At 36.6% G+C, this 68378-nt stretch overlaps 5 protein-coding genes across 7 annotated transcripts in view; all 5 read right to left on the bottom strand.

Annotated features, from left to right (window-relative positions):
- Window positions 1–9122: 9122 nt before the first annotated feature.
- Window positions 9123–15423, bottom strand: LOC122537379. Its single transcript, XM_043670491.1, has 4 exons — window positions 15107–15423; window positions 14046–14218; window positions 12451–12567; window positions 9123–9906 (listed from the first exon to the last, which is right to left on the bottom strand). Exons 1-4 carry the CDS (start codon window positions 15278–15280, stop codon window positions 9777–9779), a joined length of 594 nt encoding a protein of 197 aa, XP_043526426.1. The 5' UTR covers window positions 15281–15423; the 3' UTR covers window positions 9123–9776.
- A 3964-nt stretch (window positions 15424–19387) lies between these two features.
- On the bottom strand, window positions 19388–28368 carry LOC122537388. The gene is made up of 4 exons (XM_043670504.1): window positions 28037–28368; window positions 20959–21119; window positions 19732–19839; window positions 19388–19674 (listed from the first exon to the last, which is right to left on the bottom strand). The coding sequence occupies exons 1-4, from the start codon at window positions 28145–28147 to the stop codon at window positions 19569–19571; spliced, it is 486 nt and encodes a 161-aa protein (XP_043526439.1). The 5' UTR covers window positions 28148–28368; the 3' UTR covers window positions 19388–19568.
- A 2156-nt stretch (window positions 28369–30524) lies between these two features.
- LOC122537464 lies at window positions 30525–38853 on the bottom strand. Its single transcript, XM_043670649.1, has 5 exons — window positions 38439–38853; window positions 37616–37800; window positions 32691–32887; window positions 31414–31521; window positions 30525–30825 (listed from the first exon to the last, which is right to left on the bottom strand). Exons 2-5 carry the CDS (start codon window positions 37757–37759, stop codon window positions 30681–30683), a joined length of 594 nt encoding a protein of 197 aa, XP_043526584.1. The 5' UTR covers window positions 37760–37800; window positions 38439–38853; the 3' UTR covers window positions 30525–30680.
- A 3328-nt stretch (window positions 38854–42181) lies between these two features.
- LOC122537474 lies at window positions 42182–51199 on the bottom strand. Its single transcript, XM_043670655.1, has 4 exons — window positions 51134–51199; window positions 48341–48531; window positions 43944–44060; window positions 42182–42464 (listed from the first exon to the last, which is right to left on the bottom strand). The coding sequence occupies exons 2-4, from the start codon at window positions 48499–48501 to the stop codon at window positions 42299–42301; spliced, it is 444 nt and encodes a 147-aa protein (XP_043526590.1). The 5' UTR covers window positions 48502–48531; window positions 51134–51199; the 3' UTR covers window positions 42182–42298.
- A 9935-nt stretch (window positions 51200–61134) lies between these two features.
- LOC122537452 overlaps window positions 61135–68378 on the bottom strand; it is a 12136-nt gene continuing 4892 nt past the window's right edge. The window contains exons 2-3 of one of the 3 annotated variants that reach the window (XM_043670636.1): window positions 65642–65937; window positions 61135–61786 (exon numbers count right to left, since the gene is read on the bottom strand). In XM_043670636.1, the coding sequence (XP_043526571.1) occupies window positions 61729–61786; window positions 65642–65937 (354 nt within the window). In that variant the 3' untranslated portion in view covers window positions 61135–61728. Of the gene's footprint in view, window positions 61787–61907; window positions 63676–65641; window positions 65938–68378 lie in introns of those variants that run through there. The other 2 variants (XM_043670625.1, XM_043670616.1) reach the window with 2 other exon arrangements.

Raw genomic sequence — 68378 nt, 5'->3', positions numbered from 1 at the left:
TTTATGATTGTATGTGATGGATGTAACGTTTGATTGTATGCAATGTATGTAACGTATGATCGTATGTAATGTGTGTAATGTACGATTGTATGTAATGTATGTAATGTATGATTGTATGTATTGTATGATTGTTAACGCGATCGTTGTTCGGGAGACAGAGTTCCATAGTTCAATTTCATACATGCGCTTTAGAGTTAAGATTTAGGCTTAAGCTTGAGACTGAACTATGGAACGTTTGTCTCCTTTGTTCGTAACCCCGGGCCAAGTAGAATAAAATCTCTGTATTCCTTAAGAATGCAGAGTTATTTGTATGTTTGTTAATGGAGGGTGGATGGGATTAGGGCCCGGGCGGGTCTCGTGCGTAGTCACCTCCTCGTGGTGAGACCTGGTAATTGATATTGTTTTACAAACATTATAGTTTGTAAAACGTTATCAAACTAAATTGTAAAACGATAAACTTTAATGTTTGTGAAATGATATCAAGCTAAGAACTACGCAACCTTCAGTTTAGATTGTGAAAATTTCTGTTTATTCTCTATTTCACGATCTAAACTGAACTGTAGGTACAATTAATTGATAAGTAAACTATTTTACCTCCCAGCGGAGCAGTGTGGGATGCGTGCGTCTTAGCTTTAAGTTGCGTACGTTTAGTTTTAAATTGCGTGCGTTTAGCTTTGAGTTGCGTGCGTTTAGCTTTGAGTTGCGTGCGTTTAGTTTTAAGTTGCGTGCGTTTAATTTTAAGTTGCGTGCGTTTAGTTTTAAGTTGCGTGCGTTTAGTTTTAGTTAATTGGAAGATAGTTAGGATTTATAAGTTCACTGTGAGCGCATTCTGTATAAGTCACGTTTATTTAACTTGAAACGAAATTAGGAACATGTTCTTTACGCTTTTCTTTCATTCGTTGTTACTATTGTTACTAACATTGCACTAAAATAGATTTTCCAAATTTCGTTGTCAGTGTGTCAAGTCGGGGAACTGCAGTCTCGTCCGAAAGGACGAGGTAGGTTGTGTAGTGTAGCGTCCTTTGTAATTCGGCTGCAGTGGTTCCGAAGAACCCGTTCATTGCGAGAAATCCGATATAAAATAACTCGGGTACGAGTGAGTTTTACTACGAGCGTTTCGTAACTTCTCGCGATGAACATGCGTTCATGATAATAAAAACGTTTCATTGTTCCGAAGTGTACTTTCCATGGAAACTGGTTGTCGATGCATGAATATCGTTCTGACATCTAGGCCATCCCCTCTCGCAGTCATCCTTTCTTCCTTATTTTTCCCAACGACTGTCATTGCGACCTCGCCGATATGTTAACGTATTCATAAGTAATACGAGCATTGACTAACTAGTTCCGATATTCAATGCTTTATCGTGGCCTATACTTTGTAGATCACCTGACTAACATTTCCGTGTCACAGTCTACCATGTCGATTTAGGCAAGTTTTGCACCGCCACGTTACTAATAGTATCTAAAGTTACCAATGTTATTACATCTTCACCGAAAATTATTTATTGAGTTAAACGTGAACACTTTCTTACTTGCATAGCTATTCTTAAAAGACGACCAACTTAATTTTTGACTGTAATATAATTATTTTCTACATAAATTAGTATTATAGACTTATAAATTAGAATTTAGTACATGTCAAAAGAATTTTATGTTAAAAACTAACCGTGCAAACATGGTTTGATTTTGTGAAAAATATAGAAATTACATAGAAGTGTGCGAGAACCCGAAATATCGGGTCAATTTCTTCTAGATCGGGACGGGCGCCGGAAAATTTCGAGTTTTCCGAATTTATCGGGATTCTCAAACGAGTCGGGAATTCTCGAAAGAGCCAGGATTCTCGAAAGAATCGGAATTCCCGAAAGAGTTGGTATTCGGGAAAGGATTGGTAACAAGCTTTAATAATTCGTTAAAGCCCTTTAACTATATCGAATAGTCGCAGATCTAGAACCATCATTCAAGCAATTACTTCTGTTGTATCTTTTGGTTTAACAATCTTTCGCGTATCATTTTGTACATGCTACAAATTTTATATCGACTCAGTTTTTTTTCTAGTACTACATATACTTATGTTTGGATGCATTAAATGGCGTAATAAACCAGTAGTATTTGCATACTTCGTTTCAAATTTATGCGTGTATTCCGCCTTTTTTCTGAAAATGTTCCCAAACAGAGTGTCTCTTTACCTCCTACCTTTGCACGATATGTTCTGCACTACTTCCTGCTATCGCAACTTTACTCTCACTATCACTCGACATTTTTTTGAAAGATTTTTACTCTTTATGAAATTCACACAGATTTTGAAATATTACATCTGAACTTCCCGAATTTCTCAGCGATACTGATCAACAGCGTACATAATATCCAAGTACTAAGCACGCAGTCACACGTTTATATACATCAGGTCACACGATTCTTAGAATCCATGTTTCCAATAACTTCACTGGCAGAAGAAATTGAACAGTGTATTTACTTATTGACCATCGGGTTCCCGATATTTTCGGGTTCTCTGACACCCCTAATTAAAACACGAAAGTGTCAGAGAAATGAACCTATAAGACGACAAAATAACACGACAAAATTTACAATATACATTTATTCATATGTTTTAATCTCAAAAGTCATTCGAATGTCAAGAAACAGAAAGACGAATTTCTACGAGACAAAAAGTTCCCACAACGATTCTAATGCCAACTCACTTGAACGTTGCTTCCTTCCGGAAAGACCAGGTACCCCCCCTCGAACGCTCTTTTCGATCTTTCGACGCTCTTGTTCCCCGTTGTTTCTAACTCTTTCGTTAATCCACTCGAACTTACAACGTTCGGGCACCAAATTCCGATCCACACAATAAAAAACAAGAGACGGTTGATCATAGCGGTTGATGGTTCGCTGAACAGTGAGGAACTGCTTCGGTCAACGCAAGAAGAATCGGTGAACGTGTTTCTTGGTTCGAGGAAGACGTTAAGTGACTTGAAATGCTTGAAATGATACAGTGACGATTAGACCCGCTTAGCGGGACAGTTTAAGGTAAGATCGTTAAGTCACTTTAAATTAACCGTTAAAATGTAACAGTATGATCGTATACCTATGTTTCAATTATCCATGGATACGTTTCTTACGCGTACACGAGGTACTGTCTACGAAACAGTCCGCTGTTTGAGAAACTGCAAGCTAACAAACATTGTACAACAGTCAGGCAATTATAGAGAAGATTCTGCTTGTGAACTACGTCTCTCAGTCTCTTTGGCAGATAGATTACTTTGTTGAGGCGCGAGAGCCTCTGAGAGAGGATCCACTTAACGAGAGATTAATCTCGAAAAAGTGTCAGCTCGTTGAAAGTTTCGCGAAATCTTTGTACCCGAAACTTCACTCGGAAGATTTAGAGCGAACTCGTTTGAAGGTTCTCGACAAAGGATAGTACGTTACGAAGTATCATCAACCGCGTCGTGTAGAAAATCGAGGAGGCTATCTTCCTTCGTACAAAATTTTCCTCCGTCATGGGTCTTTAATTATTTTTAAGATCGATGAATCTCGTAGCTTCGTACACACTTGTCGAAATCACTTGTCCTGGACTTTCTACACTCTCTGCCAGGAAGAATGTGCATTGAAGAAATTCTACAATGACTATCTTTTTCTACAAATATAGTAGTGTCTCTTTTGAAGTTCACTTCTTTGATATTAAATCGTACGATTCCAAGTAAACACAAAGAAAATTATCAATTTATTTTGATATTTAAAAATGAACCTAAAATTTCAAGTAAATTTTAAACATCATGCTTGTTTTGGTTGCTGAGTGACCTAACCTTTTTAACACGAGCAATTCTATAAAAATTTTGCGCTTCAAGACCTTTTCTAAATAATTCTGAGAATGAAGGAAAATTATATTTATACGTTTGCCATTCGTAAACAAAACGTTTACATATCAAAAGATATCGAGACACTGTATGCAAAAGAAAAAAATGCACGTGAATTATTTCATTTGCACTTACGAGAAACATATAATCGTCGTTATTTTGGATACTTTCGTCTTCTTTCTACGATACATTTTTCTAACTTCAACTAAAGAAAAGTTATCAAAGTTGTTACAATTGCGCGAATCACCCTGTACACTTTTACTTTTAATCTTGCACCGTCTTTTACGTGCATAACTCCAAGACACTGTTAGACAGCCTTACCGATGAATTACCTAACAGGCTCTGAATGAAACACGCCCTTCTTATCCACGTCCTCAATCACCCCTCTCGTCTCCCTTTAATTACAACGTCACGTCGCGAAACGTCAACGCAGGCGAGAAGGATGATCATCACGCTCGAAAGACCATCGTGTTCCGTATTTTCGACATAGATATTACGCGAAGCGAAAATATTAAAAAGCGTCGCCCGTTAAAATATTAATCGAAATCGGGCGCACAATAGCAGGCCGCGTTGAATGAATAACGCAAATGGATTTTCGCCGGTGTTGGCCGCGTAAATAGCGAGGGCTCGCGTGTTCTCGGTCGGCGTCGCATCGGCAAGCCGAAATGAATTACGCGATACGATCCGCGGCCAGGAGAGATCAATAGAAATGAGGGGAAGATCGCGCTGATCATCGTTCCGCGAGCTCACCAAGTAATTAGAACGATGGAAATAGATGGCACCCTTTCCAACCTAGCGCGCTCGTAAAATTTCACAGACCCGCTGGCCAAAAAATATAATTGAAACTGACCACCTGAGTTGAAACTGTACGAAATTGCGAGATTCTCTCTTTTTTTTTTTTTTTTTTTTAACGACTGCGACATATCTTCATTCTCTTTCTCTCTCTCTCTCTCTCTTTCTTTCACTAAACTGTCGACCAGAGTATCAAGATTTACCGTAGCATAATCGTGCATTTTACTGTTACGAGCTACTGTCGAGAATTTTCGAAAGTTTGCTGTTTTGATTAGCGGTATTTTTTCATAATTGTAGTATAAATCTCCTTTCGAACCACTTGTATAACCAATTTAAACTGGGTCGCCCGGCGAACGATGAGATTTCTTTTTTCGAGTTCAGTTGAAATAATAGAAGCTGCAGGCGATGGGAATTTTGATGAAAGATGAATGGAAAGTCAAGAGAGAAAGTAGGAAACGATTGTGTTGATTTGTAAGAGTTTAAGGTGAAACTTTTAATAGACTGTCATACTTTATTAATGATATAGATGATGAATGATTCATAACGTAATTTAAAATTGCACATAGACGCTAAAAAGTGTTTTTCGATTGAATATCGATTTGAAGCTCAATTTGAATTTGAAATTCAACATAAGTGATATTTCGATAATTAATGTATTATCAAAAGACACATTATGTATCGATGAATGACTAATAGACTATTCTGTAAAGTTTCAAACTATGTATAATGAAGTAAAAGTTACTTCTAATACTAATATAGGTTTAAGCTACATTAATATAGGTAAAGCTACATTAAAAGAAGAATTAAACGATATATTCAATCTACTATTTAATCATGATCTATCGTAATAATTACAAAATTGTTTTCGAATGTATCATCATTTCAATACAAATACAAATTGTTTTAAAATATACTCGATAGAATCCATCGAATTTAGGGAATCGGAATTTTATTAATACTTTCAAGAAAGCTATAGACGTTGAAATCTATATTAAAAATTGACACTTTATCAGCAACAACTTTGTAATAATTACAAGTAGAATTTTACTACATTTTTGTGGCTTTAAATTGTTAAAAAGTATGGTAATTGTTCATAATTACTTTTAAAGTTGAGAGTCAAATTAAATTAGAATATTTTTGACAAACTGTGTCTTGTAAGGTATGTTATGTAATATTATATTTATGTTTACTGGCTGCTTTCCATTACCTTTTTCTTGGTAAAAATGTTCTTAATTTTTCATTAAGGAATTAAAAAATCTAGAGATAAAGAGCCATCAGATAACGAAATAATTCTACAAGGTTTGATCATTTTAAGCATCAATTTGATTTATCAGTAATTTTCTAATTATAATACATTCCATGAAAAATAATTCGAATGCTTGTAATTTAAAATTGAAAAATTACGTATAATGTGACCTAATAATAGCGAATCGCGAAAATTTATCCTACTGTGCGACTTTTAATTTTAAGAATAATTACAGAGAAAATTCTTTCACATCAGCGGGCTGATGAATCTCATTTTCATCCCTTTCTTAAGCACTATCGGTGTGTAACTTCCTCGCGAGTAATTCTGAATTTTTTAAAACAATTTCGGGAACAGCTTTTGAACAAAATGACCTTTTTATTCCAATTTCCTTAAGAGCTTTCTACGAAAGAATGCTAGAGGATACTCTGAGAGAAAAGAAGGGTAGAATGTGCATTACGGACTCAAACTTTATTTCAGATCGTATGACTTCAGATCGCTTTTTCCAGCGTGTTTTAAAATATTCCAATCCTCTTATATTTTCGCGTCGTTAATTTAAATATCAGTAACAAAGCGTTTTTATATTGTTGGTATACGTCTTCTATCCTTTCTATTCGTGCGAATAAAATTTTATTCGAGCTTTTATCAAATGAAAAAGAGAACGACGAAAACAAGATCCCATTCGAATTTCTATCTTGATTCTACCAATGAATGCATTTGCATGGCACCGACTCAGCTGGCCTATATCGACCCGGCGATACGAGTATCATCGCCATTTACGTGATATCACAACGTTTCAATTAATATTAAAAGAAAAAAGAAAAAGTAACGTCATCTCGTTGCGTTAACATTCGGAATCGCATAATTGGAGGGTTAATTCGTTATCAAACTGCTCTAAACGCATTTGACTGTCTATGGTCTTTTGAATTCATTACGAAGCCATTCAATAGTTTCAATGAGAAATCACGCAACGACATTGCAAATACAATTATCACTATAAACGTAAAAAAAAACAGATTAAACGGAAATTAGTATTCGTATTTTTTGATTTCTTCTTCTGGCCTACAAAAAGTTAACTCTCTGTTTCCGTCATCGTTTTTTCATCATCGTGGCATTACTCCCTTTTAATTTTGACAACAGGATCTGAATAAAAATTCTACACAAACCGGATTAAAACAATCGTTGAAAAAAAAAAACAGACTACAACAGCGAGGCTATTTTATTCAAGGAAACCGAGTGGAAATTTCGATTCTTTTTTTTTTCCCCCTACTCCCCGTTGAAACCGGTGTTCCACGCACGATGCAGCGCACGAGTTAACGAATTAATAAAACACCAGAAGTACGTTTAGCCGTGATACTTTAAATATTGGACATTTAAATAACACAGGTGACGTTTCGTCCCTTCTTTTTTCTCAATACTACTTCATTTTCCCTTAACTTCTTTCCCCTCTCCCTTATTCTTTTTGTTTCTCATCTATCATTTTGTTTCTCTTCTCTCATTTTTCCGTCTAGCTCGTTTGTAAAAGGGGGTTGAGAATGAAGGGGCGAGTTCACCGGCACTCCACTGAAATGAACTATAAATCCGCGGTCACTCGGTTGACCATTTTGTTAATGCAAAACGAATTACGTGACGCCCCGGATGGTGACATTCGCCGCGATATACCGACGCCCGATGAAATATACGACCGGCGAAAGGTCGACCGTGAAATGTTTGAAATTCAACCGCGAAATCGTTGAACGAACCGCGTAGAATACCAAGCGAAAGAAAAACGAATCGTCTCGAGCATTATCGTTTCGCTAACGTAAACGAAAGAAACGACAAATTTCTGAAGACACAGCAGTGAGTTGTCTCATCACGATACAGAATCATGGCTCTAAGTACTATTTCCGACTGATGTAATAGTTACATTAGCATACAATAGTTACATAGCTTGCAATTAGTGATATTAGAATCGCGAGTTAAAATTTCGTTTTTTAGAGCTTTAATACCCTTTCAAGTCATTCTGTATTTTATATTCGTCTTCACGTTTATTCTAAAACAATGATATTATGATATTAGATTGTATGTAATAGTTAAATATAATAGTAAAATAATTGTAAATGATATGATATAATATTGTAATATAATAATAATGTTATATTAGATTATGTAACAAGTTCATTTGTTTCTCAAATTCAGGAATATTACATGAACCCCTTAACTAATAATGAGTTTATTACAGAAACAAAAGTACTTGTTCAATTTCTATATATTTTCTTTCATTTTAAACAAAAATAACAGTCAATTTTTGCAACATAAACAAATGTCACTTGATCGTCCATTACGTTACTGTTAGTTTACCATTGAAAGAAACGTATTGTAATTTTCCTTTTATGTTGTGTTATCGTAAGTTTTCATTTCTTACAGTAAAGCTTTACTTTTTACTTAATCTGTTATAAAGTATTTCATGAAAGTCCAATTTTCACAATATTAAGGAAAGGGGCTTTAATTCACTTGTCAACTAAGGGACTCATGCAACACTCGACTCTACTTTTTGCCGATTACATTGCATAAAAGTGATATGAAAAATGTATGAGACAGTGGGGACAATTTGAATACATTAAAATAACTTTTAAAAACTTGTAATGAAGATTAATTAACCGCAACACTCCTTTTTAATGATAGAACTTCTACTGCTTTACAGATTGATGATAATTAAATACCAAATTTTTATGCATTTATGAAAAATTTCAAGGTGCAAAAATGCATACAATACACATGATGTGAAAAATACATGAAACATCTGAAGTAAAGTGTTTATTATAATATCATGGATAAAATCAATTTATTAAATCGATATAGATTCTAACAATCTAATAATAATAATTAAATACACAATTGCAGAAAGCTGCAATTTAGATTTTTTATTTTGAATAATTTTTAGTGCATGGGATGACATTATTTCTAATAAGTTTTCTGATCTAAAAGTATTTGTGTCAATTTCAGATTCAAATTAAAATAAATTAATCATAGGCAATGAATCAATCTTCATTACAAGTAAAGCTTTTAAAAGTAGATTTGGTACATACAAATTGTTTTGGCTGCCGCATTTAATTCCTACCGCACCTTTAAAAATATTTAACGCGCTTCTTCTTTCCTAAACATTTACGTTTTCAATAAATGAATATAATTGGTAAAGTATAATATTGGATACTACAATTATATTAGGTACCTAATAAAATAAGCAATATATTACTAATAATTTTTACAATTGATAAATGAAAGTAAAACACATTATCTAAACACATCAGATTGTAGGGATAAAAAATCATTACAACTCTATCTCAGATTATTATTGGAAAAACTCACATGATAATCAACAAATTTAAACAAAATTTACAAATGCAGATATTATTTCTCCCTCACGATAAAACGACAAAACGAACTCGGGGAACTTAAGAATTGCAGCCAAACGGGAGATTCTTCCGTGCATTTGTTTCTACGCAGCATAACGCATCACAGAATCTACTGTCCCACATTCGGAAATCCACTACCAATCATCCTAGAAAGCATCTCGTTTGCCCGAGAACATCGTCCTCCTGCGCGGCACAAAGCCACTAGTCAAATGGAACAAAATAAGAGGCGAGATGCGAAGATCCGCGCAAGTTGGCAAACACGATCGTGCGGACCGAGTTCCGTCATGCAACGGAAGATTATGCGCTGGGGTGGTCCAGGGGTTGAAAAATCGGCGTGGAACGGGCGAGTAGCCAGAAAGAGTAGTTCCAGGAGAAAGAGAGAGAGAGAGAGAGAGAGAGAGAGAGGAAGGAGAGACGGCAGAGTTCGCCAGTGAAACGCGGTCAACGTTTGCACACGCATACGAATGCGTCCAATTGCTGGTTGCTTCGGCCTCAGAACTCGAGCTCGTAAATGGAGTAGCGACAGGTCGGATAAAGATGGCCGCAATCCTCCCTGGTCTCGTACGCGTGCTCGTAAGCCTGGTCCTCCGATCGTTCGAAACGTCCGCCGTCCGTGGGTAACCTGCGGGAAAAGGAAAAATAGGATTTTAAGGTAGCCGACGATGGAACTGACGAGACGAGATTGCCCTGACGAGGCAATGTGAAGATCCGGCTTCAATTTCGGATGTCCCTGACGTGCCTCTTCCGGCGGAAGTTACCTGAGGCCGATTCTCTTATCTCTCGTACACGCTACTATATTTTTTGCTGACTTTGCTTGATTACAGCGACACTATATTTTTGCTATTAATTATATTCATTCGTTCGAGAAAGGACATGTATCTAGGATATCTTTGAAAATAATGTGAAAAATAATCTAGAATTTAGTACCTTAGCGATCGTTGGGTTATAAGTGACTACAACAATTTACATCATATTGTTAATTTTCGCTTTATCCGTGGAAAAGTTGAAAGACAGACGACTGACGTCGAAATTAAAATTTAATTAATCGCATTAACACTGAAGTTAACAAATTGGGTGTCTAGATTTTGCAATTAATTAAAAACACGCAGAGGTTTGGGTTAGGTTTGGGTTAGCAAAATATACGTAGAAATAATTCTATACATAGAATGTTCCAAATTTTCCTAATTAAACTTACTGGTATTTACAAATGAAAAATATATTATGTGAACATAGGGTATACGTCATTTGAAGCCTCATGGAAAAAGTTATATCAATACTAATACAAATAGATGTACAAAAAGAACAGTAATGGATTTGCAGTTACTATGCTATAAAACGAGAATGGACTCAAAATCAATATAACCGTTAACTGTTAATAATCCATTTCGAAACGTTCGCCTGTCGGCAGAAGATTGACAGCGATGAAAAATTGAATTCCCTGTCCCTCTCAATCGTCCAACTCTTCGTATCAGCTTACAACATGTATTAATATTTGTTTAATTACTTTCTCTCGCGATAACCTGCAAATAAAAATTGTAAAAATGTAAAAGCAGCGTGAAATCTTCATATTTCCTCACATTGTTACATTGCATTGTTTATATAACATTTCAAACTCGAAAGGATTTACCAAAATTTCAAAATATTTAAAGAAAAGTAAGAAACATTTTATATATATAATAAATGGAAACTACATAGATTAGTGCATTAAAAAATATAACATTTCATTTAAAGAAAGTAGAAGTGATCTTCATGTGGCTTCTACTGGAAACTAGATTCTAAATCTTTCAACAGCATTTATTTCTTATCTGAATTATTATTTTTTTTTTTTTTCATAGTAGATAGTTTACGAGTAATTTACATTTATAGATCAAACTTATAAAATATAGAAATTACAAAATACTCTGGTATATCTTCCCAATAAATATGAAAAACAGTCAATATCTTCAAATTGATTCAGCTACTCTAATTAAAAAATTAATTACGATCCGTAAAGCGTCCGGAAACCCGGAATTTTCAGTTTTGAAGTTTTCTACATATACATAAACTTTTGTGATTGATCTTATATGACACGACGTCGATGATCATACAATATAATTGCACAATAAACCATGCAAAATTATACGACTTAATGTCTCGTGAATAATTCATAGTATTCGCCGATAGTGAAACAGAAGGTAAATACTTTTACTCGATGCTGATATTTTACAAGCAGGTCAGCTGATTACAACGGTAGAAGATCTTTTGGAAATGGAACGGCGATGATGGTGATTCATTCGATGCAACTAAATCGCTTCGGCAAACGGTGGTTAACCGATTTCATGGATCTGGCATCATTCCTAACTCAATCGTTTCGCTTGATTAATCCCTTTAATTGATTATATACTGGCCAGCCAGACGTTTTAGTTTCACGGTCGTTGAATTAGTGAGATCGATCTATCGATGTTACCGAATATAGTTATTACATAGTGCCCCCCTTTTTCACGATATCCGCCGTTCCGCTTCGACATTAACGCAAATACTTCAATGAATATTAACGATGTAATTACTAGACGTTATTCGCTGCTTCGTTTCACATTCATTTCTCTTGCATTCATCATTAATGCAATTATGAGTATGAACGGCAATTTCGATGGCCATTATTCGATCTGGGATTCTTTTCTAGAGAATTCTGAAATTTCTGAATTCACGAATGTTTCGACAGAGTGATTCCTGCGTTTAATGTGCCATGAATACACTGTACATTCGAAACTGGTTCTCTCTATTAGCAATGTTTCTTTGTTTCATTTTTTTAACGATACAAATGTGTATTCTCTTCAATTTGTATCATTTCATTTATTTCAATTACATTTAAATAAATTATTTGAAAAATTTTCACTTCGTTGGTATACTTTTAATATTATTATGCTCCAACACAGGCTACTTGAATATCTAATAAAAGATAAAAATTGAACATGTGTATGTTATAATAATGATGAATACAAAGAAATAAATATACTTTTCTAAATTTTTAATATTTCATATTTAGTATTGAGAAAGTATAAATATATTTGAAATTACGACTTCATATGGTCCTTTTTCGAAAATTATATATTTAAAAAAAATATATATATATATCATTTTAAAATTCGTGATCACAAATTATCGAACTGACAGAGGTGATACTCACGTAAAAATGGCGTGCAGCAACTCTTGAATTAGACTTCCTTTCCCCAGATCTGAAGGATCCCTCTGTGCAGCCTCGCATAAAGCTCTCAATACGCAAGCCTTCCCATCCAGACCAGTGCTACAGATAAATCTTCATTTTAAAAGCTTGATATTTCGCGGGCGAGTCGAAATATCTATCAAAGCGACGTGTGTAATTCACGTTTCGTGTGTTCGCTCATCGAATAAAGATAATTGTCTAAAGATCATCTGTAATATTAGAAATGAAAGTGCAATTATTCGTAGTATTTACTAACTTACTCACTGAAAAGCTGTGAATAATTCTAGCAATTGCTGTACTCTTTCATTTAGCATTCAACTGTGTCTAATCTGTGTCGCAACGTAAATACGTAAATCACGAAAAAGGAAAAAAGGACCGAGAAGAGGAATCAAACCAGGCGTTTCTTCTGTTTCGTTATTCTCGCACGTACTGCATGATAACTCTTACGCCTTCCACGCATTTGCATGTGACCGGGGGAAAAGGGTTCCATTTGCATGTTACGTCACGCTTCGAGGACGGATGAGAAGCGAGCTCTCGTCGGATAAAAGCAAAAGGAGCAGAGAAAAGAGACGAAGAAAAAAAAAAAAGAATGAAGGAAATCCTTCGAAGTGTCACCGTCTTTCGCCGTTTGATACTCTGATTTCTTGGTTAATTTGAGAAAATTGACTAGGATATGTGTTGCATGGATCTCGTGTTTGGAACTTCCATATCCGTGTCGTTAAATTTTCGTTCGGTGCACTGTAAATTCGGGGAAGAGAGAAATAAATTTAATGTATTAATCATTCGCGACAATAGATAAGTTTTTCGCGCGCTGTAAATTTAGAAAACGGGGAAATAAATTTCAGAATAATTATTAACGTGTTAAACTTTCGCGTCGACAGATCATTTTTAGCAAATTGTAAATTTAGGAAAGAGAGAGATATAAATCGTAGAATAATTTGATGTGTTGCGTTAAGCACCGGCGTGCAACTGCAGCGTACATATACAGAGCAAGAGAGAACGTACAAATATTCTCCTGCCATTTCCCAGCGATTCATAAACGTTCATTTTACGTATCTTTTTGAATAACGCGAGAAAATTGTTGTCACACGAAATGATATAAGCGTTTACACTCACTATACAAAAGCGATACTTTTAAACACCGTCAAGATATGAAAGATTTATTAACGTGTTTACAATGTTTACAATATTGTGAAAATATATATTATTATAAATTTGGAAACACTTGTAATCAAAAGAATCAAAACAGGAGAAACGAAACGTTTCTTTCTCTTTTTCAATTGATTTTCAAAGAGGAACAGTTCACGTATTCGTAATCAGCGCACAAAACTCCACGGAAATTACCAATTGAGTATTGAAACGTAAAAAGGAAGAGTTTGTACACTGGATGCGATGAGGAGCCAAGTGTAATAAACAAGAAAATTGGTCACGTAGAACTTCAAGTATAAATTTTAAAACGAATGTGAGAACAGATCTCCCTCGAACTTCCTTCCAACGAAACAAACGTGGATGTTCCTCATACTGAAAGTTGAAGTCTCGCAGTAAATTGGCTTACTTACGATTGCAATAAAGCTTCTATTTTCGGGAACATGGCGCTTCTGCTTCTTCGATGAAGCAACTGCGAGACCTTCTTGTCGATTGTGCTCGGCAATTCCCAGGCTAGAGCTGCAGTTAATCCCATCACTACATCGTTCTCTTTCGCGTAGGTTCCCACCGTTAAACAAAACACCAACTGAAAAACAAGAGAAAGGAAATTAGACGGACATGGTCTCGTGAAGTTTAAAATTTATATAAAAGAAAAATAGTACGGCACCCATCTCGGAAATTTGTAAACAATTTCTGTCAAATTTCTTCTGCTCCTTCTTGTTGGTGGAAACTTTCAGAAAATAATTGTGAATAAAGAAGTTTTTCATAAACAGGAAAGGTGTAAGAGAGAACGTACGATAATTTTGCTCCTAGATCCAAATAATGCGTACGATAAATTTGCTCCTAGACAATAATTGTTATTATTAGACTGATGGATCTTTAGTCTCTTCTTCTATTTCTTCTTCTTCTATTTTTCTTTAACGTCGCATCGACAGCGAGGTCATTAGCGACGACGGTGCCATTAGATATGTGTGTAGTAGTTTATGTTTCTGAGATATTTTAATTCTTTTTGTATGTCATTTTGAGAAGTCAGGTTTATGTTTGCGTTGATTCCTTATTTCTGTCTTTGGGTTTCTGTGGTGTGGCATTCTTCTAAGTTTGAATTTAATAGGATTTCAGTAGAATTATATTTGTCCGTAATTACAATGGCCACTCCTTCGCTGGCGTGGATCTTCTAGTCTCGTATTCGTAAGAAATTTATAAAATATGAAAATCCGCAGAATGCAAACGGAATAAATAAAATATGTGAAGTATATCTAATAGAAAGTACTTGTTATAATGTACAGTAATAATGCAGCACTTTTAACTGCAAGTGTTGAGATGAATTTTAAAATTCCGTTCCATTAAGAAAAAAAGCAAGGTTAACCTTCATATGCTTTATTCATCAGAGAACTGTCATACAACATGTTCAAGTGATCTGTTTCCCAATAGAAGAATAAGAATATGCTAGCCTAATATAGCTATCACAGCGTACCTGCAGATTACTGCCTTCCGGAAAGATCAAGTACCTCTTGCGCCTGGACAGTGTCCTCGGGTTGTCGATCGCTTGATCGTTGCTCGTGGCACAGGCCGCGAGAACATCGAGGCACCAGAAAACGAACAAAAGACTTCGGATGCCTGGCATCCCTTCGCGACCTTCCGCTCTCATGCGTTCCTTTTTCTATTTTTTTCTCGATTCCCGTTTAGAACCACGTCGAAAGGGAAAGTGTCGAGCGATCCTCCCCTCCAAGTAATTCACTCCGTTGGATCAAATGAGAAACGCGATACGCAGAACGATTTGAACGTGGCTGGAATGCGTTTCGCACTGACCGTTCGTCCGCGCTGTTTTTCGAGCAAACGCGAAACACTTTCCAGGGTCGGCTAACGGGAATAACTTCTGTGTTTCTCCATCGGTCTAATGAACCGTGTGCGTCTGTGACGAGTCGACAATTCGTTCGGTAAACCGACGAATCACTGTGGCTCGTTATGACGATCGCGAACATGTTTCTATGGGGATTATGAAAGAGGGGTATATATCGGACGTGATGGTTTGCTGGAGGAACGAAGAATATTCTGAGCATCGATGGCCATCAATAATTTGCGCGAACAAATTTCAGCGAACGGGAACTGGTTCCTAGATTTTCTCGTATAGTGTAATGAAAAATAGTTCGGAATCAAAATGATTTAAGGAATGATTATTTATTTATCTTCAATACTGTATTTTTAGCCTATTATGGTGTTAAAATACTTTGTGCTTTGAAATACGGACAGAATAAATATCCTGCAACATTTTCTCGAATCTTTCTCATTGAATTTGATATGTACAGAAACAATTTAACAGACACGGTAGTCGATTATAATGGAATTATTTATGATAGAGTTGAAGTAACGTCACGGAAATTGTAGATTTTAAACTTTGGATGTTTTAACACAAAAGAGGAAGATTCAGAACAATTTTTTTATATTTTTGTTGGCAAATAAAATAATTATTAAACGAAATATAGGAATACCCGGATATCCGATCATCCATGGATATTAACGATGACACATTTTATTGTTGCTCTGATCTCGGTCATTACACATGCTGGAGTTATTAAAAGTAAAAAATATATCACGAAATATTAGTTTCCAAAAAAATTTCTGTTACTTGTATGAATATAATTAATTAATTAATTCACAGCGAACATATCAGTTATATTGTAAATGATAACATATCATGAGTAAATACAATATTATATAATACTAATCATGAAACAAGTAGATGAATGGATTATTGATTTTCATACATTTCAAATGTACACTACATGCTAAAAATGAACTATTCCAAGTTTATTGTAATATTTCTTATAATATTATTATAACATATCATTAATATTAATAATATAATTATTAATATTAATTTTAATATTATTTAAATTAGTATAATTATTAATATATATTTCTTATAATAACATTTACTAGTATAATATTTAGTAAATCAGTTTTTTTTACCAAGATTATCTCTTTTCAAATTAATTTCATCAAAATACGAAGTTGTAGAAACATCCACGGTTCAATTATATTAGTTACACATCCATTAATTATTGTATTCACAACATAATGCAAGAATCTACCAAAAGATTAATTACCTTAAAGTTCAGTCCGTTGCTGTATCTCGTATTAAAATGCATTTCTACGATCATCAAGTAAACACCACAATCGAGAAACCAAAAAAAAAAAAAAAAAAGAAATGTACCTGCCGTGCTACATTCTTCGCATTGTGCTAACTTTTTTTAATATGCAACAAAGTCGTATTATTCTCCTTACCACGATAAATAATCCAAGCCAAAAGCCACGTTCCCCCGAGTAGTGGTAGCGCATTTCGTCCGAAACTTCGCGCGACAATCAAAACCACGTTCACCCAAGACAGACGAGGATTGCTTGGGAATATAGGCCAGGTACAGAGTAAACGAAACGCGGAGAGAGACACGGGCCCGTTCGCTCATTGTACTTTTAAATGCACGCTTATATTAATTCATACTGTCTTCACTATGTAGAATGTTGCCCTTCTGGAAAAACTCGATAGCCAACGAACGTGGCAGAGAGAGAGAGAGAGAGAGAGAGAGAGAGAGAGAGAGAGAGAGAGCAGAGCTCTTTTTCACCGGGGCGACACTTATTTCCTCATTTCGCGGGCCATGGCGGTGGAACGAGCGTCTGTTAATTGCATATGGGAGTTGCGCTCGCGAACACGACACACCAACGCCTCATCCCCCGACGCTGGCTGGCAAGAAAACCGCAAAGCATTCTAAATTAATGCTTTTCGTTAACGCGTGGCCGCCGGCCCCTGACATGGATGCAATTATAACCGTTCTGTCGTGGAATGTGACCGTTCTTTCGCCACCCTCGAACTGGAAATTCGTACACCCGACGGGAGAGACTGGGGAGGGAGGAGGAAGATGATACTTCTGTTTTCGATTTGAAAACCAGGGAAATTTTAAGGGGCCATCTTTTGTTCGGTTTCCTGCTCTATACAGGGACACGGTTTTGAGTCTTTAACAATTTCGGTAAATGAATGAAAATTAAAAGCATCGTGCCTCCTTTGCCTTTTTTCCTAAAGACACAAATATTGAAAATTTACTATAAGTTACTATAACATCGTAACCAGGTTTCTTCGTTCTGTTAAACGTAATGTATTGTTTCATCTCAATTATTGCTTATTAATATACACCGTGTCGCTATGATTTTTACAATATAACGAATAAATAAACAGTCTATAAATAACAGTATATAAATAATAACGAATGAATAAACAGTCTATAAATAACAGTATATAAATAATAAATGAAACTGAACAATTTTCAAAATGGAATAACCTGCTTGCGATGTATATTATATATTATGTATTATGTTATATTGTTTTAATTATCATTACTGTAGGAATGGTTGGTTGGCAACAGAATAGATACGACTAACAATAAGATATATGTAAAAAGTAATTTATCTCTCTACACTATGATTTCTCCACACTGTTCGCTCGACAGCCCCAAAGATGCACACACACCATACCACCAGTCACCCAGACTTTTCCATGCACTTCACATTCATACCTGCATGCAGTGATCTCCTACATTACATGTTATGTGTACTATGTATTTTTTATGTTGTAGACTATGTATTGTAATCGCTAATGACTACACGTATGGTTGATGCCATCTAAAATGAATAAATAAAAATAACAAGTTCAACTCAATGAAATAACAAATCACTTCTCTAAATATGCCGTAAATCCAGAGTCAAATAATATTCGTATACAATAATGTTTTTGCACTTTTAAATATGAAGTCTGTACTTACTTTCAAGGGCCGAGACAGTATCAATAAGTTGGTTCGAGTTGAAGTTCTAGTTCATTAAATTAACAAACACACAGAACCAAACAAACATGTCGAAAATTGACAAAGCAGTCACATATTGCAAATTGCGTGGCTAGCGTAAAAAAGAAAGTAACGAGGGAATATACCGAAGCATCAATCATTCATTTTGATGAAATTAAAATATAATATAGTTTTCATCAAACGTAATTTTTTTTTTTCTCATCGATAAACGTCTCGTTTTAAAGGGATAAAAAATGGCCGCAAAGTTGTGACTGTGAAATCTACTTTAACGAGATAGAATGACTGTACGAACTCATGGGATTAATATTTTTTTTTAAATCGATGATTGACACTTTGATATGTTCCCTTGTCGGTATAATATTCTGACTGTCAGTTTCTCAACTCTTTTTATTATATCTTCCTCTTTCGTTCAACAAGTTCAATTCAAATATTGAAACTACCTCTTCGTTGCTACAAAGCCTTCAGTTATGTATAATTCTCGTTCCATTCCCAATTTTTCCAATTCAGTTTGTCTCTCGGTAACAAATTGACACAGTGATAAAAAAAAAAATTAGTACCTACAAATCTACAAAAATGAATAATTTAATGTGCAAACTCTTTTGCTTTCTTTCATCCCTAGTTCCGTCACTTGAATATATTTGTTGAAGTCAAATAGTTTGATTAATCCCTTAAGATCCGTCTCTGTACTCATGTTTGTTACGTTGCTCAAACACGACGTTACTGGATACAGCTGGATTTCTACATGTAAAATTTATTACTACATGTAAAGATAAGAAATTATTTTTCGTGCACATTTACAAATATTTACATAGTGAAGTGATAAAGTAAAAATAAACGTTTCTTTCTGATAGAGCCCTTTAAAATTTAGTGAGCCCTCAAAGAGTTAATTAGGACGTAGATAAAAGCTCGAGATATTTCAAGTTAAATAAATAACAGATTCGATTTAAAATAAAGTCGTTTGAATTTAATTCACTCAAACAAGGCACAAGGAGAAAGGAATCCGATTGGAGAAACATCACTTTATTATCTTTACGTACGGTCCCATGGATCCTCAGCTTTACCTACAATTTTCGGAAACGGTTAGGTTTATTGCTCAATAAAGTCGTCAATCCCGATAAATTCGAGGGGACAATTTTTGACGTGGACGTCGCAGTAAAAAGGCTCCGTCGACGAGCTATTGCTCGTATACGATCTGAAATTAGCGGCGATTAAGTGCCATTCACGTAAATCAATATCAATACCTACTTACCCGGCCAACAATTTTAATATCTTCGCGATCACCCCGTTCCTCTCGCTCACATACTCCATCGCTTGGCAGATATTTTTCAGCAGGCACGATCTTCCATTAAATCCTTGGCTGAAACATACGCCTCGAATTAGAACGAGCGAGATAGGATAGAGTTTCCAAAAAGCTGCATCAATAGAACAGACGATCTGTCCATTTACATGTATGAAAGAATTTATTAGCTAGGCCAAACTGCATCTGTTCCATTTGAAGATAGAAAAAAAAAATTCTGCAGAAAAATTTTTGCGATGCAACGATGTCGGAAAAATTAATATTTTGAAATTGATACTTCAAATTTTACATACGATGCTAAAAATCATCAAATTTCGTTATGTTATTTGAAATTCATTATGTGGATGTTGGATTATACATGACTGTACGTAATTTAATATTACGTTATAAAAATTTAAGACATTTAATTCTATTTTGTATTTTAAATTCTCTGCGATTGAATTCGATAATAAAATCAAATTTAAAAATAAAATTAAGGATTAAACCAAGCTTGATAAATCTTTAATTCAGGTTATATTCAGATTGTACTTTCGTAGTTAATCATAAATAACGATTAAATTCCTACTGTGGTCGTTAGCTACGATGAACGAAACTTTTAATTATTAACGATTAAAATTCCTACTGTGGTCGTTAGCTACAATGAACGAAATATCTTTTAATTATTAAATTCTTATGATTGACAATTAAGTTTCTTTCAATCTTAATCGTCAGTTATTTAATCTTAACGATCAACTGCTGAAATCCTTTTTGTCCGCAGTATATCTTCTTTCATTCAGCCAACTGATACTCGAAAACACCATATTTATGCCCCTGACAACGAGAGAACCGACCAAAAATTCCGCCGACCGACGCAAAAAACAGGAGACTAACATCTAAACGTATCGCCGTTTGACCAAACGAATCAACGAAACACGGATGTGAAGCGAATCGAATCGAAACGATGAAACGAATGATCGAAGTGACGAAGAGACAAAAAGGAAGAGAGAGAGAGAGAGATTTGGCTGCGGGTAACTGACCGTGCCGCAACATTTGCCGATCCGTGAGCCCGAGTTTCGCCCCTTCCTCGAATAGACAATAGCGCGCGGAGGGCAATTTGCCGGACTGTACGACTTCCACCCTGGCAGCCACGGATCAGTGCCATTCGCTGTATTATTCACGGTCTATTAAACTATTTATTACCTCTCGTAGACGAGCTCCACAGCCTGGTGGACATCGGTGATGGACCTACCGATTCTGGTGGCCTCGGACCCGCTCGGAAGCTGCCACACCAGCTTGAAACCAGCCGCCGCAGCGAAGATCGCCGTGTAAGGCACCGACGGGATCTTGTAATTGATCCTGTACTGGAAGGCAAAGACCGACCGGTTAATAGTAGTCACCATTCCGAGGAAGAAACCGATGGCTGGTCAGAAGCAACGCTGATGGAAGTGGTCACGGTCACGAGAAACGCTCTCGCAGCTTGATTGTTCGACCCTGATTGCACTGCACAGGGCCGATGATACGTGATAGGAATCGAACGATTCTCGTGATCGATTCGAGGTCTTCGTTACGGCTCGGAGTTGAAATAGGAGAGACTCGGGCAAGAGGTGAAACGGCCAGACATTTTTTTTTTTTTTTTGCCTCAGAGACTCGATTATTTTCTCGACTTGGTTTGGCGATTCAGCAAATTTTCTGTTGCATCGTCTTTTGTCTATTTCTTAGACTTGTCGATGGTAAAGTAGACAAAAGGCGATGCAACAGGAAGTTTCAACAAAATTCGACACATAAATCGTACTGAAGTTTAATTTAATATAAAGTTTTCCGTACATTTCTGTCATTTTTATTAGTCCTCGAGCGTCTCTAAATGCAGTAGAGACGTGTCTTAGACACTTAAAGTATTTAACACAACACAACGATGGGTTATTTTTAAAAAGTTAGTATAGTTATTTTAAAATAAGATAAATTATATTTTTTTGTTCCCTAAAAACTAGGTGTAGTAATTAGTACAGTCGAAAAATACTTGTACTATTTAAATACTATTTAAAAAAAATTGCATTACATAATAAAAGCAACTTTGTACTAATGACGACTAAAATATGTAAAATATATAAACTGATGACGTGAATATTACACTAAATATCAAAGCATTCAGTCGTTCATAGGCATAGAACTATTTTTCAACCAATATGTGAATCATCTATATAGTAGGATAAAATAATCAATTTATTCACAAATTTTTAATTTTAAATAAAAAATAATAGTATTTTATATATATTTTCGTTTCTAAAATATGCAAATTTCCTTTATATATATATATATATATATATCTTTGTTTATTCTTATATATAAGAAATGAAAAGTTACAGTTATTTTCGCCCGATCTCCGGTACGTGTGTTATATCGGCGGTGCATGATCAAAAAGCGCCGACTCTCGAAAGGGTTTAAAATTTCATATTGGAAAGAACAGAAGGTGGTAGAGAAGGGTGGTGACTTTGAAAATAATCCAATATCATAGCAAACAGCAAGCTCGTTTTCAATATCGAGTGGACAAAGTAAAGAGTGGAAAAGGAAGAAAGGGAACACGTGTGTCTGGCACTGTAGCCTAAAATTTCAATTTCCAACCGACAACAACATGCAGAGAGGGCAAGCTCGATCGACGTCCGGCATTTTCAGCTTACCGTGCCTCATCTGAAAGGCAAGGAACAAGCTGGGACAAAGTGACAAGGTAGGTATTACTACCTTCGGTATTCCCCGTTAAACTGTATATCGTTCAACTACCTATGTCGAAGGTCGCATAAGGTGGCTGAATCTGGCAAATCGTTTATCAAAGAAATACGACTCTCCGATTCTCTCCTCCTTGGGCCTGTCATCCACTCGGAGCCCAGAATATAAATAAAAATCAGGAAATGCGAGATCAATTTATTTTTAACGTTGCAAGGAAACACTGTGATAATTATTACATTTGTAATATTATTACGTACGCCTCATGAATCGCGGAAAATTGATCAAATTAAGACGTGATTACGATTTAGAATAGAAGTGACCATTATTGTTTCCTAAATCCTTTGAATAATTTACAGTGATTCTCGAAATGTCTTGTACAGATACATGTTATAAAATTTGATCCCATTCGCGATTGCACAATGTCATTTCAATTTCTTCGATTTCTACTAAATGACTCGTTTTGTTGCTGACATAATACAATCAGGTATTAATTTCTTACTGATTATACTTAACGTTTTGTATTGAAGATTTAATTTTCGCTCGCCAATTTGTAACATTTATTTAAATTGCACGTGTCATCTCGCATTTGAGCTATTTCTACGTACACATATAAATGTAAATAATTAAACAAAGATTGTATTAATCGATAGATTGTGTAATTTTTTTCTAGTTTCTTATTGAAATCATTGAATATCGACGATGTCTAACGTTGAATATCAATGCTAGGGACCTCTATTGATTTTAAACAGAGACCAGCAGGTCGTGCGAGAAAAGAAATTACAGAAACGAGATTTTAAAGTGAAATCACTGGATTCGCCAGAAAAGAATCATTCGAAACGAAAGTAAGTTTCGCGTTTCTTTCCATTTTCATCTCCCTGCTTCTGATTAATCTCTTCACCGGAGGATCTGCAATTCATAAACCCGAGAAATAATAAAAATACAGCGCACGCGTTGCGAACGTGCAAACGTATTCAAGACCGTCGAAAAAGGAAACGATGATAAATTACGAATGCGTTCACGTGACGTAAAGCTTTGGTTCAATTTTTACGGGCATCCGTGAAGCCAACCTCGAAAGACTCTTTCCTCCAGTTTTGTTTGTGTGTTCTGACGCGCGTCGTAATATCGTCTCGCTTGTATCTTCTTGCCCTTCGAGAAAATGTGTTTCTCGGGACTTTTCCACGAAAATTCTCCTCGCTTAACCGGTGAACATTACAAGGTTTACTTTCGAGTTCACTCTCGAAAATAATTAAATTCTTTCTATCGGGAAACAACTAACAATGCGAATGTATCTTTTATAAAACGTACGATGTTCGCGCACTGATTTATTAAGACACACAACACCAGACGAAGATCGTGATTTTATACAGTATATTAACAGACTGTGTTGCCTACTTCGCGTTGACTATCAAAAGACTGTTCCTTCGACTCTAACGCAATGTTGGAGGTCAAACGATTTCTTCCCGGTAAGAGAACTATTCCTTGAACATGAGTTCTTTACTATACGCGATCTGTAGCTTACCGGAGGTCCAGACGATTTCTCCACTAAACTGAGCCGATGGAAAATTGAGCTTAAAAGTGTTATCTTGAAATCAAATAAAAATGTAAAATTGCATAAACATCCACAGTCTATTTAAAATGAAAGATTACCCTCGAATGTTATATTTAATTTCAGCGCAAAATAAAGTTCTAAACCTTTCCCGTGTTACTTCCAAAATAAAAATAATAAATTGGTAGAAATGATTCGCTGCCTCGGATTGATACCTTTTGTCTCGCACCTCGAATAAAATTTGATCCAACCGTGTCGCACATCGTACGATGTAAAAAATTGTACGAATGCTGGTACGAATATTGGACAGGGTATCCTTGTATCCTGTGCTTACGCTGTCAAAAACTGCATAAGTCCGATTTAAAACGTACGTTAAAATATCAAGCGTCTAAACCGTCCAAGTATCACCCAAATCGAACTGTGATTTCCTCGTCGATAATTCTTTCAAAAATAATCGCAATCACGAAATAACGAATCTGCGACAATTCGATTCAAAAATAATCTACCACTCGATGAACTTGGGTCCTTTGAAACAATCCACGGCGAACGTTATCGGATAAAGAGCAACGTGACACTGTAATTTTCGCACTTTATTATTGCGCTTCGTACCGAATAAGGGAGGAGAGGGATCGGGAGAGCCGGTGTTATCGATTTATGGACGGTGATCTGGAATTCAGCTACTGTCTCGTACGTTACTAAAGTGTATAGTGCACGTGCTAGCATACTACCGCTTGCACTTGCTAGTAAGTGCACTGGATCATCGCCGGTTGCATAATTCTTCTAGCGCGTGCACGCGGAATGGCTTGAAATGCAGCCTAACAGCGGCTGCACCTGGTGCATTCCTCTGCGTCCCGAAAATCGTAAACAATTACCGACAAACGACTTTGTTCCACATACACACACACACACACGTACACACTGCCACGGTGGGAATATATCACTCGCTCGTATATACTCGATATCGATTTAACAAATCGGGGATTATGAACATTTTTCATTTTCTTTTCGTTCTTTGAACATTCTCTCAGTTTGGGAGAAGCGTTTCCATTTTTGTCACTAGTAACATTCATGTTCTTAATAAAGTAAAGAAACGACGCCTAAGTAGAAATTTTATTAGTTTCAATATTAATTATAATAAACACGTTATTTTGGATATTCGCTTTCAAATTTCGCATAAATGAAAAATGATTCGCGTACTGTAATAAATATTCGTATTTTTATCAGACGCTGCATTCTGATTCTATACTGATTGACAGGACTTCTCCCTCTTTCTTTTTCCTTTTCGTATTTTCAAAATTAACTATTCCTAGGATAAACAGAACGCGCAATGTATTGCGATGTTTTCTGCATGAAACGGCACAAATTACTATCCCCGGGTTTTCCGTTCTCCCGCAGTTATTTCATAACTAATTGAAAATTTGTCATTCAGTTCCCAGAAACTGATATTGCTGATCAAAAATTTTTAACAACATGAATTTCAATTAACGACAAAGCGAACAGGAAGCAAAAATGCCGAAAAGAGTCGTTGATAGGAATCGAAGGACGAAGGCTATTTACCAAACCATCGTGCAAACCGCGTTGGGGAAAAAATTTCCGCAGAATTTCTGCCGTGGCTATCAAGTCGATCTCTTTCTTTCTCTTTTTTTTTTTTTTTTTTTCATCCGATCCAATGTGAAAATCCGAGCGTGGCAGAATTTCGGCGAAGCCGCGAGTCGACTTACAGCCAATAAATTTACTTCCCAGGGAGTAACCGTGACAAGGATAATGCATTCGACTGGCGGCACGTTTCGCGATACGTTCCAGCCCGATCCACGAATTACGTTGGGGGTAACTTCATCGTGCATTAATGCGATGCGTTACAGAGTTGCTCGAGACGGTCTCGTCTCTCGCCGCGAGGAGCGCCTTTTAAGGCGAAAATACGATGCAACGATCGACTTACATTAGTCGTATAGTCTCCTACCTCCGGTACATATGGCGCATAAATTTCCGCCACAGCCACAAGCCGTACGACGTGAACCGTAAACACGATCGATAGTGCAAAAGTGTATCTTTCCACGAACAATTGACAGCCTAACTTTCGCGATAGGAATCGATGGTGATTTTCTGCGGGAGGGGGAAATTCTGGAAAGAAATTTCTCGAGCAGAAAGCTTGAAGAGTCGTGGGGAATTCTGGTATTCTGAGATTGAGATACGAACGAGTCATCGTCGTTAGTGAATGTTCGTGCAAATTCGTAGATAAGAAAAATGGAAGATATACAAAGATTTGTTTCAATCAAGAGTATTATAATGAATATTATAATTTGCGTATTTTGGTATTTTATATTGTTCCTATGAATTTAAATGTTTTATAAGTACACGAACGTTCGCGTTTTTTAATTTTCTATTAAAAATAACTTAGGCCATTTCTTGCAGATGTCTTCCGACTGTAAAGGTAAACAATATTTTCATCAAACGCACGGTTGGACAAATTTTAAATAAAGATGAAAAATAACAATGAATCATTAATTTATTATTTTTATTTGAAAAATAACTTAGTATGACTAACTTTATCTTAGATCCAAATCAGATCTAAATCATTTGAGAATGATTTTTCATTTGAATTAATTGATTGAAACGAAACAATAAATAATCTTAACAGAAGATAAAGTTTATGCAACGGAATTAGAAATTATTCGAAAAATGATTTGAAGAAACAGATACAAAGTGCAAAATGAAGTAAAAAATTATTTTATTTTGACAATTAAATAATTAAGTAATTTTCGAATACTTATGTTTCTAACAGAGGGAGTATAGTGCGAATGTTCAGACACTTATAGGAAATTTCAAAGTCTACAAATAGTAGAATAATGTGTAAAAATATATAAAACATTCATACTAATCTCTTTTCAATTCTATTGAAAATCCAAGATTGTATAGGCTTCCGCAGTCTAACAATGACTAAACATTTCCAAGTCGAAGATTTTCACGATAAAATGCTCTATTTGCATGACACAGACTGTTTTTGATTGTCCTTTTAATGAGAAGTGACTTCTGAGCTCTCCATATATCCACTCTAACTATAGACGCAAAACCTCTATTTGTAACTCGATAAAGGAGTTCAGATATACTGCGGGTAAACGTTGGTATCTGCGAAAATAGAGCCCTATTTCTGGTATATATCTGTGACGAATAAATTTCTACCGCAGCTACCAACTGTATAACGTGGCACGTAAATACGACCGATAGCATGAAGAGTATCTCCGACGAACAAATACGTATGAGGTTCAAACGAGAATATCGAGAATATTGTGGAGCTTTGGAAATGCTTGGTGAAAAGCCTGGTACTCTGAAAATGAGATTCATTCCATCATCGACGGAGACAATGTATTTATCATTAGTAAAGACTGTGAATGATCATGCATTTAGAATTTTACAAACGCAACTAGCAAAATAAATGGCCTAAATGAATGAGCGCTTAAGTTCGCATATTATCTGTTAAAATTAGTATTTACAAACACAATTCTAGCAACGTCTGTTAATTATAGCCTCCATTGAACGTCCAGTTTTCGTTAAATTTAGCGAAATGAATGAACGTAAGTTCATTCGTGTAAGTATAATAGTGCTAGAATCAGAACAACGACTAAAAGAATCGTGAAGTTATGAAGTCACGATTGAATTATATTTCTAGAATTGTTCAATTCTCACTTGGAAATAAATCAAGACGCAGTCCTTCATCACACTGAGAATCATCATATTCCGAACACTATTATTACTTAACTTTCAAGTGGAGTTCCAACTTTAGCTGCAACATTGCAAATATAACGAGAGAAAGAGGACTGTGTGAATCTTCAAATAATGACAGAAACTCATAGTTGATCTCAAAATTAAATGATCAATTTAATAAATGAGGCAACTCCGGCGATCCTCCACTTATGAGCCAAAAAGTAAAAAAAATTGACAACTATATTCTATCCTCGCAATTAACTAAGTCCGTAATAGTTCGATAAGGAAGTTTAGATGAACGATACTCACGAAAAATGAGCTACCCTTTCGAAACGACAGGGATCTGGCTGGTCTAGCCGCGGCCACGAGTTCGCCCGCGGTAACGAGGGTGAAACAGAGAATGCAGAACAGCAGTCGCATAATCAGTGAACGTCGGGCCCTGGGCCAAGATGTCCTCGCGAAACTTCCCGTTTGCAGCCTGCGCCGAACTACTCTCGCCTGTCTAGGGATCTTCGTCTCTGATGGAATCGAGTCGCTTACTCGGTAGACAGCGTTGCCCTGGGTTATTGATAACGGTGCTTTGCCCCACCACCGATCCAGACATTCGCCACTTTTTCGCCCTATTCGCAAGATGGAGGTCCTTGGCTCCGTCTCTCTTGCCAAGCCGACCTTACGAGGCTCGCTCATTTCGCGGGGGCCCATTGTTAAAGCAGAAGTATTCATGAATATTTAGTTAGTTTTAGGGAAAGGGATTCGTCTTAATATTGAAATGTACGACGCCGGCCAATCGTGTAGAACACGGAGGGCATTGAATTTCCTGGCACGGCATTCCAAACACGAATTCTACAACTGTCCCCCCCCCCCCCCCCCACTGATGAATTATTAGACAGCTTCCAACACTAATGGAACTTATGTTCCTCTTTGCTTCATAGAGAAACCTCGGCTTGAAGTAGTGGTAGAAGTGCCGGTAGTTGAATCAGTTCAATCTTCTACCAGCGAGACTCGGATTATCACGGTTATACGTTGTGATCGAGTTTCGGACAAATCTAAAAGCGTACAGGATAGTCGCGAATTTATTAGCGTTTTTCTCGTGAACGGTACGTGAAAACGAAAAAGGAAAAAGTAGTATTCTTTTTCCTTTTCTTTCCTGAGCAAAATGTATGCATTTTTTTTTTTTTTTTTTACAGATGAATGTCAATTTTTTAAAATAAAATTTTTAAAATTCTACATATTTAAAATTCTATATTACATAAAGTTAAAGTTAATTGAATTTTTATGAAATAGCAACTTTTTGTACAAAACGTTGACAGCAAACTTATACGAATATTAAATCCAATAAACTGTACGTGATGATTTGCGAAAAGAACAGAAATGCAACGGTTTAACTTGCTAATTTCGTACCTCTGCCAATCTTTTATTACTGTTCTGCGCATCATTCATCTCCATATCGCACGGTTTTCATCTCGTATAAATAGGTAATTTAAAATTAAAATAATTTGCCCGATTGGGGGCCAATTAATCGCGCGAAGCAATTAATGCCAGTCATATTCAGTGAACGTACGCACATGCATAACCTTGTTTAAACGACGCTGAAATCGTGTTAAATCTCCGTTGGAAAGAACTCTGTCTGTTGCGTGTATCCGAAACAACCGTTTGTTCAATAATAAATTATTTTGCACCGGTAAGCGCTCACCTACCTTGCTCGCTCGTCTTGCAAACCTATTTATGAACCTAATCTCGGAGCTATATAAAATACAGGCTCACGCACTTCCCTCCCCTTTTCCCTACCGTTCTCTTTTTATTTCTTTCTTTTCTTTTTATTCCATTTTTTTTTTTTCTTCTTTTTACCCTTGCTCGCACTGATTAATCTTTCGTTTAATACGAAAGGAAATCCATGGAGCGAGCAACACGGGAAAAAAATGAAAGATTAAACGATGGACGAAAGGGCGGGGAGAGGCAAGTGTATATCGAGAGAGATCAAAGAGAGCCGCGTTTGATAAACGGACCTCCGAGCTGAAATTATTTTACGCGCAGCGTCTTTAATTAACGGGAAATTTGCGATAAAAGTTATATCGTGGCAACTCGTTTATTTCATCCCTGACACGGATCGCCGCGTCGCCGATGCAACGTATTATATAAGGGCAAACGTGGCGAGGAAGATTCGTTCGCGGTGTAAAGAAGAGAGAGAACTGACGTAACCCCGTGCACGAGGGATGTAACTGGGTCGGGAAAGAAAGCGGAGGCAGTAAAGTATGCGATAAAATGGATAATAAAATGTCTAATAATAAAACGCGATATATCTTGTCGTTGAGCGATGAAAACTGATCTAATTGATCCTTCATACTCTCTGTCGCGTAGTTTGCGCCGAATAAATGTCATTCAGAACTGTTGGAGGGATGTTTTATAACTGTCCAAAACAGTTGACAATGAATAATTATAGGATTCGAACGATTATTTAGGCGTGATGTATGACACGTGATTGTTAAATATCGAAATATCTTTTACTGTGTTCAAATCCTGAATTAATTCGCTGGCTGAATACCGAAGATGAGTTTTATAAGACTTTGCAGTTTAATTTTCTTACTAAATTTCACTTGACGTAACTTGATTAATTTGCGAATTTTTATACGTTTATTATATTTCTATGAATATGCGAAATCTAGATAGAAATTTATTTTATTTATGATACGTTGCAGTGTTTTATTGTCTGTATTTCAAATATTTTTCCATTAAATATTCTTTCATAAATTCATAAAAATCCGCAGTTTGGCAATGATGGGAAATAAAATACTTTGTATTGCTTTGAGATCAGTTGAAGATGTAAAGCATAAACTCTATGTAATTATCTATAGAATTCTTCATGCTCTATAATACAATAACATGTCAAACAAAATTATCCATAATTCTTGGTAAGAATGGACTATAAGCAAAAAAGTACGAATCTTATTGTTAATTAATAAACTGAGGATATTCTATCTAAAATTCCCAGGCCAGCAGGACACAATGAATAAATTATTGAGCAATTCTCGTGTTTTCTTCCAGCCATAGCTGCTTCTAAATATTCCTTGTCTATCGTGAGATTATCCCCATAGTCGGGCCTGAAAAAATATTTCAATTAGTTCATATCCATATAATTGTAATTTAAACGCGTCCAACATTTTTTTAAAAAAGAGAATTTTAAATTTTATTTCGTGATTCTTCTCACGTTGTTCACGTCGAACATTAATCTTCCGTTTAAACGGTTTGAATAATAAATAAATCACAAATTAAATCATATGACAATTTGTATAATAATAAATCAAATATGTAATGCAATGAACGAACAACACACTAAATACATAATATAGAATAAATAAATAATAAATTGAACAAAAGTTTTGAATTAATATAATCAATTTATATCCTAAATACATTACTTTGATTAATAAATTGAGCAATATAGTAACATAATAAATAAATTGAACGTGTAAATGTAATAAACAAGAGAATAAGTAACCAATAAATTGAACAGAAATTTCAATCAATATTTCAATTAATTTTAATTCATCTTTAATAATTATTAATTCTACGTAGACAGCGAATTACATTCCTTTTCTCATTATAATTATACTATAATTGGGTTAAACAAGAATGAACTTCGCGTGTTTTCAAATTACCGGAGAATTGTTATAATCAAAGTATCTTACGTCAATAATAAATGCAGTAACTCGCCAACCAAACCCTCGTCTTTCAACGGCGTCGAAGCAGCTTCGCAAATATCCTTCATCAAGCAAGCTTTTCCATCGATGTTTCGCCTGAAAACGATCGGCAACAATTAGTAACAAATAGAAAGACGAGCACCAAAAAGTATCAACAAACATTTACGTTTAATATTTCAACAATTAAACTTACGCATTACACGTCGATGAAATATTAACAGTCTTTGAATTATTCGTGCGTTATTTGTTAAAACTGCAACGACAATACGTAATTAATTTCACTCGGAAGAACCATGTGAATTAACTATTAACTACCAGATATCAATCACGATGCGGTACAAACGCGGCGAAATGATTTGTAAACGTATCGATTCGTCGACTATTTAGAACTGGTGAATTTCACATACGGTGAATTATTAATTGATCGTAATAACAAAATCGCGCCACTATGAATCACCGATTCGTCAATATACGTGTGTATTTCAATCGTCACCGATTATTCATTTATCCGACGTGAAACGAAAGTAAATCGAGAATTTCACACGGACGACTTTGCTTTGAAAAATAAAGTATAAGCATAAAATAAAATTTTATGTTCTATTTGCCGTTAATGACAGGTAATACTTCTCAATAAGTAATTCGTCAATATTTTCAAACATTTGCCGTAACGAAGAACATAATTTATGAAACTTTTCAAAATTTATTTTCGACTTTGCGTCATCTATTTTATAAATATGACGACGATTTCATACTTATTTATTTACGTTGCTCGTTTATTTTTATCTACTTGGTTATTTATTTTTAACTAGAACTGGAGACGACGACACACACGGAAATATCAAAAAAGACGAAGAAGAAAATTCAACAAAATTTATTTATACTAGTGCGTTAATAAATAAATATAAGAAACATTGTCGCGTATTCAGAATCTGTGTAATTTTAACTGGCAAATAAATTGGCTTGTAAAATGTTTGAAATTCTTGTTTCTCTTTAAATATTTGAAATTTGCTAGAAACGTATCGATAACTATACGTACATGGAATCAATTAACAACACTTTTCTCTATCTGATTTTCACGTTCCTCGTTTTGCGGCAAATGAATAAAACGAAGTATAACTATCCAGTGGAAATTTCGTGTCTCCTTTGGTACAGATGCTGACAGAAAGAAGTAACGTGAGCCTCTAACCATACAAAGTAATTTATTTATTCAATGATCCACTGCAGAATAACGTGGAATAGAATAATAGAGCGTAGAATGTACTCACATGTCTAATTCTCGCTGCAGAATATCGTATACGAAAGCCCTTTCGTTCCAGCTTGCTCTCTTACGTCGTGACGAGTTCTCGAAATAGTTGGTGAAGAAAGTCGCGTTCTCTGGCAACGGGTATTGGAACTGAAGGTTTTGGCCGTAAACCAAAATCTGGCCCGAGAGTTGCACCGGAACCCCCAAGCCTAGGACTAGCTTGACAGAAATGCAATGAACGTACGAGTGTAAGGGCGCTCGATGTATGACGAATCCAGTTCGTGGAAATTTACATCGTTTCACGGGGATGAAGCTTTCGTACGAAGCAACTTTGTCCCAATACTTAACTTGCAGTAACGTGCAGGGTTGAAGTGTAAGGCAAATTGTATGCACATACGTGTACAGCCCTTGGTCATTCAATTAGAGTCACATCGAATTTTCATTGTTTTGCACGTTTCTGACAAAATTGAAAGATTCGGGGGAAACGTGAACTCTATTAATGCTGTTCACAAAAGAGTTTCATGTAAGAAATAAAAATATGTATAATACGTGGATGGACAAACAAATACCACATACAATGAATGAAAAGTTAAATAAAGGATAAATGTTTTCTTTTTTTTTTTTATTAAATTAAAAAATATCAGAACAAAGAAAAAGAATAAATCTGACCTAACCCAAAATTTTTAAATATTCGAGCTCGATTTCTGGCTCTTGGATTTTTCTATGGATCTTATGCCAAATTAATATTAAAACGCACAAAAATATATGAAATATTTAAAATAGAACACCATCTCATAATCTTCCAATAGACAAAACAAATTTCTATTCTTTTAATTACGTCTGTGAAACTGCAAATTAAAAATCCACAGCCTAGTTTCAAGTACAATTCGCGTCGAACTATTAAAATTCAAAGTACTCTCGCTTTACTATCTCATTGTTAATTCTCCGTATAATTTTAATTTCTCCGTGATAAAGTAAAATTCCAATTTCGTTTAAACAATAATTCCAGAATTAAATAACTCAACTCTGAATTGTTATATCCTCAATGATATCGGTTAAACGCCGCAACGATATCAGCGAGCATCGCGTAATTATCATTGAACTTTTCGTTAGCTTTTCGACGGCGTTAAACGCGCCGCGTGAACATTTGTTTATTTAAGAGATGCGAGTAATTAAATCGTTCAGTTTAATACCATTAGAATGCGCGAGTGAATATAGCGGTAGAATTAGCAACATTATGAAACAGTAATAACGTGCATTATAATCACTGTGTCTGTCTGTCTGTGTATGTGTGTGTGTGTATGCATGGCAACTTCATCAGTCGGGAGAAGTGGAGTAAAAAAAAAAAGAAAAAACGAAGAGAAGCTGATAGAAAGTACAAGCTATGGGGATGAAATAAAGTCGAACAAAAGGAAGGAGTGCGGAAAACGGGGGAAAAAATTGCAGCGCTGCTCGCGGTTTCTTTTCGCCGTTCGTGGGAGAGAATTTCGCAGCGAGGCCTAGGCCCTCTCGTATCTCAACTTTTGGAATACTGCTTAACCCTTATTCGTTTCCAAAGAAAGATATATTACGGCGTCGGTGGAATTCCCTTTTCCTCTCTTTTCTCCTCTTGTTCCTCATTTCCCATTTCCCTCCCATTCGACCACCTTGTGTACGTACACAAGCCGCGCGTACACGGCGTTCGCTATATCACGCGCGTACATACATCTCTGACCGCGTGGAACTCCAGCTCCAGCGGTGGACGAGCGACGTCGTTTGTTGAAGATCACAGCTTACGACGCCTTGTTCATAAACATCGTGTCCTTGCAACAGCTGTCCCATTGAGTCGCGAAACGTGTCATTGAGACTCGTTGCGCGACACGATTCAAAGCTCGCGGCTCGTGCAAATGGATGTTAAATAAATTCAACTTGGTCTCATCTTTCTTTCTTCCTTTCTTTCTTTCTTTCTTTCTTTTCTTTCTCTTCCTCTTCCTTTTCGTCTCAGGCTCACGTTCAAAGGTCCGTGCACAAAAGCGACTCGACGCGTGCTGAAACTTTCGTAATTGTCCTGCTGATAAGATACCGGGGGGCTTCAGCGCGAGGTCCGCGAGCCCCTCGCCGACCGAGCGAAGACATGCAAGTAATTCAACGTCGTCGCCGACCTCTTCTTTGCAGGTCTCTTCACTGTTTTTTCCCTTCCACCCTCTTCTCACTTTGAAACTGCGCTTTTGACGCAGTGCAGCTTCGCGTGTTTAGATACATACTGACCCAGAAACGGTGAATTTTATTTCACGCGCCAGTTTCCCGCCTCCTCAAGGCGAACATCTCAAATATTTGCTATCGTCGTTTCCTGTTGCTTGGAAAAATCTGCTAATCAAACACTCAACGCTGCGCGGCTGTGTTCCAGACTGTGACGCGACGTGGGAATCGGCTCCTTTCGGGAATTCTTAACGAGTAACTGCGCAGCGACCTGTAGCCAGTCAAACGTTTTTTCCAAATCTAAAATATACACGTAAGTGCTCTGTATAAACAACGAAAATATTCGACTTTGTCGAGCAACCAGGTTAACCGGGTATTTCGAGCATCCTACTTCAAAATGTACGAAAAATGTTCATCGCTCACGGTTATTCTCGTTATTTATTCCCTCGATATTCTTAAGTTTCCTTCCTCGTAATTAGACTGCAGATTTTTATTTGCGTGGAATCTAAAGATGTAGAAATCTGAAGAATGCACATAATGCACGCAGAGACAAAAGTAAAATATCGAAATACCTGTTATGATGTTTGGTAAATTTCTCCTTAGGCTTCCTTTCTTTATTTGTTTCGAGAAAAATAGAAAAATTGCAAAAGATCCGCGTTTAATCACATGAAGTACACTTTGAAGTTCTGTATTTCATTGAAACTATGTTTGGATTACACAGTAATGTTGAAAAGTACTTTTTCATATTTTGTAATATACACTGGGACGTATAAACAATTGGACACTTGATGCAATTCCATTAAAAGCTTGGTAATTTTCCGTATTATCAAATTTTCAATAAATATTGTTCATAAAACGTAAATCAACGTAACCCTCTCCTCACTAAGAAGACGAAAGACCTCCGAATGAAACACAGAAATGATGTCTGAATTTCAGAGAACCAATCATCTAGACAGGAATTAAAATACACGCGACTCGACTTCGACCGAGCTTAAAGACGAGGAAGCGCTCTGTATCGATTCCCCCGTGATTTCATTTGGCGCGCGAGGAAAAAAATTCCGTCTCCCATCGGCGAGGCCGATGCAAGTAATTGAATAAGCCACGGCAAACAATCCGTCCAGGACATTTGCACGACCGGGGGAGGAATGAAAACTGCGGAAAGAGGTTTTTCCCGATTTAATTAGAAAATTTGAGAGGGGAGACGGCTGCAGATAAGGCTGCAGTTAATTATCAACGGAACGGAGGATGGGATAAGGCGAGACGTTTCCCTCGGTTTAAAGTTCTCCACCCTTCTCCGCTACTTCCAGCAGGACGAACACGTCCATACCTAAGTCCTGGCCGCCCAGGGCTCGCGTTGAGATTCGGTTCAGTTTGTATTCCGTTTCCGCCGTCGCCGCCGATTCCTATCCTGTCCACGAACAAACCCCTCGAGAAGCCGATCCAACGGCCGACTAATTAATTCGTACCTGACGACGACTCCGACAACTCCGTGATGTTAATTGCGAAAAGGAAAACAGCCATCAATTCAGAGGTGGGGAGGGGGGATTCGAGGCTGTTCCTTTCTCGCGTTTTTCTTTCTGGGGGGAATATTTCTGTTCGCGGGATGATTTGGGAAAGTTACGAACTCGCCTCGTAATTCCATCGATTTCTTCACGGTTCATGAAATAAAGAGGACGCGTTTTATTATAATATGCCTCGTGCCGTGACTTCTCGTTCTTCCTCGCCCTCGAGAAACTTCAATGTTCAGGATTAATCGCGGATCAACTCGGTGGAAAAGTGATAAAACAATTAATATCGAAATGGAGGTCTGTATATATGCAAATATTATCAATCATATTTATCAGGTTACCTCGAACACGCAAAAGTACGCGCGTGATTTCTGTCGACAATGAATCCAATCACGGAGAGACGCGATTTTTGAGACGGAAATTTTATTAAACGATATAACTAGTTCGCTGGTCTCTCGATATTCTGTAAGAGAATAAATTTACACTTGCTTGTAATTATTTCGTTTAATACTATACGCAGAATATTTCGTTATAACTGAGAATTTTTTGTATAATTAATATAATTGAAGAAACGAAACCCAACTGGAAATTTGCTACTAAGCAAACTTTAGCAAAATAATTGTTCATTACTATGTATATAAATGTGCTAAAATATCTTTGAATCCTCCTCTTTATTGTAAGCGAAACTTTGAGAAAAAAGTGAATATGCAAAACAAGTTGTAATGTTTCTTTGATACATAGACGCATATTATATTTATATGTTTTTACATTTACATATATCTAGATTTTAAAAAGATATTTCAACTTTAATTAGCATAATCTCGGAAACGAAAGAACACGGAAGGCGTCGCAAAATTTCGAGAACTATTCAGAAAACTAGAGAAATTCAAACGTGCAGGATCTACGAGCGTTTAGCTTTTAAAAAGAACAAAAAAAACATCGTACACCACGCTGCGTTTTTTTTTTTTTTTTCTCTTTCATCACGCCCTGCAACGCGTGAATTATTTCTCCATCGTTATCATCGCGCGCGTGAACGGCCTACTCGAGATCTGATTATCAATGGCCCTCGATGAATTATTCCCTGGAAGCTTATCGCGAGCCGCCGTTCGTTCCTCGCCGGGCGCGAAAGACGTTATTCAAATTAGCGCGAGTTAAATCGTCGAACGAGCAGCACCGCCTTCAAACCAAGTAATCCCATCAGCCTCGGAGGGAACGAGATTATCAAGTTTTATCGCTGCCACGTCGAAGTATGAATAAATACCTTGAAAGTGCCACCGGTAGGATAAACAAGAGGCGGGGGGTACAACGCTTGTCTCTTCTCGCGAAGTTGCTCGTCTTCGTTACCCTGGATCCGCGCCATTGTCGACAGAAGCAACAAAGACAACCTCCAGTCCACGAGCATCATCGTCCGTTATTTATTTCGCTTCCCGTCTGGCAAGTTGATTCCTTTGTTCGAGAGAAAACAGAAGATTAACTGCTACAATAATTCCTTCAGCCTCGCACGTATGAGACGACGGCCATTTCTTTGTCTCTTCCGGCCGTACGCGAACGAAAATGATCCCACTATCTCGTTAATGAAAGTAAAATATGAAGAGAGTTAGTAAGCCGAGTGTTCCACGTGTTCGAGTAAGCGCAAGTTCTGCCTCACTGGTTTACTATAAAAATAGTTTGCCTCCTCTTTTATTATTATTTTATTCTGTTACCTTGTGTATTTGTATAAAAAATGAAATAACACTGGAAGGTACATACATAAACGCAGAGTTTCTCAACATGTTGGAGATTCCTGATACCTGACTTTTTAAAAGCTAAATCTTTATTTATTTCAATTGTAAAACAGTATAAATACAGTATGTACACGCGTATGTATCATCTATAACATTTGAATGACTTACGTTTCATCAGATCTTCAATTATATTTATACCGATTGCGAGAATTTATAAAAATTGCAAATAACACATAAGAAATTCGTCGTCTAAAGGATCGATGAATGCGTCCATCTATAATAGATCGTTCAAACTGGTCACGTGTGGCGTTTATCGTTTGAGATTCGTTCGGGAATCTTGCCACGCGCAAGTTTACTCACCCAGAAAGATGAAAGAACCTTCTATCCGAATCTCAAAGGCAATTTCGCCCTTCCGGGCGGAGCACAAAGACACGCAACTAGTCAGGGAAACTCGCGAGCCCGAAGTCAGCCGAGTCGTCAGGCTTCTCCAAGTTGCAGCTCCTCTGCGAAATTAACGTGTCATCCGTCAACTCGAGGCATAGTTGACGCTCGAAGCTTCCGTGGCTGACTGTAGCCACTCGAACGAGTTAATTTTCCACTCCCTCTAGACAACCGTCTCGGCTATTCCTTTCCTCTTCGTCCTTCGAACTCGTTCTCGACGACTAGTTCTCGATTCGTTAATGAAAAAGACAAACGCTGTGATCCTTTTTGACCGGCTGAGTCTTCCGGTCGTTCACCAGTCTCGACCAGTCGAATTAGCACCACTCGTGCTTTCCAGAAGCTTTTAATAATCTAATAATTAGTTTTATTAACTGTTAAAGCGCACACATACACATGTCATATAGCATGAAGTTTGTCTTTTCGTTTTGCTTTTTTCTTTCGAACTTTTTACTAACACGAATAGTGACACGCTTTTAAAAGATTCAAATGACTTTTATAAACCGACGAGTGATCAAATCGAGAGTCTATGATTTTGGACATGTATTAAAACGAATTAAAAATCTACATTGTCAACACATATTTATAAAATTTGTTATACGAGGTATGTTTGTGCTTCATGGCTGCATAGATTTTTACACAATTAAGGTTATTAATTATCAAATATTTCCTGAATAATATCTCGATATATTTATTTTAATTAATATTTTTTTTGTACAGAGAATGTCGAGATGCATCGATTAATGAAAGGAAATACATATTATTCATAGAAGTAACCTTGAAATCTTCGAAATCCTTACATTTATGGAAAAATCATTATTGCCCCTTCTATAACTTTCGTTAATAAAATTCTCTCATATCTTCAAAAACAACGGAAATATTTGACAAGTGATTTATACCCTGTATAATTATCCATGTATTTACGAACATACGAATTTGTTTCTTATCCTATTGTCTTAGCAATAACAAGACCTATTTTTGTTGCGTACGTGAATGAAGAGAATCTCATTTTTGTGCATCGTAAAAGAATTCAAATCAAACATATAAGAATAGGAAAACGATTGATAATATAATAAATAACCTACAAAACTACAAAAATATCACTCAGGTAAATCTCTAAAAACATTGTTGCAAATCTAGAAAATTTCTATGAAAAATTATTGGAGATTGGTCATTTTGGCTATTTTAGTAGCGTCAAGTATTTTAATATATTATATTGTAATGTACATTAATTACGCGTGTATATACATACGCGAAGATCGAGATCTCTACCTCAAATAGTAAAATAGTAAATAGTAAAATTTTGCCACAGTGATTTGGAAATTACAACCGAAGGAAGAAAATGGATAATGAAAAATAGATGGGTGAACGTCCGAGCAGTTCGAACGAGTAGAACGGCGACTCCTAAGTAAGTAATGGCAAAAGAGAAGTTTCAACAAGAAGATCGCGTAGCCCAAACTTCCGCTTCCGGTGTAACAAAGGAACTGAAATATATAAACAAAAGAGGCAGACGATGAGTATTTTCCAGGCGGCAACATGCTGTCGGATATACTACTCGTGAACTGTAGAACTGTCGGGAAAGTTGTCGGGTCTACGTAGAGCAACTCTTGCTGAAATTCCTATCTTTCCAAGATCGTAAGAAGAAGCATCTCGCAAGAAGAAGGAACACCTTTCAACGACGACGTGCTCCAACGATGCAATCGCTATAGTAACTGAAAACTTGTTGCAAATTCTAATAACTTATTTGCAGATCTTCGTTAACTCCAGAATGGCAAAATAGAACAGGAAATAGAACGGGAAATTTCGAAAAATAATGTAAAATTATTTATTTAACATTTACGATAAAGCGATTAAGAGAATGCTCAGTTTGAACTTCTAAAAATGTATTATTGATCTTGCATTACAAAAAGAAAAAAAAAAAAACACGCGAATAAATATAAATGAATGGAAAGAAAAGAGATATGAATTATTGGATGCGTGCGTGCATGTACCTTCGTGTATTTTTTAATTAATAAAATTCATCGCTGAATCTTTATGTTCGCATCCGTGGTATTTTTGCCAAAAATTTTCAACGAGATACTGAAAGTCCGAGCGATTCCAATTCAACGTGAAACGTAATGCACCCACTCGTTGCAAAACGCATTACAAAAAGAATCGTAGCGTTCGAAATCAAGGATCGACCTAATCGACTTTTCTTGTAAAATCGGACAATGATGATTTTAGCATTGAATTAAAGTGATCGATAAGACCGGTCGACTCTCGCGATATCCTTTCGAGTAAACCGGACCAATTTCAGTCGGCGTTCGAAGCCACAGTGCAGAAGAGTATTGTAGAAGGAAAAATGGGCGAAGTCCTAAGTAAATTTCGCTGTTGAGGCTCGCTCTAAAATGGCCGGAAACGCGATATAAGACCCGAAGAAACGGTTTTCCTTTCCACAGGGGGGAACTTCCCTGGCCTCCATTTCTCTTTATTCGCACGACTGTTTGTCACCATTTTCTATCGTGCTTCATTTTATTCGCCAGCCTCGTCCTTTTCCCAAACGATTCTCGCTCGTTCTGTTTCGCGTTTGTCTTTCGACAGCGTTTTGTTTTCTCCGGCAAGTCTCGTGAAATCGTGTGCCTCTGTACCAACGAAACTCCGGTAATTTGTCGTTTAGCTTTCGGGAAATATTCCGCAGATATTTTAGCCAATTGTGAGAAACTTGCTTTTAATAATAAAATTATCATAATAAAAATAAATATATACAAAGATGAAATAGACCGAATAGGACCGAAACAAAAGGCCTTGGAACCATTCCTCTGTATTATAATATCAACCTTTCGACGACGATATTTGATGATATAGGTTTTCTGATTATTCTCGATAATTATATTAATAATAACAATTAAACGATCACGTGTTGGTGGATATACGTGCATATATATAATTATAAAACTTGATACTGCTGAAATAACTTCTGGTAAAAGTCATACGGGCATAGTTTACATCGTCTCTGGATGATTAATTAATTAATTATTGATGATTAAAATTAATTATTGTTTCTATAAATGTCTGCTAATTGTATCTGGTTGCCTAAACTAAAAGTGGACGTCAAAATTAATCTGAAGTATCTTCCGCAAGCCTGGAATAGTCTGGAAAAAAGGTTCAAATACTTATAAACGTTGATAGCAGGTTGATATCAGTATCGCGAAGAACTCCAGATATATTTTATTATACAAATTTGGAACAGTGTGATTCAGGTGTATAAACCGTAGTGCATGGCAGATTCATCAATGTCAAGAAATGTAAAGAAAACCCAGGTAACTTTTGAAATTTACATGAAATGAATCGAGTAGTATCTGGAACGCAACAATTATGAAAACTTCGTTACAAATTATGCCGCGCGAAGAAAGACGACAACGACGACGACGAGGTATAGAGCTTTCTAGGAGAACGTGGTAGATACGACAACGACAATTTACATAGTCAGTGGTCCGTCGTCGCCGTTCTATTTCGCCTCGTCGAAGCTCTGCACTGTAATAAATTCTTTTACGATGAAGTCACTGCGCTGTGTATCTCCTCGTAACGGCCTCGAAACATATAGAAATATCATTCCTCGAACAATGTATCGACTTCTTCGCGATATGGTGACGCTCTACGGCGGCTATAAAAAATTCAACAGATAGCTGGCAACCGTCGATGGCGGTTCGAGACGATAAACGATACGGGAATACGATCGGTTATCGACGGAATCACGAAATCAACACGGCTCGAGTTGTCGTTTCAAAAACGTCCCTCGTCCCTTAAGGGGTTGCAACCTCCGTGAACGCTTCGAGGGGTGACTCGATGCAATCGGGATAGGCCAAGATGCAGTCGCCTCCGGTTCTTCCCAATCGCTCCGCTTCCCAGTACAATTGGTCGACGCTCTGGTGATTGGAATTACCAGTCTCTGGCAAGTCTTCGCTCGGCCTGATTGAGAAATTCCCCCGTTTCACTTTGGCATGATTCTCGCATGGCGCGCGTTAAGGTAGAAGTAATCACGGATCATCGATCTTTCCTCTCAATCACAAACGCAAACGTTGTTTGATATACTCTCGTTCGAGTACTTGTAATTAGAGTGCACTTTTTCGTCTATTCGTATCTAAATGTTAACTATTACAAAAAAATTGTTTTCATGCACTTTGACTACTGTCACAACTTCATGAAAAAGAATTTAATATATTTGGCCCCATTTGAAAACGCAAACGTTTTTTACTTCAATCGTCCCGACGAATGTTACGATTTCTTCGATTTTCGTCGCTCGAGCTCAACATTCAAAGTTCGACAAAGCAGTCGAAACAATTTTTCATCGTCACGTTATACTTCCGTACTATCAATGTGCAAGACGACTGTGAACATTTCGCTTGTCTGCAAAAGTGTTGAAGAGAAAGAACAAGACGCGTAGAAAGGGGTGAAGAGCATCGAAGATCGATCAAAGGAAATTGCAGTTGTTCGAATGGTAAATAACAGCGGCTGCAGCCGCGGTGTTATTGACATTCGACAGGCGTTACCCGGCGATTGCTCCGCGGATGCTGCTGCAGGATTACGTCGGGAGAAATTTCCCAGTGACGTGTGTACACACCGAGGTACTGCACAAAGGGAAAACCTACGCGAAACACCTTCCATTAGAAGCTTAATGCACGCGCCTAACTTCGTCGCAATTAGAGCACCGCTCACTGGCTCGGTTGCAATTTCCTTCGAGTACGCGCGGTCGCGTGCGGAATGGCAAATTCCTGCCCGGTCCTCTGTTCCCCTAGACCTGTTCGACTACCGATCGGCCATTAATTCGACCGTCTCTACGTTCTCTCTACATTTTTACCGTCTTTCGATACCGCGTATCGACTCTATCGATTCAATGCCAGGAATGTCCACTTTTAAGACATATGAATACAACTTTTGGCCATCAAATTGGGATTAGAGGAAATTTTAGATGCTGTTTAATTTCCATTGCAGTAAACAAATAAACAAACATTTTTGTTGCCAAGATTCAGATCCGCGTAAAATAGAAAAGCTTCGAATGTTAATTAGTCAGTCAAAGACCACAAATCAAAAGTTAGTCGAAATTTCTTTTTCTACTCCTTTGTGCAAAGAAAAAAAAAGAATAATAATAATAATAATAATACGATACGTGAACGCGTCAACTCGAAGGAGTATTCCAATATAGTTAAACGATGCCGTAGCCGGTGCAACGTGGATTTACTGCATTATCTCAGTCTATTCGTGCTTCGTTACGCGACACGCTGTCGTCTCATTTCGTCGTAAGCGGGCAGGACAGCCATTAGGGACTTCCAACGGAATTCATTAACCGGCAGCTCCTCAAGAAATGAATTTTGTTTCGGAAAGTACCGGGAGCCGACGCTGTTCTCTCGGCGGCGCAAGTCAAAGCGCGATTCGTCGCAACGAACTTACGTTAAAATTAAATGGATCACCTCCTCGAGAACGTCCTGACGCGTCCTGCCAAATGGTGTCTCCGCTAGCTGGCAAATGGTCCTTAAAAGACACTCCCTGCCGTCTTGCCAACCGTATCTTCAACAGAGAATACGATTCGATTTTAATATCCGCTCTTTGTAAGCCCTCTCGCCTGCTCACAGAGTCTGACTCAAAAATAAGTGAATCTCCTTTTTTAACGAAACGCAAGTAATTGCTTACTCGAGATAAATAACTTTCGCTGCGCGATTACTCCTCCTCGTTATTTTGCGTTGAGAACGCTCGCCAGAGCTTTTCGAATATATCTGATACGTCATCGATAGAGGGATTTTCATGCAAGTTTATATTTCTGCAAACGCAGATATAGAAATTGAGCTTGAGCAAAGAGTTCCCTCGCCCGCTGAATATGACATCGAATTTAGATATTTTATATACTTTTGTGCATGCATACGTTCTGTACTTTGTTGGATTTTTAAATTTCAAATACACAGTGAGCAATAATACGACAGCTTGATTCGTTTCCTTTTGCAAAATGAGGCCGTGGTTATGTTGAAGTTGCGATGAGCGTAGAAATATGTTACGTTGTTTTCTAATAAATATGTTTACATCAGAAACGATTAATCTGTTTCAACGAAATTTTAGTGCTCGATTAAGTTTTCAATTTTACTCATTTTTTTTTTTTTATTCATTTATTTGAGCTTGAATGAAAATAATAATTATTATACAAAAATAAATTATTTAATTAATATTTAATTAATTAATTAATTTATTATTATTATTATTATTATATGCACGAACGATGAAAAATAAGGGAAGAATCAGTAGACTCCTACTGTATGAATTAATTATTTGTAACTTTATAAATTCATATAAATGGAGTTCCACTGCATTGCTATTTTTTCGTTATCGTTGTTCTCATCGACACGTTGATATGAATATAAACAAATCAATAAACAAAATGTTTATTAAATACTCTCAGAGCTGAGAAAGACATAAATTATTATAATAATTTTTTCATAAATAATTTAAGGATTGAAGTAATCGTTAAATTAAATATAACGTGTAAATATTCATTTATTCTACGTATCATTTTGCGAAAAATTTGAAGATGATAATAATTTCTTTTCAGCATTATTCGTGTTTAAATAGCTTATCTTGTCGTTGAAGTGAAACTGTCAGTTTAAGCTATTAGTGAATCTGCACGATTATCACAGCTACACTATAAGTACGACAAATGGATATACTTTTCAGTTCAATTTTCATCTTTATTTTGCTTTTATAGCTTCTACCACAGCTCACAACAATATAAACATACTAACAGCGAACGTGTGACAAAAACTATAATCACTTTAAATAATTCAACTTCTATTAAATCAGAATTGTTTCCTCACACCCTTTTCATGCTTCGGTTGTTTGGCAATCTCGTAGCATGCTAAATATTGGAATCAGCTTGAAAGGATCCGTTTTCTAAGATTCCTTGCCTCCAAATCTGACCACTCGACTGGCGCAATATCCATTTATTACAATATCCAAGTACAATATCCATTCTGTGGCAGCTAGACGTATGGTTGCTAAGACCATTCTCCTACTCAGAATTATCAATGGTCTTGTCGACTGCTCCCCAGCTCATCAGTCTTACTAACTTTCACACACCAACGTACTCCTCCAGATCTTCTTGCTTATTCTATCCACATCCTTTCTCTTTTGAATTCGGATACGATATATCCAATGGCAATATATTAAGAATATGCAATGTAGATAACAAGATAAGTAACAAAGTCGTCATATCTGTTTTCGAGAGTACAATTTACAAGTCTTTAATGAATTTGAATCTGCCTTCTATATAACGTTCCTTTTTCTTTTTTTTTCTCCCTCTTTTAAATAACACCGTATTATTTGAATTATCTGTTTCGTTGTCTGACCGCTAAACACTCTCCATTACGTTTTTTGAACAAGTTTCATTATTATCGCACATATAATTTTTTAGATGATACCTGTCTTATTATTATAATCATTGTATAAAAATCTTATGATATAATAATTGTAACGGTTTTATTATCGCAATAAATATTTTCATTTATTTGGATTAATATTTTGGAACAACCAAAGTCATGTATTCGTGACGCCGTGAAACTAAAGGTTATTATATTTGTCACACTCTATAGATATATGTTGTAATCATTGTAATCTCTATAGATATATGTTGTAATCGTAATCGTCGTAATTGTTGCATCTCACTTGCGCATTTGCATCTCAATTTATCCTGTTTAATTTTTAACGAAATAAATAAATCAGAAATTTGTCGCAAAGGAAATGAATCTTTCAATGACAATGAAATTTCTTTTCTTCCTCTTTGCTTATGTCTGAGACAAACCCTACATTTCTCCTTCCTCTCCCTATTCTCACGAACTCGTGCACACTCCATGTTTTTCCTGTTCTTACTCACCCCCCATTATTTCTCGCCACGTTTCCCATCTTTTTCGTAATTCGACCGCGGCGTACAGAGTAATTTTATTACGAAGTCGCACGGTGGCGAACGATGCAGCCACCGCGAGATGATATTGGTTTTATAAAGCGGTGAAAGGGAATTCTTAAGCATGTCCCGTACTTCCACGCCTTGTGTTCCTAGCCGAGAGAAATTCATTATCCTTCTTCCTCCATTTCCTAGCCGCCTGTTCGACGACACGACTCGAACGAAATTATGTTACCGCGCCCGAGGAACAGATGCAAATTTCGAATTAGTTTGAGCGTTCGTCGCGCGTTTACGCGTTAAACATTCATTTTAACCAGGAGTCTCGCGTTCTCGTCGCGAAACCCACGATTCTTTCTCGACGATGGCAGAAGCGGGAACAGTGTCAAGGCTGGTAATTAATGAAAGCGTTGCTTCCGCCCGCTGTTTCCAGACAATCGATAATGAACTTCTCGGCTAGACTGACCAGAAGCCTCGACAAATCCCATGAAAGAACCGCGACAGCTGATTCACCTCTATTGAGCCATCTAACGATCCATTCCACGCGACACCGCGTCCCCTTTTCAGTATCATTTCCAACACTTTCTTAACTTTCACGCCATCTTTCCAAAGCGAGATCGTTGTTCTCTACCCTTTCCTCTCTTCTTCCCTCTCTTTCTCTCTCTCTCTCTCTCAAGACAAAGTAATTGCCTTATGTCCCAATTAATTTACGTTCGAGTTGCCATCTTCATCTCACCCTCTCTCTAGCTCTTTGATCTTAGTATTCTAATTCACGCTCGCGCCCGTGTAAATGCCCCTTCTTGACCTGCCAAGTAATTGCGTTAAATACAATTACAGAGATTAATGTTTCTTTTCTGTTAGACATTGTTCAACTTTTCCAAAAAAATTTCCTTTTACCGCGTGCATTCGGCGCTTTGCACTTCGATCTCTTCTTGTTTAAATGTTCCAACAATTTTCTTCGGTACGAGCGTACGATGATCAGAAGGTGGACAGTGGGAAATTTCATGGTGTAAAAAATACGCGTGACATGTGAAAATAGGTAAAATGCCCGAAGCAGAGTGTTAACATGAATGAAGCAAATATTCACGCTTCGTTTCTTCAGTTACGTACACACGTGAAGATGTAAAAGTTCATCAAGATCAAAAATCTGCAGTCTAATAATTATTAAATACTATGAATCGAAAATTTTATATTACATTTATATTGTATTATATTAAACTTGTATTATATTATATTATAATATATTGAGCTTGTGTTATGTTATATTGTATTATATTAAATTTATATTATATTATATTGTACCAAATTTATATCACACTTTAAATTTTATAAGATTCTGTTCCTCAAGTATAAGCGTATACCTCGTAATACCTTTGAATTTGACCGAAAACTCTTTCCTAGGGTTGTATCTTTCATTCTAACGCCAGGCATTTCCAGTGAAAAACGTGCGTAAATAAAATTATAATCGCTCTAATAAAACTCACGTGCCTTGAAATGTCAGACATACACGACGAAGCTTCATTTCCCTGCCTGTTTCGCGCAATTACGCGGCCATTGTGCGTGCCATCGGTGATAAACACGAATGTGGCGGATCACGGCTGGATGATTCTCGACTAGAAAATGGAATTTCATTAACCGTCCGCGGGAAACGGTCTCGATTCCGATCCCGGTGTCGAGTTAATTACAAATTTATTCGTTCGCTTCGAGCGTGTTTGCCGATTCATCGAGCAATTTCGAACGGCAACGCGGACCGCTTATTCTTCCCGGGAACTGGATGTTTGGATCCGTCATTGGTTCCATGATTCTGAACGATCTCGGACCGGCTCGCCCGCTGAATTTCCACCCGTTTTACAACTGACCCCGTTTTCCCTCCCCCCGCAGCATATGGAAATCGCAGAAATGCCCTCACCGATTCAATAAATTTTCGATGGCCGCGTAAGTGTCCTGCAGATTCAAGCCCCTCGACTGCCTGGCCGGTATTATTGTAGGCTCGAGCTCCGACAAGTTCGACGGAAGTTTATAATTGAATTGGAATGCCGACGAGAACACCACGCTACCCCTTTTGTTCATGGAAACTGGAACCGAGGCGCCGATCGTGAACTGAAAAGTAGAACGAGGAAAAGAGTGATTAGAAGAAGGGTACGATCGGCTTCTTGGGGAACGACGTTCGTACGAGCGAGAGATTAGTAAACTTATTTTTAGTTTAGAAAGATGTCACACGTCGCAGAGTCCTGAAGAAACTGCATACGTGGGAAACGCGATGACGCACCGAGAAAAAATTTGAATGGGTTTAACACATATAAAGTGCTCTATATATGCTGTTATTTTCTCTTCTCGTTTGAAAGATATGGAGCTAGATCTATTCTCTCAATTATACTACTCGTCACGTATAATAATTCTGTCACTCTCGCAATAAATACTACATTGACAGTAGTAATAAACACAGCGACTCCCATTAATGCTAGAGCACTAAATATCTAGTTAATTAAATGTTTCGTTGTAATTTTGCAAAACAACAAACCTTTTATTTCAGTAAAAAACTCGAAACCTTTACTTTCGTTCATTTTATTCTGAAATGATTTTACGTCACATAGTGGATAGATATAATGAAGATACTTTTCTTCTCGAAACTGTTATAAATTGTCACAGCATGTAAGAATATTGAAGAAATTTTTTTCGCGACTGAATCTACAATAGATTCGAATATTGAAGCCTCTTCTTTCCAATGATCCTCGAAAACTCGATGTCTGATCTTTCTTTGTTATTTTATTGAACTTTGGATACGTAATATTGGACATGATGTTTGTAAAATAAATAGTTACGTAACTTTAAAATGAAAGACGTTATAAATGTTGTATCTTCGTGGTACAATAACCAGCGTTCGAATTTAACTAGCGTAAAAGAAAGTTCCTAATTTTCTGCAAATTTCCTTTCTCAATATTTCAAAATACGTATATAAAAAATACTTTTCGAAGTCGTGAAAAATTTAAGAACGAAATGTTCCAAATGTATCAGGAACTGAATTATTATAAAGATGTCTCAATAAAAATCTTCTGCAGTTTTTAATATCGACAAAAATTCTCAATAAGAAATTGTGAATTAGGGAAAAAATTGGTTTGTAAATACTCGATGACAACGTAGTAAACCACGCGCGGCAAATCTCAATCTCGGTGTAGCTAGACGTTTGCTCGATTTTTCGCGAGTTCGGTGATGTAACTGTCAAGTACGCTTTCTATGAAAAGTGCATCCTTCAGAAAGGAAACATTCAGAAAACCAACACGACGGAGCAACAAATCCAAAGGATGCGGCAAAATGGATCTTGTCATGGAACGTTGGAAAGAAGAATTTCTTAAAAATAGCAGATTCAAATTCAAAAAATATGTTTTCAAGTGATTTCACGTTGGAATACATCCACGCTCCTAATCTAGATTTGTAATCGTCAAGTGTAAACCATCGAGCGACGATTCCCAACCTTTTTCACCTTACGCTTGCCACATAATAAATCGAGTCAGTGAAAGTAAGAAACTAATCTAGATATTATTATAATAATTCGATCAAAAGAAGAAATGAGTTTCGAATGATCCTAAAGAAACGTAGAAGAAAAAATAAATAAATCTCTTTCTTCCATCCAAGACACGTCCTTCTGAAAACCATTTAAACTGTGCTAAAAACAATTGCCACGACGTGAAAAATAGAGGAGACATTTAATTTAGGAGGCTTCAGCTGGAACACACTGCGAGATGAATAGACGAGAAGAAAGGAATACCATTAGTATTAAACATTGAACAACCAATCGTTTGAAACTTTATCAAATACTAAATAACCGTTTCGAGGGAACAGTTAAAAGATGATCTCCTCTCAGTTCGTTTATTTAAAAGCATACCGGTGCAGTTTCACCGCCACGGGAAAGCTACAAACACGCCCTTTGAACTACTTTTTTCGAGAGATTGTTTATTCAAACGTTCCTCTTATTAAGGACGAATCAGCCTCCTTTCTACGTTGGCTGTCGCATCAATAAGTGAAGGACCTACCCTTTCCAAGTGTCTTACCCGGAAAACATTAAGAATTCACTGCAAACAAAGGCGCAATCTAATTAGAGGGGAACTCGCGAACGAGTGCTCATTATCCTAGGCTTGATAAATTTTGCGGGCTGTCTAAGTAGATAAGAGGCTCACGGTTACACAAGGTAGGTTTATCCTTGATCGCGTGCCCGCCAGCGAACGTTTCAAAAATTTCAATTCGAGGAATTTTCAATTCGTGGGAAACGATGCTGTGATCTCGTTCGAGTTATTCAGGCTCCGACGGAATTTCAGCGATTTAAATATAAGGAATTTGTGACCTTTGCGCGAAGTGGATCGCAAGTAGCGCTAATACTATAACCGGAATGGGGGTGATTTTATATGAAAGAACGAGCGAAGAAGTTTTTCGTCTGAGTTTGAAAATTTGCGAGACACGCGATACTGTTTTGTGTTACGTGTTTCTCGTTCATAAAGTTAAAAGTGATGTTACGCCCGTTCGAACAATTTTATTATGTGCAATATTGTCTTCGTCGACTTTTGAGCGAGAAAATACGTGTCATTTTTAATTTTGTCTGTATATTAATTCCTTTTCTTTTTAGATGCCAAATAACCTGATATTACAATTTAGGTTCAAGTAACTCGAAAGACGCTTGAAGATTTAGCATATAATACGTAATAATTACCTGGAGCAACGACTTCTCGGGATAAAGAAGGCTACTTTCGCTTCTCCAGACGAGGAGACATATTGTCGCAGTTTCCAACAGAAATAAACGGGACATGTTAATTCCAAAATACTTGAAATAACACTGAAATTAATGGTTTTCTAGTCACTGGTCAACGAACTAACGGCGAATGGAGCACGCGTTCTCTCGCGCCTCGACAAACTTATGGCAACGCGATAATGAACGCTGGAATTCACAATGGGAGACCGGAGAACCGGTATTTGCGTTTAACGAACTTGCGTTTGCAACTCGCGATTATCGTCCAGTGAAAAACGGACCTCGAATATCCGAATTATCAGTCGATGTTTGAAGAAATAAACAGCATTGGTAGTTACTTTGAAAATGCAAAAGTCTCTGTTTCACAGGATTCACTAGGTAACCGATAACCATCCACGACGAGATGAAAATTTCACGGTAGTACCAGCTAAGAATAATGAAACGTTCGAACATTTTATAATCGAATTGACGATTCGAGGGAAGAACAGTGAGCCAACGAAAATTAGCCATTTTCAAAAGATATTAAAATTAAAATGTAAATGTGAAACAAACACTTTGCCAATACTCTATTCGAACCAGACAATTAAATGAGTGTCCGGTATAATAGATCATCTTCTCCCCCACTCACAAACTGCTTTCGATTTGGATTGTTAAATTTTGATAATAAGTTTTTCATCAAACAATTTTCACTTCAATTACGTTTAAATCGCTTTGTATAAATATCATTTTGTTTCATTCCCCGATTAAGAACAATGGTATTCGGTGTTTAAGAATAATGCAAATTTAATAATTTTATAATATCCTATATAATATATTATAATATAATATAATATAATATCATTCTGCTTCATTCTACTTCCTGATTAAGAACAATGATATTCGGTGTTCAAGAATAATGCAAATTTGATAATTTTATTCCAATAGTTGTAAAAAAAAAAGAAAGAAACTCGTATACACAGAGTTTAAGCATAGGTACAACAGGTTCATCCGGTTTAATTTTGAAATTGAAACAGAGAATGACAAAAGTAATGGTGTTGACGAAAGCACAAAAGCTACAACTGTCCTATCAAATATCTCTCGAAACATAGTTTCCAATCGCGCGCTGTTTTTCAAACTTAAAAATTATTAAATTCATTTGCGACACGTACGATGAAATTGTTGAGCTCTCCGTTCGGAAAACAGCGAAAATCATTGGCCGATACGAGTAGGCGCGAGGAAGGAAACGAGCAAAATTTCTGCTCGCTCTCAGTCGTTTCAAGCATCGTCGATCGCGTCGAATCGTAAAGGCAGCAGCACCAACACAAACGCGTTTCATCCGAGTATTCAGCCGGCTGCTTGGAAAACCGACGCGCGATTCATCGGCATATCAGCTTAACCCCTGCCAGCGATAGCGTTGTAAATCCAATAATTGCCCGAGCCCCGGCCGTTAAGCAGCTTTAATTAATTCCGTTTCAAACGCGGCGCGATTAACGACCGAAGTTGAATTAAAATCTCATCCGAGGATACGAGATCCAAACTCTCTCCTCCTCTCTCTTTCTCTCTCTCTTCACGCCGTTTACCTCAGACGAAATTCCTCTCTGTCAAATTATGCATCTCGTAATTTGTTATTGCCACGTTTGTTCCAAGACGTGAAATTGAGAAACGATCGGCAGGCTTTTGTTGCACTTTCTCCTCCTCCAGATTAAATTAAAATATTTATATTTGTTTTACACATCCCATTATAACATTTTGTTGTTCTGCTGTGAATATCGAGATGCGTGGAAATGTTTTTGATGTACAACAGAGCGCAGAGTCTCTGAATATCAATCAAGTGGAAATGTCTTATTTTCGGAAAAATAAATAATTCTGTTTCTCTGTTTTTCTATTATCGGTAATTTGGTAATATTGCTAGTCTGTATCTCATTTTTGTGTCATTTAACAGCATCTGATTTTTATATTGTTTTATTAGCTTTTAAATTATAGTTTAAGCTTGTGTTTGTACGAGTGCAATATTTCTTGCATTAGAGGATGAGATGTAACATGGCGCTGTATAATTCACAAGACGGAGAAGAATTCTAGAAATTAACACTCGATCATGTCTCCTTCGTGGAATTAATTTCATAAAAGTCGTCGCCAATTGATAGTAAATACAGATTTTTTTTAAAAAGCTTCTATTCTTCATCACCAGTTCATTTTAAAACGAAATAACATATTTACTCTTTTAATTAAAATGTTTTTATCCATCACTTCGATCATTCTTTTTCGTAAAAAGAAAAACAATCCGTGTAATATAATTTTGCTCAAAATACAAAGATTCGATCAAATATCTCAACGTATCTTGGAAAATGAAAAAATATCGGATGAAATCAAATGAAAAAGGCAAATGCGGTGTTCAAACGTGGACTGATACTAATACGATAGATTAATTAAGTACTTTCTCAATCCTTCTATTTTCACACTCTTTAACTCATATTAACGTTTAATAATAACAATTTTCTACAAGAAATAACAAGTGTCCTCTTCTCGCCAATCTTTTTACTACCCTTATTTTCCCCCTTTTCGCTTCTTATTTTTCGAGCTCCACGGAAAGTTCTCGGGAAATACGAGACGAGATGCAAGCTCTCGTTCGTATGGACATTCATGAGCGATCTTTTGCGAAAAAATCTGCTTCGGGGAAACGAGTCAAAGGTATGACATGACATAACGCGCACTGTCTACGTTCGTGCATAAAACACGCAAGAGACGACGAGAGATCAAGACCCGATTCGTGCTCGTATTTTGTTTCACTCTCGCCCCTTCAATTTTCTATTCGGTTGTGATGATCTTTGATTCACACTGCAAATGAATTCCGTATGTGTTGGCGTCTGCTGTTAATTAACTTGTCAATTACAGCCGTTAAAAAAATATCGGAATATTTAGTTTTGGCAGCTTGTAACTTATTTACGAATCGTATGTAGAAGTGATGCGATTACATTCCGTATTATAATTTTGTCGATATCATTATTATTACATACCGAATAAATTAACACATATATTACGTACATTTACATTAGATAGTTATTTGGATAATAACTCCGATTTCTTTCAATAAATTTTCTATTCATTCCCTTTCAGGATGATAAAATTGACTTGAAATAACTATGCAACAAAATATTAACACGTACAATAGTAAAACAAATTACAATACAATGTTTCGACAAAATTTGTAACAAAATGTTCTGAAACAGTTTCTTATCTTCAAACTGTTCATTATATATACATATCTGCAATATATGCGAGATATAATGAGATATGATCGCATCAAATTTTAGAAAGAACAAAGAATTTTACATAAAGAACAGATGAGGTTTGATACAATAATATTTGTACGCAAATAATTAAAATTTCTTATTTCTTTGTATTTTATAAAAAGCTGACAACTACCAATCAAGTAATTTCTAAACCTATTAGTACTAATAAAAATATTAACAACGCTAATATCTTTATGACATTTTGTTGCAACAATATTCTTGTACGAGTAATTAAAATTTATTTTACGAAATGATGATAAGCATTGCCTTGTAAAACAAACTTTCTTGTAAACTTGTTACTATCATTCATTAATACTATAGTAACATTTCTACCTTGTAACGTGCAAAATTTCACCTACAATATTAGTTCGATCGTTCAATGATACCCAGGTATTGAAATACTGACAGACAGATGATCATTTGCCATTTCAACTCTCAGAAAGAAAATTCCCTCACAAGCGAGAATTGTCGCGAGGAAAGTGGACGAAACGGTTCGTAACATCGAAGAAAGGGATTCGAGAACGAATCGTTTTCACCGTTCGTTTAACAGAGAGTAACGATATTTCCATCAACTGCGAGCAGTTACCCTCCCCCTACTCACGATGAAATTAAACGTGGCAGGGTAGCGGCGGCGAATTTCAATTTACCCATCGAATTTTCCGTGGAATCGAGCGTGACCGTTTCAAACGACGCGTGCAATCGCGTGTCGGGCCGCGAGACGGGAACAAAAAGCACGGACGGAAGAAAAGAGGAGCGGAAATAAACAATGGCAGAGGCGCGACGAGAGGAAGGTAGGAAGTCGCTCGGAAAGATAAAAAAAAAAAAAAGAAGAAGAAGAAAGGAGAGGAGAGAGATAGAGAGAGAGAGAGAGAGAGAGAGGTCCAGGATTTTTTCTAGGCGAGGTCCATTCTCGGAAGGATCGATAACGCGCAACGCGCCGCGCCTTCTCGCAGTCGCTTCGCGAGAGTTTTCCCCGAAAAAGCACGCGTCTCGCGCGAGCCTCTTTTTTTTTTTTTTTTTCTTTCTTTGGCAGTGGGAGTGAGTTTTGACTTCGACTGGCTTATTTTACGGGCACGTGGCTCGTAAAGAACGCGGCGACGACCGAGAGAGGCAATAAAAGCGCCAGCTTATGACGAGAATAATACGTCGATGTCAGGGAAAATGGCAAAAACGACGGCATTTGTCTTCATTTCATCGCGACACGCTTGTTCGCTCGTCCCTTTCAATTACACCTGTTCCACGGGGACGCGAAGGAATTGCTGGTTCCCTGCACATTCCCGTATACACCGTTCTTTATTAATTTTAATTCTGCGAAGGAGAACGAAGAGGGAAAGTCTCAGTGAGATGAAAGAGATAAGAAAAGAAACGATTTCGTTTCGATTTCGTTTCGTTTTCGTTTCTGTCGACTATGCGAGCCGATTTTCTTTTTTCTTTCTTGGTGCTAAAGATATAAATCGGCGTAATTTTAGTACGATAAAGTAAACAAAAGGAGCGACAAAGCCCCGTTACTTTCTCCTAAAATTCTCCGAAAACTGGGACAGAGACTTGTATGGAATGTGATTCGAAAAACAAAAAGGCCATTCAGTATTTTACTTTCAAATTTGTGTCTTTGCTCTGTCAACCTAGAGTTAAGCCTCAGTTACACTCTGGAACCACTCTTTCGATCGTAACCCTTCGATAATTTCTTACGAGTAACTCTAGATTTTTCGACTTAGTCGTTAAAGGATCATTGCAAAGATCTTTATACGAACCTTCGAGCTAATCATTTCCTTCCGACCAGTCGATCGACTTATAATCAGTCACTTTATAACTTAGAGACTCATAATCTCCTACAAAATTAAACTAGTTCGTCGAGATTGTCGAGCATTTATCTTTTAGAATTTGACCGTGACGCGAAGAAGGTGCATTAAAAAGAACCGAAACGTGGAAGTTACAGCTAGAAAGATTTCATATCATAAGTCAGTGAATAGAAATTTCGATAAATCAAAGTTTCAGGTGATAGAAGTGTCACGAGTAATTGAATTTGAAATTTGTACAAACGCAGAAAAAATCGCGTAGCAATTTAAAAAAGTGAGAATTGATCTTTCAATTTTATTAATTATCTCTTAGCTAAACTTATGTAATAATAATTCCTTCATTTTATAATGTAAGTATTATACAGTTGTTTTTAAATATAATTCGAATTGAATACAAATTATAATTTATAAATTTAAAATAAATTAAAGCTGGCATAAAACTGATGGCTTGATCACAAGATGCTTTACACGACATAGAAAAAGAATGAACTTGTGTTAACGTGGGCTGGATACAATTTCTCTATTGTTTAATCTGGTAACATGATTCTTATTCTAAATATCGAAGATTTACTGATATTCCACGACTATATTATTAAATCAATAAAGTCATTTTACCTTAGTATATGAACCATCTTACGTAAGATGACTAATTTAACAACAAATTAGTTTTTTATTTTAAACCAAAGGTAACCAAAGGTAAAATTATTTTTCTTTATACATATATTTCGTTTTCTTTATATATATATATATATATTTTCATTATAGAATATGTAAGACTGTTTCGCTAAAATATTGCTTTCTTTCTTCCTGTATAATAAATAAAAAAATATTTATATAATACGAAATAATATACATAATAAATACAATAATATAAAATATTATATATAGTAATAAAAAAAAAATATTTATCTTCGCTCAGTGTTGCCACGTTATCTCTCTACTTGCGATGAAAAACCGGTAATCTTCAAGTAATTTAAGTCGAACAAGAAAAAGATACTTTCGAAGGTTTTGGATTCTGGAAGTTATCGCTACGTGATCCGATTACGCTGCAGCCGGTGGACAAGTTTCGTTCAAGGTTTTCTTGCAAATTACGACAGCTTGTTATCCGAATGGCCCGATTCTAAATAACAATGCCACGGATCTACAGTCTGAAACAGTTCGCGGGATGAATTATTACTATGGACGTGAAATTCAGCCTACGAATGTCCGGCGAGACCGATGTTTCCGCGACAAAAATTTATTAAACGGGTGGGCCGATCAAGTGGCGCGAACTCGGGCAAACGTGGCCTCCAGCTACCGAGAAACACACGTTCATTCTCATTCCGCGTGGCCCGCGAATTAGACTTGAATGGAATAATAAAACTTATCGAAGGAAAAAGAGAAAGAAAGAAAGAAAGAAAGAAGCGTATCTTTTTTACGAAGCGGAGAGATATCTCGCTGGCTGGCGAAGAATCCAAAACGCTGCCCGCGAGAGGTTAGCCGTTTTTCTTGCCCTTGCCCCTTCGCTTTCTTTTCTCATCGTTACGTTTCACCGCTGCACCGAACGGTTTCAAATGAAAATGCCGTAGAGGCAGCACGTTTCGTGGAATCGTTCGCACTATCGTGGCTCCGAACCAGACCGGAATAGTAACGAAGAAACTAGAAACTACAGTCTGTTGGAACTTTGACTGATTTTCGATCATTGTTTCTCGTTATCAACTCGAGCATCTCGATCACGGAGAGAATCGTATTGTTGGACGTAAGAAGGGAGTTCCTTCAGGCAGCTCGGGCCTTTCTTGAGTGGAAATGATTCTATACACGTCTTGTAAATCTAAAGAGTTACCAGAAAAAAATCTTACAAGTCAATGTTAATTTATTACTCAAAGGTGTATTCAAACCAGTGAAACTGATGTATCAAGTTATAGTATCTACGATTTAGATAGAGTGTTATGAGCTATTTTTTTTCAAAAATAATTTCTTCTTAAATTTCAACGGGACAAAAGAATTTTTTCCGAGATGGAATAACTCTTGAACATTTAAACAGAAAGGTTGTTCAATTAAAACCGCAATAAAATCGATTTCTATTGGAATTGCTTAGTCCTCGGTCGAAAGAACATAGATCATTTTTCATTATTCACCATGTTGTAAATGTTGATTTCAAGCGTGATATAATGATGCCATAAACATTGAATAGGTAAATTGCTTCGATTAACAGGTTGTTCCAAAGCAATTAGATTCATTAATTAACGAGAAGACGGTTCAATTGACACGGGGTCGTGGCAAGAATGGGAAAGTCACGGGACCTCAGTTGCTATTATTAGCTGGGACTGGATGGACATTGCATTAATTTTCGTTACTTCAAACCGAAGCTCGTGTGCTGGAAGCTCGTTCTTACAAAGAACAACGGATACCTCGATTTCGTAAAGGTGATTCACGCACGAACCAATGTGGAAAATTCCCGGAGTTTCGAAAGAACAAAGAATAAGAAATATATATACCTAAGTGTAATATCTTTACAAACGCCGGCACCGGGATGATCCTTGTTCTATTTTTCGCAATAAATTTCCTCGCCGGCGTGGCCGTCAGTTATCCAAAGCGCGGCTTTGAACACGCGAATTCCAATGCAAAAACTTTCAACCCCCGAGATTCTATTATAATAAAATTACGGCACGCGTAGTTTTCTAAGAGCCCTCGGCCGGCCAGTTTCCTTCCTCCCTTCTCCTTTCATCCGCAGGCCTTCGAAAATAAATATCAACGAATTAATAGCGGGCCAACACCCAGTCGACGAAAAAAAGAAAAAAAAGGAAAGAAAGAAAAAAGAAATGAAGGGTCGATAAAATAAATCCACGGGAAAATGTTGAAGGCGTTCGACTCTGGTATCCCGGAGGGCAAACGTTCCGCTCTTCCGAGTCTCCTTCCTGTTTTTATTTTCCCCTCTGTATTATATACACATAGTTGGATCGACAGAGACGCTCCGCGTCTCACTCCGACACACTTTCCTTCGGGCTTTTAAGCGTTACGCGTGCTTGGCTCGCCCTCCCACCCCCTCGCGCGATAATGGACTATGCTTTTTAAAGTGCTTTAACACCGGCTATTATCGTTTTGCAACCGGTTCACCGACGTCCAGCGCCGACGGAATTCCCTGGCGCTCAATCGTCTTCCTTCCATCGACTTTCCAACGACCAGTCGATAGCAGTCGATAAGGATCTCTCCCCGGGCGGAAACTTCACGCACGCCTAGACTGTCCATTTGTCCTCCCTTAATTCACGGTCGTAAACGATCGCGTAAATCACACGGAATTTTCAATTCGAACTCGGACGCGACACACCCTTCCCGAAACCCGAATGTGATCCAACCTTTTTTTACGTTACACACCGTCTGATTGGCAAAAATGAAATCGAAGAAATTCGTCCTTTTCGTTCGGAGGGTGTGGAATTTTTTTCGTGGGAATTGTACGTGGGATTTGCTCCTCCGAAAATGAGTATTTTGAAATTATTAGTATGTTGGTATATCGGGAAATAAGTATTTTAAGACATTTTTAAGATATTCTTGTAATTATTGCCATTTCACTATAAAAAGATTGCCATTTTCTTTTAGATTAATAAACGTTATTAATGACCATTTAATGAATATTAAGGGAATGTCACGTTACGTGACATATATCATAGAAAATTTCTGTCACATGTCCGCGAATATTTTCGCGAGTCGTTATAAAGAAACAATACTTTGAAAATTATGAAAATATTGAGAAAAGTACACGTTTAGTTTTAAAACCAAACAGGAAAAATTTTAAAACAAAATTGCTCCTACAGAAAGTACAAGAAATAGCCAATCTCATATTTTTATATTTTCTAATTAGTGGAATGATTGAAATAAATCGATGAAAAAATTTTAAATAAATAGATAATATATATAAAAATTTTAAATAACTAAATGATATACCATAAAATGAAAAATATGCTTCCATTGCAATTTTATTATAATGTATTTTGTGAAAAAGTAAAAAATAATATTAGTAACGAAATGTTTATTTATTTTTGAAAAAGTCAGAATCTCTTTTTATCGTCCTCTACAATTGGTGAAACATTAAAATTCACGATTAAGTTTATTTGCAATAAAATTTGCGCCTAAAAATTGCTTTCAATGAGAACAACATCCGCAAAGGGTGTGCGCCAGATTAATCCTTCGAATTTTCCATTACTTGGCCATTATTAACTCGAATTTAAATACCTCGTGGCGATCGATATTGTCAATATTATTAGATTGTCGCAGATGAAATAGTAAAATTTTTAATATAAATTCCAGCATCTATAGTTCTCGCAAAAATAATATTAATCATATTTGAGTTCCATATATTCGATACATTTCGTCCATTATGAAATAATCTCACAATGCTCATAATTAAAACCTTTAGTCAGTCATTCTTGATAAGTTTGTGATCCATTTGATTCATTCGCACGAATGTTAAGTTGTTCTACTGACAACTTATCTATATTATTATTAATTATTTCTAACTTTTATTTTTAAAAAATTCACTGCAGTTTGATAATTATTCGTAGTTTAGTATTCATTTCGTTCATTATAGTTTAACCGTTGATTTACCTCTTCACAATAAAACAACTGACAAAATATCGATCGTGTTGAATTCGATAGACTTCAAGCTATCAATCCTCGGACGGGTCGAAACACACAGACTCCTAGAAAAATATTATTTTAATTCTTTTCCCAATACAGAATTATACATACGTTAGAATTGTTATATCTCAAATACAACAACTTACATTAATTATTATCATTGCAAATTCGTTATTCATACAGTAAGGATAGATATTAGTAATTAAATATAATTACCCAATATATTTCATAAAAAATTATTAAAATAAAATAAAAAATAAATAAAAATTATTAAAATATTCCGTGTTATGTCTCACAAGTAAACTATTGGCAGTCAACCAATGTTGAAATTGGCACGACGCGATCGAAACGAGCCGAGCGTCCCGAGTTCACGCGTTGAAAAAGTACCCCGATGAAGCGGGCCTCGTTTCTTATTTAAGGGAACGCGAGGGATAACTTCCAAGTTATCCGGGAATTCTAATCGGAAGTCAGGGAGATGGCCGGTTCGTTTGAAGCGGAGCACGAACGGCGAAGATTCTTTAATTTCGAATTCCGACGAACTACCGGGGCGAAACTCGACGATTGCTGCGGGTACTTTTAGGGAAATGAAACTCGGGGGTGGGACGGTGAAACGGCCCGCGCGGTGGAATGCTCGCGGAACATCCGGCACACAGTTAAGAAATGCTTTCACGGCGGCCTCGACACCTTGAGAAACGGCCCCCCCTCCTCGAAGAGATGAGTTTTAGGCATCGTTTGAGGATAATCGAGCGTTGAACTGGCCCACGAGGCATCCAACTCGCCTGGATGAATCGCTTCTCTTCGATGTACTTCGCGGCGCTTGTCTGCAATACATTTTCTTGATAAATGACAAACGCCACAGTACGGTCCTTTCTTCTGACATTTACAGCCCCGCGCGGTAACTAGACTGATACTTCCTGTCGACGTTAGTCATTTGATACCTGGGGAATTAACATTAATCGTTGGGCTGCGAATTTTTATGCATTTGTACGCAGAAATGCGCGGAATGTATCGTAATGGCAAGAAATATAGAAACAAACACGAAACGTGGTGTATTCGTGCAATACAATACATTCATTATACGAAATACTTCGACATTTTAAATTATTTTAAATTATTTGCAAAGATATGAAAAATATTTACGTGAAAATCCGCAGTATGCCAATGGTGTATATTGCACTGATATTATTTTCATGAAATTTTATACAATATTAACACATTTTTTGGATAACAACGTTAATAAAGATTTGAGAACGAGATAGATGAAATTTTGTAAATATGTTTTTCAAGTTATCAAAGTTTATAATCCGCAACTTTTAATCTGTGGACTCAGTTAATGCTAGAACTAGATTAAAGTTTACAAACCTTGTGCCGAGGATATTAAAGTTCAAGAAATAAGAAAAGGTTTGTAAAACGACGAAGAATATAGAATTTTACTTTAGAAGATACTTTAATAGACTATAAAAATTTATTTTATCGATGTAATCTATTAAAATACGTTGTTCTATTTGTCTATAAAATTTCGAATGAAAAATTATGAATTACGATCGTTTAGATCACTTTGATGCTTCTGTTAGTACTAGACTTGTTCAGATACCTTTCGAAATGATAACAACACCTGTTATTCTTTCTTTTCTTATATCCTCGTTATTTTTAGAGACATGGAAAAATGTTGTTAACAGAAGTTACAGCTATAATATGACAGTAATTAATTTTTCGTAAGTGAAAGTATTTCGGAAATTCCAAGATCACTTCCACTTTCTTAAGGACAATATGTTTTTTAATCCATTAATCGATACAGCTCCAAATTCTCTTTAAAAAAAATATATAGTTTGATAGATATTATTAATGATAATCGCTCGAATTCAACTACTGCTGTAATTAAACGATCTGTACTTTCAGTATTTAAAAAATATACATTGTTCTCGTCGCCACGTCATTTCAAACTTATGAAATAATAACGACGACATTGATTATTTGAACAGGAAATTTGGTAAAATATAAGTAAGGCTGGGTAATTCTTTACGTAGCTCCTAAATGAATAGTTAGTTTTTTGACACCTCTATTGAAAATTGAAAAGATAACAGTCGACTGTAATAATTAGTTAGATTAACAAACACACGAAAAAAGGGCACGTGTTGTTTAAACGATCGCGTCTATTATACTGCTGGAAATTGCGTAGAATGACGTAAAGCCAAGCAGAAGAGACTTTCCAGCTCTTTACAACACAAATTCTTATGCAAAAGAATCTCAATGTTGAATCCAAGAAAATTTGAAAGATAAACTAATCGCACAAAAGGCGATTAGCCTATCTTTCAAGTGGTTAATTTATAGTACCTTAATAAAAACTTCGAGAGACCATCTACGAGAATAAATATTTCCTTAAATGTAATCTCTTGTTTGATGACAAACCCTTTGAGAAGAAAATTCGCAATTTTCCAGTCCCTCTCTGTTTTACCACAACGTTAATCAACCATCAATTTCTTCTCCTCTTCTTTTCTTGTTCGCTCAAAGAGTTACAAATTTCGCAGTGACTGGCCGGAAGAAACGAGGCAAAATCGGACGATCGGTGATGCCGTGATTCAACCCCGAAATTAACGAGCGGAATTTCCATTCGCATCCTCGTCCCCGTGGCTTCTTCATAGGGACCCGTTCCGTGGCGGTGTAGAGGGCTCACGTGATCACCGTGGAGAACACGTCGAGCACACTTCTGCGGCATTCTGGATAAAGGGCGTGGCAGTTTTCCGTCGACATCTGCTCGCCCAAACGTTCGGCCGCGCGGTACTCACGATCCCCGTACTCGTCGTAACGTTCCTCGGTGCTCGAAGGCCTGGAATTCCAGCGAGTTCGCGTTCGAGTTTCACCGTGAAAAATTACAATCGTCGCCGCGAGAGATCCAGGTCTGGGAAAGAATTCGGGATAGAAGGAGGGAGGGGGAGTGAGAGGCAGAGAAAGAAGGAAATAGAGAGGAGACGAAAGAGAGAAAGGAAGAGAGAGAGAGAGAGAGAGAGAGAGAGAGAGGAAAGGGTGAGCAGAGAGCAGAGCAGAGGGTGGCAACCGGGATCGATAACGCGACCGGATACGCGGGAGAAGCCCCGAAGTTATTTCGCAGCTTCCCTCGCGTTAATTGGCGCCGCGTTATGCAGACCAACCGCTTAATCTCTCAGCACTCTGCTAATTCACCGGTTAACTACTACGTCATCGTAACTTGGCTTTTAGTGCCATCGGTTCCGGGGGAGGTTTTATCGTGTTGCCCCAACATTCATCGCTTTACGACGTGATCGAGACTTTCAGTCCAAGTCACATTGTGTTCCGTTTAAGGGGTTGAAAATTGATTTCGCATTGCTGCGGCCCTGAAGGCGGGACTTCGAGTTTTCTCGGTCTCCCGGATAGTAAAATAAAAAGGGGTTTGCAGTGATTTCCTAAGTTCAAAATGTGGGTTTTGCCTTGACAGATTTTCCGATCTGTTCAGATTAGTTCAATAATTAATAACAGGCTGTAACAGATGATATTGTAAAAGATGAATCGCTGTTTCATCCTATTACTCGAATGAAAATTGACATTGGGTTATTGTATTTGGTTCCGGTAAGAGGTTTGGATTAGTTATACGTAAGCTTACGTATGGATTAGAGAAGGAAAATTGGGTTTTAGTTACGACGTTTCAGCTCGTCGAATGTTTCAACTTTCTAGAAAATAATATGCATCAATAAACAAGAGCTAACAATCACATGCCATGCTAAAAATGGATATTATAAAAAATAAATCTCTATATGTATTGACTTATTGTTGAATTAAAATTAAATGGTTATATATATAACAATCTTTGTCATAAGATCTACGTGAAATGTATTGAATGAAAATTGAAGATGCTTCAAGAACAGAAGTTCCCAACTCGAGAGGAATTTCACGACTTTCAAGGGTGAATCAAGAGGTAATTTGTGATCAAGAATGAAATTTGACAGCACCGGAGATTAAATTCAATCAATAGTTTCCTAAACTTAGTAATGATCACTTGAATCTAAATCTATTCAAATTGTCGATTAAGGAAATGATCGTCAGGATAAATTTCCGTAGCTAAAAACTGATTCAACAGCAAGAGTTATGTTTGATGTAAAATAAGTCACAGAATTTTTATCCCTAATGTTGGACTTCTATTCAAAAGTAGCAGAAAGAATCATCCATACATTGTTTTCATTTATGTTCATTTGTGTCTTTGTGAGTGAAGCTTTTCAATTTTATTGCAACAATCAAACAATCCCAAATTTCCCATTAATTATTAGTTTCATCAGGATTGGGTGAATTGAATTTTTATGTCATCAAAATAAACTTACTTCGCGTACCGATATCTGAAAACATTTTTATACTTTTATATTTAAAATATAAAAATTCTTAGGGGAAGGAAACAATGGACCGTTTATTTTAAAAGTGGTATTTATTTTAAAAGTGGTTTTTTGAGAAAACAAAAAATTCACATATACTTTAATGTAAACGTTCTATCCGTGCACAATTTACAATTTAAATATTAAAATATTCATTTGTTCAAACAGGAAAATGTGCTTGCATCCCGCTCAAAAAATAAATGATCCATACGACAGAAAAGAGTACGTAGGGTAAAAAAGTTTTTGGGAACCGCTGTACTAAAGTATTCTTTCACACTCTTGGAAAACAAATATGGACAAAGATCATTTTCATGAAAACTCAAGTTAAAACTTCACTCCTAACTAACAAATTTTCATGATCGTGAATACTATGTGACACAACGGCGATTAAGCAAACAAGAGGTTAAAATTACGTACTTGAAGAAGACGTGCAACAGCTGTCCCAGTAAACCGTAACGCCCGTCGAAAGGAGCAGACGCAGCTTCGCAAATGGCCTTCAATAGGCAGGCTTTCCCGCCGAATCCGTATATACCGGCGACCTTTTCCAACGTCTTGTAAATGCTCCACCTGCTCTTCTGCGTTCGGGAGTAATAGACTCCCGGGATGGTGTAATCCGTCGCGTTGGAAGGCATGGCGTATATGATCTTCGTAAACATACCGATAATCACGCTTTCCCGTTCTAGTTGCAAGGGTGTGCCCAGCCCAAAGATTAGCTGTTTTCAACAGAATTTCGAAACAACGTGACGAACTTTTGTTACATCCTGATAACATAGCAGACTGAGAGACGAGAAAGACGTATGCGAAGAGAGAACACGTGAGATACGAAGATGCGTGCAAATTATTAGACAGATAAAATGACCAAGTTCTTAATTCTGAAGTAAATGAATTAATATATAAATGAATGATAAATTATATTTCCATTCACAGTTGGATAATCACCGACAGAAATCGTCTTATAATTTCTTCGAGCGAATTTCTTCCTTTAATTTCTCTATTCTCTCTGTTTAAGATCTCGATGTGTTCACTGCAACAATGATGATGTCAAATACACAAAATCGTGCGGTATCATATAATTTTGGCCATCGGTATAAACAATTTAACCGAGAAATATTAAACCGTAGGAAACCAATCGAGAGTGAAGAATCTCCGAAACATATATTCCACGTCGCATCTTCACTTCGCGAGATATTCGTATTTCGTGAGATTCTCCGTAACTCTTTTCGAGAACGTTCCCGTGAAATCCATCGATACGAGGTGACCACGTAGACGCCCGGCGATTCGATCAGAGAACTCGCTTATTATAGCGGTTATTCATGAGGCGAGCAGCCTGAAGGGGAAATTGGATGAACTCAGACGAGAGCGCGTTAAAATCCAGTGGTGCCCGGTGCCAAAAACGAACCGCCGTTCCGCGCATCTCTCGTTCGCTTCTGTTAAAAACAACTGTGAACGTACGTGTTCGTTAATCGCGATCCCGACTTCTCGAATTCGGCGGACTCGTAACTCTTGCGCGCACGTGCACCATAATTTGCGCGCGGTGATTTGTGCCAATTTAATGAGAGAAGCTTTGTAACTACTGTGAATAAAACGAGGAAATTGAAGAGCATTTGATGATACACGTACTGCCGCGTGTTTCCACAAATAACGCAAATCCAGTACGACTTATTTGCGATATATTATGGTGACTATTTTGTACTTTGTGTTAAATATAACTTTGTGTTAATTATAATTGATGATACCCATGCGTGAAACGAACCGTGTAAATTTTTGGGGAAAGCAGGAATAAAAGTTCATGATAGTGAGTTGGTAAGCAAGTAAAAGAATCTGTAAATGTCGAAAGAGAGTGTATTTAGATTAAAAAGTTAAATTGTTGAAACTTGTCAGTATGACAAATTACAATTTGCCTTTCTTTGCAATTGCTTGAAAGATACAGATATTCTCGTCAAAATTAATATTGATTTCTGTCTAGACAGAAGCATAATTGTACAAATCTATTTACTTTAATTATATAATTTCATTTAAATTATATAATTTATTTAAATTGCAGTGAGTATTGTTTTCTGAAATAGGACGCTTTCAAACTAGAAAACAGTTGACTCTAAATTGCAGAACATTACTCAGGGAATCAATGATCACGGGAAAGCGTCACTCGCATCCCTTCCCCTTTAGTTTAATTAACATTTAAATAGGTCACTCACGTCCCTTTAGTTTAAGTACGATTCAAATACGTCCAAATATCGAGAAACAATTTTCATTTATTTATTCATTCACTCTTATGGCTTTCCGTGAAAGCTAACATACTAATTTTGATACGTATTAAGGGTTGTTCTTAATGTTAAATTGCTGCATCCATTGACTTTGTAATAGTACGTAGTTTCGTTTCAAAGTTTCGACGATTTATGAAGAAACACTTTTTGACAATTTTTATTATTCAAATTTTTAACTGATGCAAACCTGACTAGATTGTCCGAAACATTTTTTTTTTTTTTTTTTTTGTTACATTAGCAGAAGTGCTTGAAAAATTATACCATCCTGTATGTGCATTTCGAATTAACTTCAAAGCTTACGTGTTTATTGAATATTAACGACCGAAATATCTATTTGCAGCTACATTTTGAAAGCTTTCCCAAACTGTCAGTCAATTGTTACTGATACACATGAAAATTCCCGTTTCAGTTAAAATTCATCAGAGTATTTGATCTCGTTTCCAATTTAACATTGGAAATATAATAAAACTATAAATCTTTCAATCGAATTGCACTAGGTGTGTAAATACTTGTGACTGACAGTGTGTGCCTGTGCACATTGAATTAGGATCACAAATAGTTTCAACGTTCTGTTTTTAATAAAATTCAAGGATTTGAACGAAATTTAACTACAAGTTTTATTATTACTAAAACTACCAGAGCGATGAAAATGATTAATTTGTAATTTGAAATGACCTTTTGTAAGCACTTTGGTTTGTACTTTAACATCAGATGTAATTTTTATATTTTATTTACCGGTGGTTCTAACGTTTGCTACGAAAACATAACACACTCATGTATTAATAATTTATATATCTATTGTCGTTACATATTTTATTATCGTAAGAGTAATGTTTGTAATTGAACATCAATTATAAAAGATAACCGACTAGAGAATACACTCTATTTCG

Source organism: Frieseomelitta varia, unplaced genomic scaffold, assembly GCF_011392965.1.
Source record: "Frieseomelitta varia isolate USP_RPSP 00005682 unplaced genomic scaffold, Fvar_1.2 scaffold_161, whole genome shotgun sequence".
In the NCBI taxonomy this organism is placed as follows: domain Eukaryota; kingdom Metazoa; phylum Arthropoda; class Insecta; order Hymenoptera; family Apidae; genus Frieseomelitta; species Frieseomelitta varia.
The sequence above is the reverse complement of the archived record's forward strand: the minus strand, read 5'-3'. Positions and strand labels throughout refer to the sequence as shown.

Bases quoted from the DNA above. Each gene is read 5' to 3' on its own strand.
- LOC122537379 (XM_043670491.1), bottom strand. From the start codon at position 15,280: ATGAGAGCGGAAGGTCGCGAAGGGATGCCAGGCATCCGAAGTCTTTTG. The intron at 14,219-15,106 runs GTACGCTGTGAT...CTTGTTTTTCAG, and splicing joins CGGAAGGCAGTAATCTGCAG to TTGGTGTTTTGTTTAACGGT. The intron at 9,907-12,450 runs GTGAGTATCACC...CTTTTCCCGCAG, and splicing joins TTGCTGCACGCCATTTTTAC to GTTACCCACGGACGGCGGAC.
- LOC122537388 (XM_043670504.1), bottom strand. From the start codon at position 28,147: ATGCGACTGCTGTTCTGCATTCTCTGTTTCACCCTCGTTACCGCGGGC. The intron at 21,120-28,036 runs GTGAGTATCGTT...TTTGCCTTCCAG, and splicing joins GAAAGGGTAGCTCATTTTTC to TACAGGATCAATTACAAGAT. The intron at 19,675-19,731 runs GTAAGTAGGTAT...CGCTAATTTCAG, and splicing joins ATATTAAAATTGTTGGCCGG to ATCGTATACGAGCAATAGCT.
- LOC122537464 (XM_043670649.1), bottom strand. From the start codon at position 37,759: ATGATGCTCGTGGACTGGAGGTTGTCTTTGTTGCTTCTGTCGACAATG. The intron at 32,888-37,615 runs GTATTTATTCAT...ATTTCTGTCAAG, and splicing joins CTACCGGTGGCACTTTCAAG to CTAGTCCTAGGCTTGGGGGT. The intron at 30,826-31,413 runs GTAAGATACTTT...ATATTTTTTCAG, and splicing joins TTACTGCATTTATTATTGAC to GCCCGACTATGGGGATAATC.
- LOC122537474 (XM_043670655.1), bottom strand. From the start codon at position 48,501: ATGAACAAAAGGGGTAGCGTGGTGTTCTCGTCGGCATTCCAATTCAAT. The intron at 44,061-48,340 runs GTGAGGGCATTT...TCTCTGTTGAAG, and splicing joins ATCGAAAATTTATTGAATCG to ATACGGTTGGCAAGACGGCA. The intron at 42,465-43,943 runs GTAAGTTCGTTG...TTTCTCAATCAG, and splicing joins GTGATCCATTTAATTTTAAC to GCCGAGCGAAGACTTGCCAG.